This window comes from Triticum aestivum, chromosome 6A (genome assembly GCF_018294505.1).
Source record: "Triticum aestivum cultivar Chinese Spring chromosome 6A, IWGSC CS RefSeq v2.1, whole genome shotgun sequence".
NCBI classification, from domain to species: domain Eukaryota; kingdom Viridiplantae; phylum Streptophyta; class Magnoliopsida; order Poales; family Poaceae; genus Triticum; species Triticum aestivum.
In genome coordinates, this window is record NC_057809.1 from 549,739,338 (window position 1) to 549,811,426 (window position 72,089).

The following is a 72,089-nucleotide window of genomic DNA, read 5'->3' on the forward strand; positions in this document are numbered from 1 at the left end:
TACCACATCATCTTAGTGACATGACATTACATCAACCAAGGTTTCATGTATTTCTAATCATTTTTATATTTTTTGAATTAAAATGCCATGTCACTCCATGCATACGTATGCATGTGTTCATGTCGTGAGACCAATATGTTTGAAATTCCTTCTAATTTACTGCACATGGAATTAACTCGCACATAAATACACAGATATGATTTTTCAAACCGTTTTGATTAGGCGTTGCATGTAGATGTAATTCAAATTTTAATTACGATCATTAAATGGTTAGAAATCACTTAAATATCTTTAAAAATGTCAAATGACCACTAGAATTTTCCAAAATTTTACATTACAGTTGTAGTAGTGCACGTTAGACGTAGAAAAGATTTGAAGGCCGTAAGAGGAAGTTATCTCCCGTTCGTCATCAAACATGCGTTGTTCCCTCTCGGAACCACGAACCTTCTAGCGAGTTGCTCCGGTTTGTGAGGGGTGTGTGTTCAAACTTTCGTCAAACATGCCAATTTCTTTACCACATCATCTTGGTGGCATGACATTACATCAACCAAGGTTTCATGTGTTTCTGATTTATTTAAAAATAAAATGCCATGCCACTCCATGCATACGTATTTATGCATATGTGTTCATGTCGTGATACAAATATGTTTGAAAATTCCTTCTAGTTCACTGCACATGAGATTAACTTACACACAAGTACACAAATATGATTTTTCAAACCGTTTTGGTTAGGCATTGCATGTAGATGTAGTTCAAATTTGAATTACGGTCATTAAATGGCTAGAAATTCACTTAAATGTCTTTAAATGGTCAAATGACCCCTAGATTTTTCAAAAGTTTCACATTACAGTTGTACTAGTGCACGTTAGACGTAGAAAAAAATTTAAAGGGCGCAAGAGGAAGCTATCTCCCGTTCGTCATCAAACATGCATTGTTCTCTTTCGAAACCACGAGCCTTCTAGTGAGTTGCTCCGGTTTGTGAGGGGCGTGTGTCCAAACTTTGGTCAAACATGCCAATTTTTTTATCACATCATTTTGGTGACATGACATTATATGAACCAAGGTTTCATGTGTTTCTGATTTTTTTTTATTTTTTGGAATTAAAATGTCATGTCACTCCATGCTTAATTGTGTCATAGCCGTTAGACCAATATGTTTAAAAATTTCTTCCAATTTACTGCACATGGAATTAAATCGCACATAAGTACATAAAATATGAGTTTTCAAACCGTTATGGTTAGATGTTGCATGTACATGTAGTTCAAATTTCAATTACGGTCATTAAATGACTAGAAAATCACTTAAATGTCTTATAAGGTCAAATGACCCCTGAAATTTTCCAAAATTTGACATGACAGTTGTATTAGTACTACAAAATTTCTCGTTCATTTAAAACACCATCCATTGGCACTTTATTCCAAATTCATCTTTCACAGCTAATAAAAATATCTACAATATCACACACAGTTGTTTTCTAGGAACCGTTTGCGATGAAAATATCTGGGTCTATTTAAGTCTTCCTCCTTAAGATTTGCCGGCTCGTCTGCTCTAGTGTCGGCAACCCTCGAATCCATGAATCCCGATCCCCATTCCTGCACCCCCTTCTTGCAAAGATGACACCGTGGAAACGCTTCGTGAAGGCCCGTACGATGGCTGCGTCCCCCCCCCCCCCCCGCCGAGCGCCGCCGCCTGCGCCGAGAGCGCAGCCGCCTACGCCGAGAGTGCCGCCGCATCTGCATTGAGCACAACCGCTTCCGCCGAGAGGGCGTTTGCGGCAGCCGACAGGGCAGCTGCAGCAGCCGAGACGGCTGCAGCTGCTGCTGCTGCGACGGCGGCTGCAAACGCCGAGAGCGCTTGAGCTGTCGTCTGTGCCGCTGATGTTGCCCTGGCCTGGGTCGAGGCCATCCATGGAAAGATCGAGGATGCACACGCCAAGATATTCTAGGCCACCTCGAACTCCAGCATGCAACCCACGTCTGAAAAGGCGGCAGTGGCCATGGAGCACCTGCTTCCTCATGAGGCCGCCGAGCGGGAGCTGGAGATGCAGGAGGAGGCGGAGATCGAGGAGCGCCGGGAGGAGGAGTTGCGCATGGCCGAGGTCGAGGTATAGAAGAGTCTGTCCGTCGAGGAATCCGCGGTGGAGTACCAACGCGATCTCTGGCGCAGCCACTACTATGAGTACTACAACCTTGAGGGCGGCGTCGACGACGAGGACAAGGACACGGTCGACTTCAGCAGGGGGGATGCGGAGTCCACCAACGGCGACATGTCGCCATGACAAGTCATCGACATCTCATCTCACATCGACATCTCATCGACATGTTGCGCGGCGGCAGATTTTTTTAATTATGCGTACTTAGGCTTTGTTTTTAATGCTGGTCTTTTGTTAGAGCAATGTTTAGGTCAATTGGCTCTGTGTAATTACTAAAATTGATCGATTCAGTAAGTGTGGTCTGTTTGCTGTACGCTCTTTTGTGTGCCGAAATTAGCAAGCGATGTTAAATTATGCAATGACGTACCCGGGGAAATTTCCACCAAAATTTGAATTATCAAACTCATCTCATGCGTGTAAAGCAGAAGAATTGTTTGCGATGCACACAATCATTCAAAGTGAATGGTCCGGCGGCACTGCGCGCGTTCAAAGTGATTGTGCCCATGCCTTGAGACCAAAATTTGAATCATCAAACTCATCCCATGCGCGTAAAGCAGAAGAATCTTTTGCGATGCACACAGTCGTTCAAAGTGAATGGTCCGGCGGCACCGCGCGCAAAGTTTCCCTCCACATTTCCAAAATTTTGGCCTACCGCCAAAATATCTACCCCCGTCCCCTTTCCCACCCTCTTTTCTACCCGACCACAAGTCACATTTCCCATGTTTCCTCCTTGCTTCCTTCCGTCCTTCCTTACTAAGCTATAGCCACTTCCTCGCTCTCGCCGTCTCGCATCCTACCACCGGGGGCGCCATGGTCTTCTTCAAAGACATCTCCAGCGGTTCCTCCTCCGGCGACTACTCCTTCACCACCCGGGTATGCCTCTCTTCTCTCTCTCGGGCTATGACTTGGAATGAAGGATTTTTACCCGAAGGTCGATTTAAGTCATTTCTTCCTCTTGTAGCTTCCTAAGACCATCAGTGGCAATGAATGGAGCGGGGTGGCTGAAGATCTATCTGCTCGTTGTCACCATCAATCTCCATGCGTGAAGCTAGTTGTGTTTGATTCTGTCGACAGTGGGAGGAAGTTTCTGGCATGTGTAGAGAAGGTTAGACCCTCTTTCGTTGTTACAAATCATTTGTTAGATGTGATTCAGACACTGTCACGGTCTCAACCCATTCATACCACACCTTCAACCAAACGCATCCTAAGACAGTGTCATAGTTTGTACCTAGTATCTTAAATTGTTGCCATCTCATCAGCGGTGCCATTAGAAAATTATTTGGCACTGCTTGAGCATTTTGTGCAGCCAACTTTGGTCCACACATCCGAGCATCCAAGCAGTAAAATACTGAAATCTTTATGGCACGAAGGAACTGGGCATCGGAGCAACTACATGCTCCGGAGTCCGGGTCCCTGATTTTTTCCGCTGCATCGGCTCGCCAGTGCAGGGCACCGATGCGAGATGTAGGAACAGTTGTCTTTACCACAGTTTTGGCATACATAGTGGACAACCTTAGTCCTAATAGTTCTATGTTACTAAATTTGTGCATGTACACACCTATTAGTATCAATTTGCTGTCATCCAAACATTGTCGCTATGCTGTTGCAGTTATATTTACCTTCCTCATAAAATGTTCAATTTGTTATTTATTGTACATGAGTAAGAACTTGTAGCGTCGTTATAGTTAATTATAGCTTCTGATGTTTCGGAATTTGGTTGTTGTCTCAGTACCAATTATTTCATTTGTACATTGTTCTTTTTGAGAAGATATGTCATAATTAACATGTTTCTTCAGTTTTTCAAAATAAGCATTGGTGATTTTCTATGTTGCTATAAACCCATTTCCCCTACAATTGTTACTGATCTAGTTTTAAATATTATAGGATGAACGAAAGTGTTCTTACTTGGAGTGGGTTGATCAAGAGCGGCCACAGTCTTTGAAGATGTGCCTAACGAAGCTCTGGAGCTTGTATGAGGAAGAGAACACACGTAGGCTTAGAGAAAGTCTTGTCAATGCTGAAGCATATTTCAAGATGCGAGATAAAAAGTTGAAGATGGAGAATGAGCTCAGATTTTTTAAATCAGACTTTGCTATGATGGTGTTGGCGAAGGAGGAGGAACTTTCTCAGTTGGCCCATGCAAAACGGGTTCTTACTGAACTGAAAGCAGAGGCGGATAAGACGAGCCTGGATGATCTCGATTAGGGAAATGAATATATTGTTCTTATGCTGTTTTCATGTAGCTACCGTACTGTGATGTTATAATATATTTATGTGCCTGATATGAAATTGGCAAACAGTTGCTCGATATGAAATGTGAATTTGCGTAATACTGGAATTATTAATTCTAAAATAATAAACCTGCTAAATGTGTCATGGATCTTTGCAAACGGTTCTAGCAGTAAAAGCGCTTGCGATGGATAGCCCAATGCCACATAGGTTTCTTCATCAAATCGTGTGTGATATAGTTGATAAAAGCAAACAGTTAACCAAGGAAGACCGTGTGTGATAGTTACACCTTTTAGACACTAGCCTACACATAAAACTGTGTGGGATGTACGTCCGAACGGAAATGTTTTCCCTGGATTGACTGTGTGGGATGTACATAAGAACGAAAACGTATTCCTTGGATTGACTGTGTGTGATATACATACGAACGGAAATGTTTTTCTGGGATTCACCGTGTGGGATGTACATACCTACGGAAATGATTTTCTCGGATTACCGTGTGGGATGTACATACCTACGGAAATGATTTTCTCGGATTACCGTGTGGGATGTACATACCTACGGAAATGATTTTCTCGGATTACCGTGTAGGATGTACATACCTATGGAAATGATTGGGTTTCGATGCCTCGCCCGATCACACGCGGCCCTAGGCTAGGTCCGAGGAGGGCCTATCCCCGACGATTTCTGGGTCATGTGGGAAGGACACCCTATCGCACACACTCACTTGGAGACGGTTCCAAATGTCGTCGCAGAAAGGGGTTAAAAACCGTTTGTTTAGGACCGATGCACACCAGTGTTTGCACACTTTGTTAGAACCTTTAGGATCAACAAAACCTTCTGGTTGCATCATATACAACTCTTCTTTAGTGAATCCATTAAGGAATGTAGTTTTGACATCCATTTGCCAGATTTCATAAAATGCAGCAATTGCTAACATGATTCGGACAGACTTTAAGCATCGATACGAGTGAGAAAATCTCATCGTAGTCAACACGTTTGAACTTGTCGAAAACCTTTTGCGACAATTCAAGCTTTGTAGATAATAACACTACTATCAATGTCCGTCTTCCTCTTAAAGATCCATTTATTCTCAATGGCTCGCCGATCATCGGGCAAGTCGATCAAAGTCCATACTTTGTTCTGATACATGGATCCTATCTCAGATTTCATGGCCTCAAACCATTTATCAGAATCTGGGCTCATCATCGCTTCCACATAGTTCGTAGGTTCATCATGGTCCTGTAACATGACTTCCAGAACAGGATTACTGTACCACTTTGGTGGGGAACATGCTCTGGTTGACCTACGAGGTTCGTTAGTAACTTGATCTGAAGTTTCATGATCATTATCATTAGCTTCTCTCTAGTTGGTGTAGGCATCACGGGAACAGTTTTCTGTGATGAGCTACTTTCCAATTCGAGAGAAGGTAAAATTACCTCATCAAGTTCTACTTTTCTCCCAATCACTTTTTTCGAGAGAAACTTCTTCTCTAGAAAGGATCCATTTTTGGCAACAAAGATCGTGCCTTCGGATCTGTGATAGAAGGTGTACCCAGTAGTTTCTTTATTTTGGGTATCCTATGAAGACACACTTCTCCGATTTGGGTTCGAGCTTATCAGGTTGAAGCTTTTTCATATAAGCATCGCACCCCAAACTTTAAGAAACAACAACTTAGGTTTCTTGCCAAACCACAATTTATATGATGTTGTCTCAACGGATTTAGACGGTGCCCTATTTAACGTGAATGCAGCTGTCTCTAATGCATAACCCCAAAATGATAGTGGTAAATCATTAAGAGACATCATAGATCGCACAATATCTAATAAAGTAGGCTACGACATTCGGACACACCATTACGCTGTGGTGTTCCAGGTGGCGTGAGTTGTGAAACTATTCCGCATTTTTTTAAATGAAGGCCAAACTTGTACCTCAAATATTCGCCTCCACGATCAGATCGTAGAAACTTTATTTTCTTGTTACGATGATTCTCTACTTCACTTTGAAATTCTTTAAACTTTTCAAATGTTTCAGACTTTGGTTTCATTAAGTAGATATACCCATATCTTCTCAAATCATCTGTGAAGGTCAGAAAATAACGATACCCGCCGCGAGCCTCAACACTCATCGGACCGCATACATCGATATGTATTATTTACAATAAGTAGTGGCTCGCTCCATTGTTCCGGAGAACGGAGTTTTAGTCATCTTGCCCATGAGGCATGGTTCACAAGTATCAAATGATTCATAATAAAGGGGTTCCAAAAATCCATCTGTATGGAGTTTCTTCATGCGCTTAACACCAATATGACCTAAACGGCAGTGCCACAAATATGTTGCACTATCATTATTAACTTTGCATCTTTTGGCATCAATATTATGAATATGTGTATCACTATGATCGAGATTCAATAAACCATTTACAGTTGGTGTATGACCATAGAAGGTTTTATTCATGTAAACAGAAGAACAATTATTCTCTGACTTAAATGAATAACCGTATCGCAATAATCATGATCCAATCATATTCATGCTCAACGAAAACACCAAATAACATTTATTTTGGTCCAACACTAATCTCGAAGGTAGAGGGAGTGTGCGATGGTGATCTTATCAACCTTGGAATCACTTCCAACAGACATCGTCACCTCGCCCTTAACTAGTCTCTGTTCATTTTGCAATTCCTGTTTCGAGTTACTAATCTTAGCAACTGAACCGGTATCAAATACCCTGGGGTTACTATGAGCACTAGTAAAGTACACATCAATAGCATGTATATCAAATATACCTTTGTTTACTTTGCCATCCTTCTTATCCGCCAAGTATTTGGGGTAGTTCCGCTTCTAGTGACCATTCTCTTTGCAATAGAAGCACGCAGTTTCAGGCTTAGGTCTAGCTTTGGGTTCCTTCATGGGAGTGGCAACTTGGTTGCCATTCTTTCTTGAAGTTCCCTTTCTTTTCCTTTACCCCTTTTCTTGAAACTATAGTGGTCTTGTTAACCATCAACACTTGATGCTCTTTCTTGATTTCCACCTTCGCCGATTTTAGCATCGCAAAGAGCTCGGGAATCATTTTCGTCATCCCTTGCATATTATAGTTCATCACAAAGTTCCAGTAACTTGGTGATGGTGACTAGAGAACTCTATCAATCACTATATTATCTGGAATATTAACTCCCACTTGATTCAAGCGATTGTAGTACTCAGACATTCTGAGCACGTGTTCACTGGTTGAGCTATTCTCCTCCATCTTGTAGGCAAAGTACTTGTCATAGGTCTCATACCTCTCGACTCGGGCATGAGTCTGAAATACTAATTTCAGCTCTTGGAACATCTTATTTGCTCCGTGGCGTTCAAAACGTTTTTGAAGTATCGGTTCTAAGCCGTAAAGCATGGCGCACTAAACTATCAAGTAGTCATCGTACCGAGCTTGCCAAACGTTCATAATGTCTACATCTGCTCCTGCAATAGGTATGTCACCTAGCGGTGCATCAAGGTCATAATTTTTCTGTTCAGCAATGAGGATAATTCTCAGATCACGGACCCAGTCCACATCATTGCTACTATCATCTTTCAACTTATTTTTCTCTAGTAACATATCAAAAAATAAACGGGGAGCTACATCGCAAGCTATTGAGCTACAACATAGATATGCAAATACTATCAGGACTAAGTTCATGATAAATTATGTTCAATTATTCATATTACTTAAGAACTCCCACTTAGATAGACGTCCCTTAAGTCATCTAAATGATATGTGATCCAAATCAACTAACCATGTCTGATCATCACGTGAGATGGAGTAGTCATCAATGGTGAACATCTCTATGTTGATCATATCTACTATATGATTCACGTTCGACCTTTTGGTCTCTAGTGTTCCGAGGCCATGTTTGTACATGCTAGGCTCGTCAATTTTAACCCGAGTATTCCGCATGTGCAAAACTGTCTTGCACCCGTTGTATGTGAACGTAGAGCCTATCACACCCTATCATCACGTGGTTTCTCAGCACGAAGAACTTCCGTAACGGTGCTTACTCAGGGAGAACACTTATACCTTGAAATTTAGTTAAGGAATCATCTTATAATGGTACCGCCGTACTAAGCAAAATAAGATGCATAAAAGATAAACATCACATGCAATCAAAATATGTGACATGATATGGCCATCATCATCTTGTGACTTTGATCTCCATATCCAAAGCACCATCATGATCTCCATCGTCACTGGCTTGACACCTTGATCTCCATCGTAGCGTCGTGGTCGTCTCGCCAACTATTGCTTCTACAACTATCGCTAACGCATAGTGATAAAGTAAAGCAATTACATGGCGTTTGCATTTCATACAATAAAGCGACAATCATAAGGCTCCTGCTAGTTGCTGATAACTTTTACAAAACATGATCATCTCATACAACAACATATATCACATCATGTCTTGACCATATCACATCACAACATGCCCTGCAAAAACAAGTCAGACGTCCTCTACTTGTGTTGGGGAACACAATATTTCAAAAAAAGTTCCTACGATCATGCAAGATCTATCTAGGAGATGCATAGAAACAAGAGGGGAGAGTGTGTCCACATACCCTCATAGACCGAAAGCGGAAGCGTTTAGTAACGCGGTTGATGTAGTCGTACATCTTCGTGATTCAACCGATCTTACCACCGAACGTATGACACCTCCGTGTTCAGCACACGTTCAACATGATGACGTCCCTCGACCTCTTGATCCAGTTGAGGACGAGGGAGAGTTCCGTTAGCACGATGGCGTGGCGACGATGATGATTAAGTTACCGGCGCAGGGCTTCGCCTAAGCACTACGACGATATGACTGAGGTGTGTAACTGTGGAGGGGGCACCGCACACGAGTAAGAGAAGACTTGGTGTGCCTTTGGGGTGCCCCCTTCCCACGTATAAAAGGAGGGGGAAGAGGAGGCCGGCCCAAGGGGGGCGCGCCAAAGGGGGGAGTCCTACTTGGACTCGCGGTCCAAGTAGGATTCGCCCCAACCCCCTTTCCTATTCCAACTAGGAGAAGGAGGGAACGAGGAAGAGGGGAGAAGGAAAGAGGGGGGGGGGCGCCGCCCCCTCCTAGTACAATTCAGACCGTCCATGGGGGGGGGAGCGGCCACCCCTTGAGGCCCTTCTCTCCTTTCCACTAAAGCCCATTAAGGCCCACTACTTTCCTGGGGGGTTCCGGTAACCTCCCAATACTCCGAAAAATACCCGAAACACTTCAGAACCATTCCGATGTCCGAATATAACCTTCCAATATATCGATCTTTACCCCTCAACCATTTCGAGACTCCTCGTCATGTCTGTGATCTCATCCGGGACGCTGAACAAATTTCGGTCATCAAATCACATAACTCATAATACAAATCATCATCGAACGTTAAGCGTGCGGACCCTACGGGTTTGAGAACTATGTAGACATGACAGAGAGACATCTCTGGTCAATAACCAATAGCGGAACCTAGATTCTCATATCGGCTCCTACATATTCTTCAAAGATCTTTATCAGTCAAACCGCATAACAACATACGTCATTCCATTTGTCGCCGGTATGTTACTTGCCCGAGATTCGATCGTCGGTATCATCATACCTAGTTCAATCTCGTTACCGGCAAGTCTCTTTACTCGTTACGTAATGCTACATCCCGTAACTAACTTATTAGTTACATTGCCTGCAAGGCTTATGGTGATGTGCATTACCGAGAGGGCCCAGAGATACCTCTCCGATACACGGAGTGACAAATCCTAATCTCGATCTATGCCAACTCAACAAACACCATTGGAGACACCTGTAGAGCATCTTTATAATCACCCAATTACGTTGTGACATTTGATAGCACACAAAGTGTTTCTCCGGTATTTGGGAGTTGCATAATCTCATAGTTAGAGGAACATGTATAAGTCATGAAGAAAGCAATAGCAATAAAACTAAACAACCATTATGCTAACTAAAGGGATGTGTATTGTCCATCGCATCATTCTCTAATGATGAGATCCCGTTTATCAAATGACAACACATGTCTATGGTTAGGAAACTTAACCATCTTTGATTAACGAGCTAGTCAAGTAGAGGCATACTAGGGACACTCTGTTTGTCTATGTATTCACACATGTACTAAGTTTCCGATTAATACAATTCTAGCATGAATAATCAACATTTATCATGATATAAGGAAATATAACTAAGAACTTTATTATTGCCTCTAGGGCATATTTTCTTCAGTCTCCCACTTGCACTAGAGTCAATAATCTAGTTCACATCGCCATGTGATTTAACACCAATAGTTCACATCGTCATGTGATTTAACACTCTATAGTTCACATCGCCATGTGTCCAATACCCAAAGGGTTTACTAGAGTCAATAGTCTTGTTCACATCACCATGTGATTAACACCCAGAGAGTACTAAGGTGTGATCATGTTTTGCTTGTGAGAGAAGTTTAGTCAATGGGTTTGCCACATTCAGATCTGTATGTATTTTGCAAATTTCTATGTCTACAATGTTATGCACGAAGCTACTCTAGCTAATTGCTCCCACTTTCAATATGTGTCCAGATTGAGACTTGGAGTCATTTGGATTAGTGTCAAAGCTTGCTTCGACATAACTGAGGGAGTCCTGGATTAGGGGGTCTCCGGACAGGCGGACTATATCCTTTGGCCGGACTGTTGGACTACGAAGATACAAGATTGAAGACCTCGTCTCGTGTCCGGATGGGACTCTACTTGGCGTGGAAGGCAAGCTAGGCAATACGGATATGTATATCTCCTCCTTTGTAACCGACCTTGTGTAACCCTAGCCCTTTCCGGTGTCTATATAAACCAGAGGGTTTTAGTCCGTAGGACAACATACAATCATACCATAGGCTAGCTTCTAGGGTTTAGCCTCTCCGATCTCGTGGTAGATCAATTCTTGTAATACTCATATGATCAAGAATAAATCAAGCAGGATGTAGGGTTTTACCTCCATCAAGAGGGCCTAAACCTGGGTAGAACATCGTGTCCCCTGCCTCCTGTTACCATCCGCCTTAGACACACAGTTCGGGACCCCCTACCCGAGATCCGCCGGTTTTGACACCGACATTGGTGCTTTCATTGAGAGTTCCTCTATGTCGTCGCCGTTAGGCTTGATGGCTCCTACGCTCATCGATAGCGATGCAGTCCAGGGTGAGACTTTTCTCCCCGGACAGATCTTTGTGTTCGGCAGCTTCGGACTGCGGGTCAACTCGCTTGGCCATCTGGAGTAGATCGAAAGTTACGCCCCTGGCCACCAGGTCAGGTTTGGAAGCTTAAACTACACGGCCGACATCCGCGGAGACTTGATCTTCGACGGATTCGAGCCCATGCCTTGTGCGTCGCGCGGTCATGATGAGTATGATTTAGCTCTATCATCGGACCGTATTCAGGAGATCACACCGGCAGCCGCCCCGAGCCTCAATTCGGAGCCAGTTGCGCCATCCATGGACGGGTGGATGGACCCCGTCATGGAGGCCGTACCCTCAGCGGCGATCGTGCCGAATATCGACCTTACCCTTCATGAGAGCCGTGTTGCCAAACTGCCGGATCCTTCTCCGGCCACGGACTCCGAACCGCCTACGCCCGTGCCTATCGAATCCGATTGGGTGCCAATCATGGAGTTTACCTCCGTGGATATTTTCCAGTACTCGCCCTTCGGTGACATACTGAACTCATTAAGGTCTCTCTCCTTGTCAGGAGAATCCTGGCCGGACTACGTCCGGCAGGATTGGGATGCGGATGACGAAGAAATTCGCCGCCCACCCACCACCCACTTAGTAGCCATTGTCGATGACTTACCGACACGCTCGACTTCGACTCCGAAGACATCGACGGTATGGACGATGATGCAGGAGTCGAAGAGGAACCACTGCTCACAGGGCACTGGACGCCCACTTCATCACATGATGTATACATGGTGGACACACCCAAAGAAAATAACAACGAGGAACGGAAGGACGCAACGACGGGTGGTTCCTTCGAGCAGCAGTCAAAGCGGCGGCGTAAACGCCGCCCCAAGTCCCACCCCGGCAGAAATAACGATCACATAGACCCAGCATTGGAGCAGGGTGAACCATTGCCCGACCACGGTAACACAGAAAATCAAGCCGAACAACCCAACCCCGTCGAAGATAACAGTCCGGACGACATCACACCGGACAGGCGCCAGGAGCAACATAATGCCCACCAAAAGCTTGTTGCCATGGCGAGGAGTCTGAAAAAACAAAAGCAAAGGCTCAAGGCTGCACAAGACACACTCAAAATAAAATGGAGTGAAGTACTCAACACAGCAGCGAAGTACGGCAGTAATCGCCACACCAAGAGCTACCCGAAGCGGAAGTTGCTACCTGAATTCGATGAGGAGGCCTTGGATCCCCCGCAACCAAAAATTAAAATGGCCATCCAGCCAGATAGACGACCTCACGGCCAACATAAAGCGGCGAAGAACGCCGCACATAAGCCAATGCACGACCCACACGAGGGCTCGCATCAAAAGGACGACGATGCAATACAACAAACATCCAAACACCACAGTACACCCAAATACAGGGGTGCCGCACACCCCCTATGTTTCACCGATGAGGTGCTGGACCATGAATTTCCAGAGGGATTCAAACCCATAAACATAGAGGCATACGACGGAACAACAGACCCTCGGGTCTGGATTGAGGACTATATCCTCCATATCCATATGGCTCGAGGGGATGATCCCCACGCCATCAAGTACTTAACCCTCAAGCTCAAAGGGCCAGCTTGGCACTGGCTTAAAAGCCTCCCCTAAAGCTCCATTGGAAGCTAGGAAGAGCTCGAAGATGCCTTTCAGGCAAATTTTCAAGGGACATATGTCCGACCACCGGATGCAGACGATCTAAGTCATATAACTCAACAGCCCGGAGAGTCAGCCCGAAAGCTTTGGAACATGTTTCTTACTAAAAAGAACCAAATAGTCGATTGTCCGGACGCCGAGGCCTTGGCAGCCTTTAAGCACAGCGTCCAAGACGAATGGCTTGCCAGGCACCTCGGCCAAGAAAAGCCGAGAACAATGGTAGCATTAACAAGCCTCATGACCCGCTTTTGCGCGGGCGAGGACAGCTGGCTAGCCCGATGCAGCATCAGCAACCCAAGTACATCTGAAGTTAGAGATGGAAACGGGAAATCATGACGCAGCAAAAATAATAAGCACCGGAATAAAGAAGACAACCCAAAGAGCACGACGGTAAACACCGGGTTCAGAAGCTCTCGGCCAGGTCAGCAAAAGCTGCCCTCTAAAGGCGCCAGAGATGAACTGTCCAACTTAAACAAAATTCTGGACCAAATATGTCAGATCCATAGCACCCCCGAAAAACCTGCAAATCATACCCACAGAATGTTGGGTCTTCAAGCAGTCCGGCAAGCTCAACGCCGAACATAAGGGACAAGATACACCAAGCGAAGACGAGGATGAGCCTCGCAAGCAAAACACTGGGGAACAGAAGAAATTTCCACCATAAGTCAAAACAGTAAACGTGTTGCACGTGATAAAGGGGAGAACCAAAGCGGCACTCCTAGTCAAACATGCCCAAGGGCCTATCACCGCGGAGTTCTGCCACTGGCCGTCTCAACCGATCACCTTCGACCATCAGGATTACTCCGCAAGTATCCAGAACGCAGGGTGGGCTGCCTTGGTATTAGATCCAATAATTGACGGATACCACTTCACACGAGTCCTGATGGACGGCGGCAGCATCTTAAACCTGATATATCAGGACACAATCTGCAAAATGGGGATAGACCCAACGAAAATTCGCCACAACAATACTACTTTTAGAGGAGTAACGCCAGGCCCAGGGGCTCATTGCACGGGCTCCCTGCTACTAGAGGTTATATTCGACTTCCCCGATAACTTTCATAGCGAAAATTTAACCTTCCACATTGCTTTGTTCCAAGGTGGCTATCAAGCACTACTTGGACGCGAAGCTTTCGCTCACTTTAATGCAATACCGCATTACGCTTCCCTCACACTTAAGATGCCCGGTCCACGTGGCATCATTACAGTAAATGGAAATATTGAGCGATCCCTGCACGCTGAATAGAGTGTGGCTGCCTTGGCAGCCGCACACTAAAACGGCCTCACCAACTAAAGCATTTGATAGGTCGTCAAGACCACGGACATGGTTAGACGAGTCCGGCTCAGCTATATGAAATTCATACAGGTTTGATGGCCACACCCTTATTACAAATACAAGGGGCTCAATGCACGCAGACAAGTGGCAATTTTTACTCATCTTGAACTGTAGATGGTTTCTTTAAACCCACCTTTTTGCACGACAATTCACCTAAGTTCCTCTCTTTTACAGGTGACAATCGTGCTACACCCGTCCAGGATACGGCACAATGGAGACACAGGCGCAGACGTGCAGCAGGGACCCGTTCCAAGGATTCTCTTTAGATTAAGACCCTGCGTCAACCTTTTTTACTGTCTCTTGTTGATACACATCCCTCGGATTCTCAGTACAATTGAGAAGGATGCTGACGTCTTGGCATGTGGCCATGTCAGAACAATGCACGTACCTGGACACTAGGGGCTTCTTACAAAGGGCACTATTTAGGCCTGGTTTACACCATAAAGACCGAATACCTTAGGGAGTGTTCGGCGTCGCGAGCTTGGCCTTATATGCATCAGCTCCGAATCATGTCTTGGGGCAAATGTTGGGTTTGCCCGGCTCCTGTGTTTTGCTGCCTTACGTTCCGCTCTATCGACTAAGGCGGCACCAGGAGAACTATTGAGATTGTGCCCTGGTTCATCCGGACGAGCACCTTAGTAGAGAAAGCCGAAAACTGACTGTCATGACATAACGCGAGACTGGTCAACCACTCGATGACCTATCGAAATCCTAGAATTCCTCCGCCTTAACGAAGGGCCGTTTCCCGGCAGGGCATGTACGCACCCCGAACTCGGGTGAGTGCGGCGCCACCAGGGGCTATATAGTAGCCCCACTGTCAAACTCCTATGGCTAAGTGAAAGTGTTAAAGCAATATAGTCCAGTTGCCTAGTTCGCTGCGCTCTCACCTCCTTAGTAGGACCAAGACGTTGGATTAAGTGTGAATACGCGTCTTCTGCGAACACCCCCGCATTATATGCGTGGGGGCTGAAGCCGACGACTGCAATCTTTCAGGTTATATACATGTATACATAAAACGGCCGCACATGAGGCATCACAATACTTTCAGGCAAAAGTATAAATACAGCCTTGATAAAACTAATAAAACATTGTTTTTACAATGGGAACACATGTCACTCAAACATAATATTCCTCGAGCACTGGGCCTCTATCAAACAAGCACCCTCAAGAACTTCTTCAAAATAGTGCTCGACAGCCACTCGGCCTATGGCCGAACCTTGCGCCGCAACAGTGGTAGCATCCATTTCCGCCCAGTATGCTTTGACACGGGCAAGAGCCATTCGCGAGCCTTCTATGCATGCCGAACTCTTCATCGCATTGATGTGCGACACCGCACCAAGGAACTGTTGCACTAAGCTGAAATAGCTGTTCGGCTTCGGTTTTTCCGGCCATAGACGATCTACGACGGACCTCATGGAAAGTCTGGACAATCTATTGAGTTCGGCCCATTCGGCAAGCTGATCAGTTAGTGGAAGCGGACGCTCTGGAACGTTAAACTGCGACCAGAATAGCTTGTCCACTTCACGATCTGTTTAATCTCGGAAGTATTCAGCCGCATCAACAGCACTCGCCGTCAAATCCAGATATGCGTCTGCCTAACTCCACAGCCGATCCAGAGGGGTGTACCGCGGATCTCCGAACTTCCTTCGCAGCAAAAAGGGCTTCCCAGCCACAATATCACTGGCTTCACGTAGCTCCTCCTTCTTCACTCTCATGGCAGAGCGGGTGTCTTTGGTCGCTGATACGTCCATTTTGCATCATGCTTTTATATCGATATTTATTGCATTATGGACTGTTATTTCACTTTATGTCACAATACTTATGGCTATTCTCTCTTATTTTACAAGGTTTACATAAGGAGGGAGAATGCCGACAGCTGGAATTCTGGGCTGGAAAAGGAGCAAATATTAGAGACCTATTCTGCGCAACTCCAAAAGTCCTGAAACTCCACGGAACATCTTAAAATAAATAAAGAAAAATCCTCGCCAAAGATGAAGGCCAGGGGGCCCACACCCTGCTCATGAGGGTGGGGGTGCCCCCCCCCTAGGGCGCGCCCCCCTACCTCGTGGGCCCCCTGGTGGCTCTCCGACATCCATCTTCTCCTATATGAAGTCTTTCGATGAGAAAAAAACCAGGAGGAACTTTTCAGGACGAGACTCCGCCGCCACGAGGCGGAACCTTGGCGGAACCAATCTAGAGCTCCGGCAGAGCTGTTCTGCCGGGGATACTTCCCTCCGGGAGGGGGAAATCATCACCATCGTCATCACCAACGCTCCTCTCATCGGGAGAGGGCAATCTCCATTAACATCTTCACCAGCACCATCTCATCTCCAAACCCTAGTTCATCTCTTGTATCCAATTCTTGTCTCAAAGTCCGGAATTGGTGCTAGTAGGTTGCTAGTAGTGTTGATTACTCCTTGTAGTTGATGCTAGTTGGTTTATTTGGTGGAAGATCATATGTCCAGATCCTATATGCATATTATTACCCCTCTGATTATGAACATGAATATGCTTTGTGAGTAATTACGTTTGTTCCTGAGGACAAGGGAGAAGTCTTGCTATTAGTAGTCATGTGAATTTGGTATTCGTTTGATATTTTGATAAGATGTATGTTGTCTAGCCTCTAGTGGTGTTATGTGAACGTCGACTACATAACACTTCACCATTATTTGGGCCTAGAGGAAGGCATTGGGAATTAATAAGTAGATGATGGGTTGCTAGAGTGACAAAAGCTTAAACCCTAGTTTATGCGTTGCTTCGTAAGGGGCTGATTTGGATCCATATGTTTCATGCTATGGTTAGGTTTACCTTAATACTTTTGTTGTAGTTGCGGATGCTTGCAATAGAGGTTAATCATAAGTGGGATGCTTGTTCAAGTAAGAACAGCACCCAAGCACCGGTCCACCCACATATCAAATTATCAAAGTATCGAACGCGAATCATATGAACATGATGAAAACTAGCTTGACGATATTTCCATGTGTCCTCGGGAGCGCTTTTCCTTATAGAGTTAAATGCACTGGAGGTCCTAAAAAATTCATCGTTGTGTCATTTAGTCCTATTTCTTTGAAAATGCACCTTTAGGTCCCAATTCTTTCATAAGTGGTTCACTTGAGGTCCTTTTCTTCACTAGCGCTCGCTGACCTGCCCTCGTGGTGCGTTGACCCACGCCAGGTCGACACAGGGGCTGCGGAGGCTGCTCTTTTTTTTACAGAAGACCCCTTAGAAACACTCTTCTTAACATTTCCCGGTCCCTTGCTCTATTTCTTCCCCAAATCCCTCTCTGTCTCTCCCGTGCCCTAACCCTAGCCATGGACGACACTTCAAGCTCCTCGGCGGGGAAGCACTTGAAGAAGAGGAGCATGGTAGCGTCGTCATCAGCGTCGCCACCGCTGCTGGTGCAAGATCGAACTTCACAGAGGGGGCATCTTGACGGGCACCCGCTCAGATTGGCCTCCAAATCACCTGCAGTCGTCACTGCACGGGGGAAATCATCACCGCGTGTAGGAAATCATCACCGGCGCCGCCACCGATCGCCTCCTGTGTCACCAGAGTAGCCCCGAAAGAGGAGATGGGGTTCCACTGAGAGGGGAATAGAACGGGGGGCTTATTGCAAAGTTTCTTGCTTGGCGGATGGGCCTTGTGTCGACGTGGCGTGGGTCAATGCACCACGAGGGCAGGTCAGCGAGCTCTAGTGTAGAAAAGGACCTCGGGCGAACCACTTACGAAAGAATTGGGACCTAAAGGTGCATTTTCAAAGAAATAGGACTAAAGTGACACAACGACGGAACTTTTAGGACCCCCAGTGCATTTAACTCTTCCTTATATAAGAGTTTGTTCCGACTTATCCTTTGCTACAAAAAGGATTGGGCCACCTTGCTGCACTTTATTTACTTTTGTTACTTGTTGCTCGTTACAATTTATCTTATCACAAAACTATCTGTTACCACTTATTTCAGTACTTGCAGAGAATACCTTGCTGAAAACCGCTTATCATTTCCTTCTGCTCCTCGTTGGGTTCGACACTCTTACTTATCGAAAGGACTACGATAGATCTCCTATAGTTGTGGGTCATCAAGACTCTTTTCTGGCGCCGTTGCCGGGGAGTGTAGCGCCTTTGGTAGGTGGAATTTGGTAAGGAAAAATTTATATAGTGTGCTGAAATTTACTGTCACTTGCTACTATGGAAAGTAATTCTCTGAGGGGCTTGTTCGGGGTATCTTCACCCCGTCCAGTAGAGCAAAGAGTTGCTCCTCAACCTACTGAACTTATTGAAAATGAAACTCCTTTTGAATTTCCTTCGGGTATGATGGAAAAACTACTAGCTAACCCTTTTACAGGATATGGAACAAAGCATCATGATGAGCACTTAATATATGTGGATGAAGTTTGTGGATTATTTAAGCTTGCAGGTATACCCGAGGATGTTGCTAAGAAGAAGGTCTTCCCTTTATCTTTGAAGGGAGACGCATTGATATGGTATAGGCTATGTGATGATATGAAATCATGGAACTATAAAAGATTGAAATTGGAATTTCATCAAAAGTATTACCCTATGCATCTTGTTCATCGTGATCACAATTATATATATAATTTCTGGCCTCACGAAGGAGAAAGCATCACTCAAGCTTGGGGGAGGCTTAAATCAATGTTATATTCATGCCCCAATCATGAGCTTGCGAGAGAAATAATTATGCAAAGTTTTTATGCTCGACTTTCTGAAAACAATCGCACCATGCTCGATACTTCTTGTGCTAGCTCTTTTATGATGAAGACTATTGAATTTAAATGGAATTTATTGGATAGAATTAAATGCATCTCTGAAGATTGGGACCTCGACGAAGGTAAGGAGTCAGGTATGACACCTAAGTTTGATTGTGTTAAATCTTTTATGGACACCGATATTTTCCGTAAGTTTAGCACTAAATATGGACTTGACTCTGAGATAGTAGCTTCCTTCTGTGAATCTTTTGCTACTTATGTTGATCTCCCTAAGGAGAAGTGGTTTAAATATCATCCTCCCATAGAAGTAAAAGTAGCTGCACCTATTAAAGTTGAAGAAAAGACTGTCACTTATAATGATCCTATTGTTCCTACTTCTTATGTTAAGAAACCACCTTTCCCTGTTAGAATAAAGGATCATGCTAAAGCTTCAACTGTTGTTCGTAAAAGCAATATTAAAACTTATACACCCCCTGAGCAAGTTAAAGTAGAACCTAATATTTCTATTGTTAAAGATCTCTTGTCTGATAATACTGATGTTCATGTTATTCTGTTCAAAGGTGAAACTGCTAGAATTGCTAAACCTTGTGCTAAAGATAAACATAGACCTGTGGTAGGCGTGCCTGTTATTTCTGTTAAAATAGGAGATCATTGTTATCATGGCTTATGTGATATGGGTGCGAGTGCTAGTGTTATACGCATACTTTATATGAAGAAATTAATAATGAAATTGCACCTGCTGAGTTAGAAGGTATTGATGTCACAATTAAACTTGCCAATAAGGATACTATTTCACCAATTGGAATTGTTAGAGATGTTGAAGTCTTGTGTGGGAAAACTAAATATCCTACTGATTTTCTTGTTCTTACTTCTCCGCAAGATAGCTTTTGTCCCATTATATTTGGTAGACCCTTCTTGAACACTGTTAATGCTAGGGTAGATTGCAAAAAGAATGTTGTTACTATTGGCTTGGATGATATGGTTCATGAGTTTAATTTCTCTAAATTTAGTAAACAACATCGTGAGGAATAATTACCTAGTAAGGATGAGATTATTGGTCTTGCCTCTATTGCCGTAGCTCCTAGTGATCCTTTAGAACACTATTTGCTAGACCATGAAAATGATATGTTCATGAATGAAAGAAGGGAAATAGATGAAGTATTCTTTAAACAGGAACCTATTCTGCAACACAATTTACCTGTTGAAATTTTAGGGGATCCTCCTCCACCCAAGGGTGATCCCGTGTTTGAGCTTAAACCGTTGCCTGATAATCTTAAATATGCTTATCTTGATGAAAAGAAGATATATCCTGTTATTATTAGTGCTAACCTTACAGAGCATGAAGAAGAAAGATTATTGAAAACTCTGAAGAAGCACCGTGCTGCTATTGGATATACTCTTGATGATCTTAAGGGCATTAGTCCCACTCTATGTCAACATAAAATAAATTTGGAAGCAAATGCCAAACCAGTTCGTGATCCTCAATGACGTATGAATCCTAAAATGAAAGAAGTGGTAAGAAAAGAAATACTCAAGCTTCTGGAGGCACGTATAATTTATCCCGTTGCTGATAGTCATTGGGTAAGTCCTGTCCATTGTGTCCCTAAGAAGGGAGGTATTACTGTTGTTCCTAATGATAAAGATGAATTGATTCCACAAAGAATTATCATAGGTTATAGGATGGTAATTGATTTCCACAAATTAAATAAAGCTACTAAGAAAGATCATTACCCCTTACCTTTTATTGATCAAATGCTAGAAATATTATGCAAACATACACACTATTGCTTTCTAGATGGTTATTCTGGTTTCTATCAAATACCTATGTCGGCTAGAGATCAATCAAAGACTACTTTTACATGCCCTTTTGGTACTTTTGCTTATAGACGTATGCTTTTTGGTTTATGTAATGCACCTGCTACCTTTCAAAGATGCATGATGGCTATATTCTTTGACTTTTGTGAAAAGATTTGTGAGGTTTTCATGGACGATTTTTCCGTCTATGGTTCCTCTTTTGATGATTGCTTGAGCAATCTTGATCGAGTTTTGCAGAGATGTGAATAAACTAATCTTGTCTTGAATTGGGAAAAGTGCCACTTTATGGTTAATGAAGGTATTGTCTTGGGGCACAAAGTTTCTGAAAGAGGTATTGAAGTTGATAAAGCCAAGGTTGATGCTATTGAAAAGATGCCATGTCCCAAGGACATCAAAGGTATAAGAAGTTTCCTTGGTCACGCCGGATTTTACAGGAGGTTCATTAAGGACTTCTCAAAAATTTCTCGGCCTTTGACTAATTTGTTGCAAAAAGATATACCATTTGTCTTTGATGATGATTGTGTAGAAGCATTTGAAATACTTAAGAAAGCATTAGTCTCTGCACCTATTGTTCAGCCACCTGATTGGAATTTACCCTTTGAAATTATGTGTGATGCTAGTGATTATGATGTAGGTGCTGTTCTAGGGCAAAGAGTTGATAAGAAATTAAATGTTATTTATTATGCTAGTAAGACTCTAGACAATGCTCAAAGAAATTATGCTACTACTGAAAAAGAGCTTTTAGCAGCTGTATTTGCTTGTGATAAGTTCAGACCTTATATTGTTGATTCTAAAGTAACTATTCACACTGATCATGCTGCTATTAAATACCTTATGGAAAATAAAGATGCTAAACCTAGACTTATTAGATGGGTTCTCTTGCTACAAGAATTTGATTTGCATATTGTTGATAGAAAGGGAGCTGAGAACCCCGTTGCAGACAACTTGTCTAGGTTAGAGAATGTTCTTGATGACCCACTGCCTATTAATGATAGCTTTCCTGATGAATAGTTAAATGTTATAAATACTTCTCGTAGTACTCCATGGTATGCTGATTATGCTAATTATATTGTTGCTAAGTTTATACCACCTAGCTTCACATACCAACAAAAGAAAAAGTTTTTCTATGATTTAAGACATTACTTTTGGGATGATCCACATCTTTATAAAGAAGGAGTAGATGGTGTTATTAGACGTTGTGTACCTGAGCATGAACATGAACAGATCCTACACAAGTGTCATTCTGAGGCTTATGGAGGACACCACGCTGGAGATAGAACTGCAAATAAGGTATTGCAATCTGGTTTTTATTGGCCTACTCTCTTCAAGGATGCCCGTAAGTTTGTCTTGTCTTGTGATGAATGTCAAAGAATTGGTAATATTAGTAGACGTCAAGAAATTCCTATGAATTATTCACTCGTTATTAAACCATTTGATGTTTGGGGCTTTGATTATATGGGACCTTTTCCTGCCTCTAATGGATATACTCATATTTTAGTTGATGTTGATTACGTTACTAAGTGGGTAGAAGCTACTCCAACTAGTAGTGCTGATCATAACACTTCTATTAAAATGCTTAAGGAAGTTATTTTCCCGAGGTTTGGAGTCCCTAGATATTTAATGACGGATGGTGGTTCACACTTTATTCATGGTGCTTTCCGTAAAATGCTTGCTAAATATGATGTTAAACATAGAATTGCATCCACTTATAACCCTTAGTCTAGTGGTCAAGTAGAGTTGAGCAAAAGAGAGCTCAAATTAATTTTGCAAAAGACTGTTAATAGGTCTAGAAAGAATTGGTCCAAGAAACTTGATGACGCATTGCATACAAAAATCCTATGGGTATGTCTCCGTATAAAATGGTTTATGGAAAAGCATGTCACTTACCTCTCGAACTAGAACATAAGGCGTATTGGGCTATTAAAGAGCTCAACTATGATTTTAAACTTGCCGGTGAGAAGAGGTTATTTGATATTAGCTCACTTGATGAAAGGAGAACCCAAGCTTATGAAAATGCCAAGTTGTTTAAAGAAAAATTTAAAAGATGGCATGACAAAAGGATACAAAAGCATGAGTTTAATGTAGGCGATTATGTATTGCTATACAACTCTCGTTTAGGATTTTTTTGCAGGCAAACTTCTCTCTAAATGGGAAGGCCCCTATGTTATAGAAGAGGTCTATCGTTCCGGTGCCATAAAGATCAACAACTTCGAGGGCACAAATCCGAAGGTGGTAAACGGTCAAAGAATCAAACATTATATCTCAGGTAATCCCATAAATGTTGAAACCAATATTATTGAAACCGTAACCCCAGAGGAATACATAAGGGACACCTTCCAGACCATTTCAAACTCCGAAAAGGAATAGGTATGTGGTACGGTAAGTAAACCGACTCCAAAACTATTTTTAAGGCAATATTTCTCTGTTTTGGAATATTTAGAAAAATAGAAAAATAAGTAGCAGTCCGGGAAGGACACAAGGGTCCCATGAGGGTGGTGGGTGCGCCCTACCCCTCTGGGCGCGCCCCTACCTCGTGAGCACCTCGTGTGCCTTCCGGACTCCGTTTTCTTACATGATACGTATTTTGCTCGGTAAAAGTTCATTATATAACCTCCCGAAGGTTTTGACTCCCGTAACACGCAAACGTCCTCTGTTCTTGTTTTGAGCTGTTTTCTGTCAGGGTTTTCCAGGCTAGGCATCATGTCGTCTCCCTCCTCCAACAACGGTGACAACGATGCTTGGCTAATGAAGATAGATCTGAAGAGGGAAGAACCCACGAGGGTCAACAAGGATGAAAGGATCAAGAAGGCCACGGAGGATCAAGCTCCAGCAGCAAAAGACATCCTTCAAATTGATCATAACCTTCTTACCTCAACTGAGATCTAAGCTTTCAAGATGATTGAGTTAGCTCGTATACAAAACAAGTATCTCACACAAGAAAATATTTTGTTGAAGGAGCATATTGTCGCACTCAAGGGCATTATTCGCAAGCTGGAGGACCTCTTACGCTCGATGTGCGATTATCCGTTACCTCCACCTTCTTCACCGGCAAAGGAGATATAATCACATGGGTATGGGCACTCCCCTTGGCAACTTCCAAGCTTGGGGGAGGTGCCCCGGTATCGTATCACAATCACAACTCCTATCTTTACCGTTTTTTCTCAGTTTGATCCTATTAGTAGTATCTTGATCTAGTAGAATAAAGTTTATGGCATGATCTAGTTTTGAGTTTGCTTTGATCTTTCTTTGTAATCGAGTCCATGATCTATATATAATAAAGATTAGTGTTGAGTCAAGGGCTTGATTATTTTGCCATGATCTTGGGTGAATAAAATAAAAGAGAAAAAGAATAAAAAGAAACAAAAAAAGTTCATATTGATCTTATTGAGAGTAATGACTTCACATAGAAAGAGTATGATGATTAAAAGTTGTTGGGAGTTGGCAGACATAGCTTTGGTCATTGTTGAAATTAATAGGAAGTAATAAGGAAAGAGAGGTTTCACATATAGATATATTATCATGGACATATTTTATGATTGGGAGCACTCATTAAAATATGATATGCTAAAGAGTTGATGTTGGACAAGGAAGACAACGTAATGAGTTATGTCTTTCTTATATCTGAGATAAAGTATGTTGTCATGGATCCTCTAACTTGTTGAGCTTGCCTTTCCCCCTCATGCTAGCCAAATTCTCAGCACCAAGTAGAAATACTACTTGTGCTTCCAAATACCCTTAAACCAGTTTTGCCATGAGAGTCCACCATATCTACCTATGGATTGAGTAAGATCCTTCAAGTAAGTTGTCATCGGTGCAAAGTAATAAAAATTGCTCTAAATATGTATGATTGATTGGTGTGGGAGAAATAAGCTTTATACGATCTTGTGATGTGGAAGTAATAAAAGCGACGGACTGCATAATAAAGGTTCATATCACAAGGGGCAATATAAAGTGACGTTCTTTCGCATTGAGATTTTGTGAATCCAACCATAAAAGCGCATGGCAACCTCTGCTTCCCTCTGCGAAGGGCCTATCCTTTATTATTATCTTCTATGTTATGCAAGAGTCATGGTGATCTTCACCTTTCCTTTTTCATTTTATCCTTCGACAAGCTCAACATGTTGGAAAGAACATGATATATATATCTAATTGGATGTAGGGGAGCATGAACCATTATTGTTGACATTACCCTTGAGGTAAAAGGTTGTGGGGCAAAACTATAAGCCCCTATCTTTCTCTGTGTCCGATTAAAACTCCGTAACCACAAGTATTGCGTGAGTGTTAGCAATTATGGAGGACTAAATGATAGTTGAGTATGTAGACTTGCTTTTTAGCTCTGACATAGACTCTTTCCAATGTTATGATAAATTGCAATTGCTTCAATGACTGAGATTATAGTTTGTCGGAGCCCAATAAGGTTTATGATTTATACTTTTGCATTGTGAATAGATCATCACTTGAACATAAGTAATCATATGACAAAATCTATATATGTTGCTGTTATGAGAATAATCATGATGCCTTCATGTTCGTATTTTATTTTTATCGACGCCTCTACCTCTAAACATGAGGACATATTCATTGTTATCGGCTTTTCGCTTGAGGACAAGCAAGGTCTAAGCTTGGGGGAGTTGATACGTCCATTTTGCATCATGCTTTTATATCGATATTTATTGCATTATGGACTATTATTTCACTTTATGTCACAATACTTATGGCTATTCTCTCTTATTTTACAAGGTTTACATAAGGAGGGAGAATGCCGGCAGCTGGAATTCTGGGCTGGAAAAGGAGCAAATATTAGAGACCTATTCCGTGCAACTCCAAAAGTCCTGAAACTCCATGGAACATCTTAAAATAAATAAAGAAAAATCCTCGCCAAAGATGAAGGCCAGGGGGCCCACACCCTGCTCACGAGGGTGGGGGCGCGCCCCCCTACCTTGTGGGCCCCCTGGTGGCTCTCCGACGTCCATCTTATCCTATATAAAGTCTTCTGATGAGAAAAAAACCAGGAGGAACTTTTCGGGACGAGACTCCGCTGCCACGAGGCGGAACCTTGGCGGAATCAATCTAGAGCTCCAGCAGAGCTGTTCTGCCGGGGATACTTCCCTCCGGGAGGGGGAAATCATCACCATCGTCATCACCAACGCTCCTCTCATCGGGAGAGGGCAATCTCCATCAACATCTTCACCAGCACCATCTCATCTCCAAACCCTAGTTCATCTCTTGTATCCAATTCTTGTCTCAAAGTCCGGGATTGGTGCTAGTAGGTTGCTAGTAGTGTTGATTACTCCTTGTAGTTGATGCTAGTTGGTCTATTTGGTGGAAGATCATATGTTCAGATCCTATATGCATATTATTACCCCTCTGATTATGAACATGAATATACTTTGTGAGTAATTACGTTTGTTCCTGAGGACAAGGGAGAAGTCTTGCTATTAGTAGTCATGTGAATTTGGTATTCGTTTGATATTTTGATAAGATGTATGTTGTCTAGCCTCTAGTGGTGTTATGTGAACGTCGACTACATAACACTTCACCATTATTTGGGCCTAGAGGAAGGCATTGGGAAGTAATAAGTAGATGATGGGTTGCTAGAGTGACAGAAGCTTAAACCCTAGTTTATGTGTTGCTTCGTAAGGGGCTGATTTGGATCCATATGTTTCATGCTATGGTTAGGTTTACCTTAATACTTTTGTTGTAGTTGCGGATGCTTGCAATAGAGGTTAATCATATGGGGGATGCTTGTTCAAGTAAGAACAGCACCCAAGCACCGGTCCACCCACATATCAAATTATCAAAGTATCGAATGCGAATCATATGAACGTGATGAAAACTAGCTTGACGATATTCCCATGTGTCCTCGGGAGCGCTTTTCCTTATATAAGAGTTTGTTCCGGCTTGTCCTTTACTACAAAAAGGATTGGTCCACCTTGCTACACTTTATTTACTTTTGTTACTTGTTGCTCGTTACAATTTATCTTATCACAAAACTATCTGTTACCACTTATTTCAGTACTTGCAGAGAATACCTTGCTGAAAACCGCTTATCATTTCCTTCTACTCCTCGTTGGGTTCGACACTCTTACTTATCGAAAGGACTACGATAGATCCCCTATACTTGTGGGTCATCAGTCGCCATCGTGGCCTTTTCGAGGTCCGTCGCCTTCGTTCGGTTTTCTTCTTCAAGGACCTGACAATGGTCGGCAGTATCTTTTAACTCTATAGCCATCTTGGCCATTTTCTCTTTGCTCTCGCAATGCGTGGCCTTATCGGCTCTTAACTCTTCGGCCGCCTTCAAAGCAGCCGCATTACTACTCCTTGCTTGTTCTTTGGCTCGGGCAAGTTCCGCCCGAAGGGTCTCCACGGTGGCAGCTCCATCTGCAATCACAACATATTAAAGATACTGGCATCACGCTACTCTTACTATGTGACATTCACCAGAAAATATCACTTACCCCATGCCTCATCAAGTCGCTTGTTAACAAGCTCGATGTCGGCATCCGCCGCATCCAGTTGCCGCTTTAGTTCGGCAAACTCATGAGTCCGGCTAGCCACTGGAGCTTCCACCACCTGCACATAAAGGCGGTATGGTGATTACCTAGGACTACGATCCTCTATTTGCCACTGTTCTTGGTGACAACCAGAGTCTCAGGGGCTACTATCTACACCGGGCACACCTAAAAATGTGCGGTACCATCACAAAGGTATAGCATTTTACGTACCTCAAAGCCCGTTAGTAGACTCATAAAGGCGTCACGCAACCCACTTTCGGCGGATGAAATCCTTTCCATCACTGTACCCATTAACGTACGGTGTTCTTCCGAGATGGTCGCTCGCTTCAGCCGATCCCTCAGTGCATCCGACCGCATACCAGACGGCGCCGGACTCTTTTGTATGCCCTCTTCAAGAGTCGGATGCTGGGGACTTCGGGTGACTATGGGATTATCTTCTGGCCTCACCGGATCCGGAGAGGCCCTCCATGACGATACTTCAAGGTCGCCCGCTTTTTGAGCGGGGGATTCCGGGGGAGGCATTTCGCTCTCCATCATCTCCGAAGAAGGTCCCCTGAAGACGAGCTCTGTTGAGAAGGGCTAAGATCCGAACTGCAAGATAAACTCTTCGGTTATTTTCCTCGGAAGTAACGTATAATATCTCTACTATTAAGTAAATTTTGATCACTTACGACCCATTAGAGGGCTGATCCCCGTACGAACTTTGTGCGGCAAAGGCACCCTCCGAGACGGGATCCTCTGGTGGAGTTTTCTTCTCCCGCTTGGAAACCTTGGTTTCCGGATCATCAGAGGTAGTCCTCTTCCTCCCCCGAGGCGAAGGAATGTCAGACTCCTTCTCTTGGCTATCCTCCCTCACGGAGGCGCTCGTTCCCTCGGTTGGAGCAGATAGCGGCGGAGGTCCGCTTTGGCCCTCTTTATCCCCCCTTCATCTTCCTTTGCGGGCACCAGGCAAGGTGCAGGCTTGAGCATCTTTTCCAGCACCGGATTGTCCAAGCCTTTGGGAAGGGGAGCCGAACACCGGATCATCTTCGCCTTTGCTATACAGTCCTGGTCAAAGAGCGATCCTTTAGAATGACGTCATGATAAAAGAAAGACAGTGTGTTCGGCTAGAGGGTTACTTACTTGGGCCGCGGTGCGGTTGCTGCTCAGGCCCACGTCCTCGGAGGTGTCCGGACACTCTATCTGGGGTCCGAAGAACGACTTGTACATCTCCTCGTGCGTCAGGCTGAGGAAATTCTGAATAGCGCGCGGTCCTTCTGGGTTGAATTCTCATAAACGGAGGGGCCTGCGTTTGCAAGGCTGGACTTGACGAACCAGCATGACTTGCACTACCATAACCAAACTAAAATGCCCCTTGAAGAGATCCCGGATGCGGCTCTGCAGTATGGGCACATCCTTGGCTGGACCCCAGCTCAGCCCCCTGCTGATCCATGACATCAGTTGTGGTGGAGGGCCCGAGCGAAAGGCGGGGGGAGCTACCCACTTGGCACTTCTGGGAGCGGTGATGTAGAACCACTCCCTTTGCCATAATCCGGACACCTCTGGAAAGGAATCTTTTGGCCACGGAGCTCCAGCAATCTTGCTTATTAATGCACCTCCGCACGTTGCATACTGCCCCTCGACCGTCTTCGGCTTCACATCAAAGGTCTTGAGCCATAGGCCGAAGTGAGGGGTACTGCAGAGGAAGGCCTCACATACGACAATAAATGCCGAGATGTGGAGAAAGGAATCCGGGGCTAGATCATGGAAATCAAGCCCGTAATAGAACATCAAACCCCTTACGAAGGGATCCAGAGTGAGGCCTAGTCCTCGGAGGAAGTGGGAGATGAACGCGATGTCTTCGTTGGGTTCGGGAGTAGGGACGACCTGCCCTCGGGCGGGCAGCCGATGCGAGACTTCGGCAGTCAAGTATCTTGCCTCCCTCAACTTCTTGATATCCTCTTCCGTGACGGAGGAGGGCATCCACTGGCCCTGGAGGCTGGATCCGGACATGACTGAAGGTTCGGAGCACCTAACCTGGGATTTGGGTGTTAAAACTCGAGGCGGGGGAAGGATTCGATTAAGCACGGGAGGAAAAAATTAAAAACCTTGACCCTTTATAAAGAGGGTGAATATCAAGCATCCTCCTCATGGTCGTTTGGGACTTGCCTAAAATCTAGGAGTCCTAGGCGAGGTTGGGTTACCCACGCCCGTATTAATGAGATCCCGTAATAAGGGGGACACGATATCTGCTTTGACAAGACATGTCAAAAAACTGCCTCGCGTTATGTGCGGGACTAGTTAAAGGAAACAATTCGAATAATCACTGGGCCATGGCATAATGTCGTGTTGCCAAAACAAGTCAGCAAATTAGATTTGTGGAAATATTATTCTCTCTACGGTGGTATGTGGAACTTATTTTGCAGGGTCGGACACTATCCTTATATTCAAATTCTTCTATGGTGTATTCGGAGGAGGAACCCGCCTTGCAATGCCGAAGACAATACTGCGTGCCAGACTCATCGTCATTGAAGCCTGGTTCAGGGGCTACTGAGGGACTCCTAGATTAGGGGGTCTCCGGACAGCCGGACTATATCCTTTGGCCGGACTGTTGGACTATGAAGATACAAGATTGAAGACTTCGTCTCGTGTCCGGATGGGACTCTACTTGGCGTGGAAGGCAAGCTAGGCAATACGGATATGTATATCTCCTCCTTTGTAACCGACCTTGTGTAACCCTAGCCCTTTCCGGTGTCTATATAAACCGGAGGGTTTTAGTCCGTAGGACAACGTACAATCATACCATAGGCTAGCTTCTAGGGTTTAGCCTCTCCGATCTCGTGGTAGATCAACTCTTGTAATACTCATATCACCAAGAATAAATCAAGTAGGACGTAGGGTTTTACCTCCATCAAGAGGGCCCGAACCTGGGTAAAACATCGTGTCCCCTGCCTCCTGTTACCATCCGCCTTAGACGCACAGTTCGGGACCCCCTACCCGAGATCTGCCGGTTTTGACACCGACATTACTGAGGGAATCCTGGATTAGGGGGTATCCAGACAGCCGGATTATATCCTTTGGCCGGACTGTTGGACTATGAAGATACAAGATTGAAGACTTCGTCTCGTGTCTGGATGGGACTCTACTTGGCGTGGAAGGCAAGCTAGGAAATACGGATATGTATATCTCCTCCTTTGTAACCGACTTTTTGTAACCCTAGCCCCCTCCGGTGTCTATATAAACCGGGGGGTTTTAGTCCGTAGGACAACAGACAATCATACCATAGGCTAGCTTCTAGGGTTTAGCCTCTCCAATCTCGTGGTAGATCAACTCTTGTAATACTCATATCATCAAGAATAAATCAAGCAGGACGTAGGGTTTTACCTCCATCAAGAGGGCCCGAACCTGGGTAAAACATCGTGTTCCCTACCTCCTGTTACCATCCGCCTTAGATGCACAGTTAGGGACCCCCTACTCGAGATCCACTGGTTTTGACACCGACATTGGTGCTTTCATTGAGAGTTCCTCTGTGTCGTCGCCGTTAGGCTTGATGGCTCCTACGATCATCGATAGCGATGCAGTCCAGGGTGAGACTTTTCTCCCCGGACAGATCTTTGTGTTCGGCGGCTTCGCACTGCGGGCCAACTCGCTTGGCCATCTGGAGCAGATCAAAAATTATGCCCCTGGCCATCAGGTCAGGTTTGGAAGCTTAAACTACACGGCCGATATCCGCGGAGACTTGATCCTCGACGGATTCGAGCCCCTGCCTGGTGCGCCGCGCGGTCACGATGAGTACGATTTAGCTCTACCATCGGACCGTATTCAGGAGATCGCACCGGCAGCCGCTCCGACCACCTTTACGATTAACTTTTTGTCACCTCCATAACCGAGAAACATATCCTTATTCCACTAAGGATAACTTTGACCGTTGTCCAGTGATCCACTCCTGGATCACTATTGTACACTCTTGCCAAATGAGGGAGTCCTGGATTAAGGGGTCCTCGGATGGTCGGGTTATGCGACATGGGCCGGACTAATGGGCCGTGTAGATACGAGATAGAAGGATGTTCCCCGTGTCCGGATGGAACTCTCCTTTGCGTGGATGGCAAGCTTGGCGTTCGGAAGTGAAGATTCCTTTCTCTGTAAACCGACTCTATACAACCCTAGGCCCCTCTGGTGTCTATATAAACTAGAGGGTTTAGTCCATAGAGGCAATCATAATCATACATGCAAGACATCTAGGGTTTAGCCATTACAATCTCGAGGTAGATCAACTCTTGTAACCCTTATACTCATCAAAGTCAATCAAGCAGGAAGTAGGGTATTACCTCCATTGAGAGCGCCCAAACCTGGGTAAACATCGTGTCCCCTGTCTCCTGTTACCTTCGATCCTCAGATGCACTGTTCGGGGCCCCCTACCCGAGATCGTCCGGTTTTGACACCGACATTGGTGCTTTCATTGAGAGTTCCTTTGTGTTGTAGATAGAAGGATCGATGGATCGCCTTGTCGTCAATGACAAAACCACCTCTAGAAGGGCCCTAGCTCCTAGGCAGATCCTCCAGCTCGGCAGCTTCACTATGGGCGCCTGCCCGGCCATTAAGCCCAAGGCAGTCTCTCAGATCGCCAAAAATCATCTCCGCATTGACCCCGAAAACGTCGATAGGATGGATCCGGCAAATATCTCGTCTTTGAACGAACTGCTAGATCGCATCGCTGCCATGGGGGTCGCAACAGACTATGATCTGATTGGGCTTAAACCCCATCAGAGGGAAATCAGGTCCCCACCTGTCACCCACCTGGTGACAGTTGTGGAGGAGCAAGTTGAGGATACATCTCCTCCTATGCTAAGAACAAACTATGTTCGGATCTCCGAGCCCTACGAGCCGGATACCCATCTTCGGGAAGAGACCTTTCGTCCTCCGAACATAGAACCAGGCGTTGAGCCTAAAAATTCCCATGACACTCCGGATCCTGGGCCGGTAACCTAAGAAATCTTTCAAATTCCGGATTCCATAGTGGGTCAGGTCTTGGATTTAAACCCACCCACCCACCACAAGCAATACTCTCCATGCAATTCCGGTCCCCCGGACATATGCGACTTAATGTATTTACGGTCGCAACCTCGGGAAATAGTCCATCACTTTTGGGCTAGATTCCTACTTGTTAAAAACAAGATTAAAGATTGCTGCAACGACGATGCGGTATCAGTCATTTGTCGCAACTGTACGGACGAATGGATCCTCAATGCCCTCAACTGACGCCGCATACTGCACTTTGCAGATTTCGCACACATAGTACAGAAGTACTGCGCAATGGATAGCACCTGGAAAGCCCAAACAGCTCGATGGGAACCACCGGCCTTTAAGCCACCCACCGGTCGGGCAAAAAGGATGCACCCTCACGGGGCACCTTGTCGGCGTCAAAACCGGCGGATCTTGGGTAGGGGGTCCTGAACTGTGCGTCTAAGGTCGATGGTAACAGGAAACAGGGGACACGATGTTTACCTAGGTTTGGGCCCTCTCTATGGAGGTAATACCCTACTTCCTGCTTGATTGGTCTTGATGAATATGAGTATTACAAGAGTTGATCTACCACGAGATCGAGATGGCTAAACCCTAAAAGCCTAGCCTATATGACTATGGTGATGATTGTCCCTCCTCCGGACTAAGTCCTCTGGTTTATATAGACACCGGGGGGATCTAGGGTTACACAAGGTCGGTTACAAAGAAAGGAATCTACTTATTTGATCGCCAAGCTTGCCTTCCACGCCACGGAGAGTCCCATCCGGACACGGGTGCAGTCTTCGGTCTTCGTATCTTCACAGCCCATCAGTCCGGCCCATGGCTAACAGCCCGGACGCCCGAGGACCCCTTAGTCTAGGACTCCCTTAGTAGCCCATGAACCTGGCTTCAATGACAAGGTATCTAGCGCGTAGATCTGTCTTCGGCATTGCAAGGCGGGTTGCTCCTTCCGAACTCTAAAATGGTCTTCGGACATAATGGTCGTGTCTGGACCTGTAACACACACACCACACACAATCATAGAGAATATAATAATCCACAAGTCCAATCCGCTGACAACTTTTTGCAACATGACATCACGTCCGTCTGGTCATAATTTCGAACCGTTTTTCGTCTGCCGCTCCATGTTTTGAGACGCGGTGGCCATTGGCACGTCTTGTCAAAGTAGAGATCGTGTCCCCTTATTGCGGGATTCTCATCAATACGGGCGTGGGTAATACAACCATGCCACACAACCCTTGGGAATAGGCAAGTTTTAAGGCGAGTGGGGAGGCATTCAATATTCACTGCCTTTATAAGGAGATAAGTATCCCCTTTCTTCACCCACGCCTTCCTTTTCTCTCTGTCCTTCCATTCTCGAGCTCCAGCACCCAAGTTCCCATCTTCCCCTTCTCAAGGAAGCACTTAATCATGTCCGGATCCGGAGGCCAGGGCAAGTGGATGGTCTCCTCCATCAACGAGAAGGACATCACCTAGCTTCGGGCGGCCGGGTACCTGGCGAAAGGAATCGCCCACCATCTTCCCTCCAAGGGGCAGGTCATCCCCACCCCGAAGCCTACTAAGAGGGAAGTTTTCCTCCCTCACTTCATCTGTGGATTGGGGTTTCCACTTCACCCCTTCGTCCGCAGACTGACGTACTATTACGGGCTAGATTTCCATGATCTATCCCCGAACTCATTCCTTAACATCTCGGCATTCATTGTTGTGTGCGAGGCTTTCCTCCATATCCACCCCCACTTCGGCCTATGGATCAAGGCCTTCAACGTGAAGCCAAAAGTGGTGGATGGCCAGCACGCGAAGTGCGGGGGCGCCATGGTGAGAAAGATGCCCAACGTCACTTGGCCCATAGGCACTTTTGTGGAGACTGTCAAGGAGTGGCAGAAGCAGTGGTTCTACATCACAGAGCCGCGCGGCGCCACTTGGGCGGCGGCTCCCGAGTTTAGGGCCGGAGCCCCAATGCGGCTCACCTCCTGGAAGGAGAAAGGCCCCAACTGGTCAGCGTCATACGAGCTGATAGTGCTGCAAACACGGATTCAGAGTATGGTGGATAAAGACGTCAAGCTCATCGACATGGTCCAGGTGATGCTGGTACCCAGATTCTCCCTTGCCAAAGAGGAAGCTTCCCTTTATGGGAATTTGACCCGGCGAAGCACCAGACCCTAGAAGGGCTATTCAGAACTACTCACAAAGGTGCTTGGAAGTTTCTCTTCAAGGGAAACGTGAAGCCGCCGCTCATGGATTCAGACCGCGGGCACGATCACTCCCATCCCGCCAATGAGGTAAGTTCCCATTTTCTTAAGGCGTACCTTCTACTTGTTTGTTCAAGGAGAATGCCTAACCCTTGCTATATTTTTAGGCATGGACGAAGAGAGTGGAGCGGATCCATAGTTCGGCTCCGCTGCCCGAAGAGCCAGTCATCCCGCTCCTAGCGAAGATGCTGGTTTCGACGCCCTATAGGCCACCGGAAAAGAAGGCCAAGAAGAAGGCCAAGGCGGCCAAAGGTGGCCCCCGTCGCAAGGGTGCTTCAAACGTGACGTCCGAAGACAAAGTGACCCTTTCCTCCGCCGTCGAGGACGATGAGGAGGAGGAGGAGGAGGAGGAGAGCAACCCTCCCCCTAATGAGGGAAAGAAGAAAAGGGCGGCCTCCATGAACCTAGAGGCGGAGACGTCCAAGAAAGGGAAGGGCTCCCTCACGGATAACTCCGCGTGGGACGTTGACAGCAGTCCGGAGCAACGACCCCGCACTAAGCCTCAGGTTGCATGGTAAGTGCTAAGACTCATACATGCCCATAAATCTAGCCTCTCCTCTTTGTTGTATTGACATGATTAGTTATGCTATCGCAGTCCGGCCCACGATAGCTCCCAGTGATCCTTGTCACGAGGTTCGTTGGATTCAAGGGCAATGGCCAGCGAGTCACTGCCGACCGCTTACTCCCCCAAGGCCAAGGGCAACGCAAAGGTGTTGTCCCAAAGGACTTTCCCAGGCCGGGGGGAGGCTCAGGAGGCGCCAGAAGGTGAGGCCTCCATCACCGGACACCAGGGGGAGCTAATCCCCATGGAGACTGGTGGTGAGGGTTGTATTCAGTTCGGCCCTCAGCCGGATTCAATTCCGGAGACTGATACGGCTCCGGAATCCAGCGCGCAACCTCCTTCGAAAGAAGGGGGTATGCCTATTCCGCCGGTGACCCCTGTCCAACCAGGGGCACCGGATAATCTGCTGGAAGCACTGCGAGGCGCTTCCATTGTGGATGAGCACCATGTTCTTATGGGCATGGTAATTGAAAGGGTTCAGTCCACCAATAGTGGACTAACCGAAGCCTGCAGCAGCCTGCTGACAGGTTTTGAGGTAAGTGACACAAAAAAGAGAAAATCCCAATATAGACAGTAGCCCCTAAGACATTGTCCGGTGTTCGGAAAGAAAAAGCCGGACAGAGGATCAATCCTTTATTGCAGGAAACTAACTAATTTGTCTAAAATGAATACGCAGGCGTCGCTATTGGCCGCAACCTCGCATACTGCCGAGGTCTCGGACTGAAGTGGAGACTGGAGCAGGCCGAGGAGGAGCTCGGCCAAGTGAGGAGGCAGCTCCAAGAAAAACAAGGTATGTGATAACCCGTTATGTATTCGAAAAAAATTAAAATGATGTGCATTGGCCGGAGTGTCATGATATGTATAGAAGCGACAACCGAGGTCGAGGCCCTAAGAAAGGCCCTGGCCGAAGCCGAGGGGAAGGTTGTCAAGGAGCAGGCCGCCCATAAGAAGCTCAAGGCCCGGGTCAACGAGGTCCAACAAGAGCTTCAGGATGCGGTAAGGAAGTGTGAGACCTTGGAGCGTGATGCGTCAGCTCAAGAGGATGAACTCGCCAAGGCTCGTCAGAGTGCGGAGACGGCCCGGAGTGAGGCCTAGGGCACCCTCCGAGAGATCCAGGAGGCCAGGACGATCGCGGTGGGTACGGCATTTAGTATGCAAAGAAAGTATGTGAAGAGGAAGTATCTTTTACTAACCCTGATTCGGAGTTCTCCAGGGGCTTTTGCTGATCTTCCACATAGTGTGTCCGATGTCGCGGAGTTCTTTTGAGCCGAAGAAGGGAGCTCCATGGAGAAACTGTTTTGGTCGCAATATCTTGCGCCAGAACATCCGGTGCCCTTCAGCGATCAGCTAAAACAGTTGGTTGAGCTGCACAGGGTGGCCGAACTAGCCATGAAGGATTTAACAACCCATCTTTGGCCAGCCGAAGCTATACCCGGCAGTTACTTCGGCCTCATGAAGCAGCTGGTGGATGCATGTCCTAGGCTGGACGCCGCAAGCGGTCCGTCTGCATCGAGGGCGCGCGTATGGCCTTTGCCCACATCAAGGTCTGGTGGGCGAAGATGGACGCCATCAAGCTTGTGACCGAGGGGCCGCCCGAGGGCAAGGAGCACCGTATACCCGAGCGGTGTTTTGGCGACCTCCTGGAGGGGTCTCGTATTATAGCGACGCGGTGTTCGCAGGACATTATCTTTGAATGAATGTATTCAAGTTCCTTCTACCTTGTATGATAGAACAAAGTGGGTTTGTAATATAATGCTTGTTATGTTTTAAATTTTACCTCCTGTGCGGCTGTGTTGTATGAAATCTGAGGGTTGGCCAGTCGTCGGCTTCTGCCCCCACGTAGGTAGTACGGAGGTGTTCGGAATGGAATCTAAACAATCTTGATCCAATTATATGGTCCTTGAAGGAGTTGTTTAGCGCAACAAACCAGGCAATCAGACTATGCGGCTTTAACGCCCTCACTTAGCCATAGGAGTTTGACAACAAAAACATGGGCGCAACCCCTAGTATCCGAACCAGAGTGCTATAAACGTCTGATCGGGAAGTACCGATCCTTCGCGTAATGCGGAAGAAATCTCCAACGATTTGTAACCTCCGAAGACCTGACTAGCTCTCGCCGCATCATGACAGACAGTTTTCAGCTTTCTCTACTGAGGTGCTCCTTTGGATAAACCAAGGCACAATCGCAGTAGTTCTCCCTTTACTACCTTAGTGATATAGCAGAACATAAGGTAGCAAGCACAGGAGCCGGGCAACCCAACTATTGACCAAAGACATGATTCGGAGCCAATGCATATAGTGCTAAATTCGGGGTGTCGAACTATACTTATAAAAAGTGTTCGGACTTTTGTTGTCATAGTGTGGGGTGCTATGAAGCCCCTGGCAAACATCACACGTACCAAAGTGTACGGGTGCTACCTGATAGGGTTACCCACAGGGGAGAAAAAGAGAAAAAAAAGAAAGAAAACAGAAAGGGTGCAAAGGTGATAAGCTGGGGCCCTAAATCTCCAGCCGCGAACTGTTTTCATTGTAATTTGATTAATACGTTGAGGCGGATTGATACAAGTAGTGTGATAAGCAATGGGCTATTTAACATGCCAAAAACCAAGGGAGAGCTGCATGTGGGTCCTGAAAAACAGGTTGAGTGATTGTAAACGAAACCACCTTGAAAATCGCCACTACGTGTGAGTTTCTTGCCGTCTTGGTGTGTTTGTCCTTCAAGAGGACTGGTGATCAAGCCATTAGATGGGGCCTGCGGGATTGAAACTTGAAAAGGAAACGAATAAAAGTGAAAGTATGTGTGCACCCGGTGTCGGTTGAGCTGTACTGTGGATCACAAACTAGCTATGCCTCCGTTGATGCCCATGGAATTTTGAGTGCGTAGTTATGTACGCGTGGTGCGAATGCCACTACTAGACCAGGACTGAGACGGAGGCCGAATTGCTAGAATAGCTCTTGACGAGCCGAGCTGTCCTGCTGCAAGGTAGTTCGGACCCTCTTGACGGTGTGCGTGTGCTCGGCAGCCGAATTAAGGTTCTGCTTGAGAAGGCCGCTCTGTACTTCTGCTGCTAAGGCAGCTGTGTGCTCTTCTGTACGGAGGGAGCATTCCGTATTTCCATTGACTGTTATGATGCCACGTGGACCGGGCATCTTGAGCTTGAGATAAGCATAGTGTGTCACTGCGTTGAATCGGGTGAATGCGGTCCGTCCGAGCAGTGCGTGATAGCCGCTGTGAAAGGGGACTATGTCGAAGATTAACTCCTCGCTTCGGATATTGTCCAGAGATCCAAAGACAACCTCGAGCGTGATTGAGCCCGTACAGCGGGCCTCTACACCTGGTATGACTCCTTTGAAGGTAGTCTTTGTGGGTTTGATCCGTGATGGATTAATGCCCATTTTGCGCATTGTGTCCTGATAGAGCAGATTGAGGCTGCTACCCCCGTCCATAAGGACGCGCGTCAGGTGAAATCCATCAATGATAGGGTTGAGGACTAGCACGGCTGAGCCGCCATGGCGGATACTAGTCGGATGACCCCGGCGATCAAAGGTGATCGGGAATGACGACCATGGGTTGAATTTTGGGGTGACTGGCTCTATCGCGTAGACGTCCCTTAGTGCGCGCTTGCGCTCCCTTTTGGGGATGTGTGTAGCATATATCATGTTCACTGTTTTGACTTGAGGGGGAAACTTCTTCTGTCCCCCTGTGTTCGGATGCTGGGGCTCCTCGTCGTCGTCCTTGCTTTGTGATCCCTTTTCCCTGTTCTCGGCGTTTAATTTGCCGGCCTATTTGAAAACCCAACAATCTATGTTGGTATGATTGGCTGGTTTGTCTGGGGTGCCATGTATCTGGCACGGGCGATTGAGTATGCGGTCCAGGCTGGATGGTCCCTGATTGTTTCTTTTGTATGATTTCTTCCGCTGGCTGGACCTGGAGCCGCTGAATCCGGTGTTGATTGTAGTGTCATCGGTATTATCACCATTGCTTCGGTGTTTGTGTCTGTTACGTCGGAGCTTGCCATTGTTGTTTTTGACCTCGGAGGGGCCTGCCTCGCTGGCTGTGTTTTTGCTACAAGCCAGCAAAACTATCCTCACCCGCGCAAAAGTGGGTCATGAGTGCCGTAAGGGCTGCCATAGATTTTGGCTTTTCTTGGCCGAGGTGGCGGGCGAGCCATTCGTTGCGGATGCTATGTTTAAAGGCCGCTAGGGCTTCGGCATTCGGACAGTCGACAATCTGGTTCTTTTTGGTTAGGAACCTAGTCCAGAATTTCCTTGCCGACTCTCCAGGTTGTTGAACTATGTGACTTAAGTCATCAGCGTCTGGTGGCCGGACATATGTACCTTGGAATTTGTCGAGGAAGGCTTCTTCCAAGTCCTCCCAGCTGCTGATAGAATTCTCGGGCAGGCTGTTTAACCAGTGTCGAGCTGGTCCTTTAAGCTTTAGTGGGAGGTATTTGATAGCATGGAGGTCATCTCCGCGGGCCATGTGGATGTGGAGGATAAAATCCTCTATCCATACCGCGGGATTAGTTGTCCCGTCGTATGATTCAATATTCACGGGTTTGAACCCTTCAGGGAATTCGTGATCCATTACTTCATCAGTGAAGCAAAGAGGGTGTGCGACGCCTCTATACCTGGCCGCTTCGCGACGTAGCTCCGATGAAGTCCGTCTGCGGTTGTCGACTCAGGCGTGACTAGGTTTTACGTCCGAATAGGTAGCCATCATCATGTGTCGAGGAACGTCCTCGCGATCTGTAAATCGATCGGGTATATCCTTCTCTACTATCCAGGGTCTGCCGGAGGTCGTATGTATGACCCCGAAGTGTTTTGTCTCTATTTTTACGTGGCGGTGGGGCAGGCTGTTGTTCGGCCTGAGTTGCCGCTCTATCCCGACCACGTGGTGGTCGGTCCGCCGCACTATCACGACCGCGTAGTGGTCGATTGGCCGCATTACGCGATGGAGGTATGGGCTCCGGCGCCTCTTCATTGAACTGAGGTAGCAACCTTTGCTTCAGGTAACTCTTGGCTGGGCATCTGAGGCTGTATTCTTCGGCTACCAGAACATCGGTCCACCTGTCGACGAGCAGATCTTGGTCAGCTTGAAGCTGCTGCTACTTCTTTTTCAGGCTCCTTGCGGTGGCTATTAGCTGGTGCTTGAAGCGCTCCTACTCGAGAGGTTCCTCGGGCATGATGAAATCTTCATTCTCGAGGCTTTCCTCATCCTCCGAGAACGTACGATAACTACCATCCTCCGAGTCGTTGGGCCTGGCCTGTTCGTCGGGGCTAGCTTGCCCATTTTCTTGCTCCTCCTGTTCGGATGTTACCTCAGCAAGGTCTTCATTGTTTTCGACGTCGTCCGGTGTATTGTTTTCTCCGGTGCCAGCATTGCTATCTTTTGAACGACGTGACTTAGAGTGGCGCCAAGGACGCCGACGTTTTTGCTGTATCTCAGGAGGTTTATTCTCGACTGGATTTTCTTTGTCATCGTCGTTGGTTGTTTTGGGTGTATCCACCATGTACACATCGTACGAAGAAGTGGTCGTCCAGCGTCCAGTAAATGGTGGATTTTGGTTTTGCTCCTCATCAGCATCGTCGTCCATACCGTCGATGTCTTCGGAGCTGTAATCAAGTGTGTCGGTTAAATCCTCGACCGTGGCTATGAAGTGGGTGGCAGGTGGGAAGCAAAGTTCTCCATCGTCAGCCCCTAGTTCGAACCGGACATAGTTCGGTTGTGGGTCCCCCGCCAAGGATAGGTTCTTTAATGAGTTTAGCACATCGCCCAAGGGCGAGTGCTGGAAGATGTCTGCAGCGCTGAACTTGAAGATCGATAAGCGATCAAGTTCGGCGTCTGCGGACTCACATGGTGCGAAACTTATAACGAGAGATGAGTCTGGAGTTCCAGTGACACAGATATTGTGTGAGGTTAAGTCCATGTGCGGCTCCAACGCCAGGGAATCTGTGGCCTCCATGGTGGGGTTGAGCCTCTGGTCCTTGGATGGCGAAGTATGCTCCGGATCTAAGGCTCGAGTAGTTACAGGAGCTATCTCCTGAATGCGGTCTGATGACAGATTTGGGTCATGTTCATCGAGGTGACCAGGAGCGGTCGCCGCGGTCTCGAATCCGGCGAAGATCAAATCTCCACGGATGTCCGCGACATAGTTCAAGCTCCCAAATCTGACCTGATGGCCAGGGGCGTAGCTATCGATCTGCTCCAGATGGCCAAACGAGTTGGCCCGCAGTGCGAAGCTACCGAACACAAAGATTTGTCTGGGGAGGAAAGTTTCTCCTTGGACAGCGCCATTGTTGACGATTGAAGGGGCCATCAAACCTTTTGAAGACGGCACAGTGGAACTCTCAATGAAAGCACCAATGTCGGTGTCAAAACCGGCGGATCTCGGGTAGGGGGTCCCGAACTGTGCGTCTAAGGTCGATGGTAACAGGGGACACGATGTTTACCCAAGTTTGGGCCCTCTCTGTGGAGGTAATACCCTACTTCCTGCTTGATTGATCTTGATGAATATGAGTATTACAAGAGTTGATCTACCACGAGATTGAAATGGCTAAACCCTAAAAGCCTGGCCTGTATGACTATGGTGATGATTGTCCCTCCTCCAGACTAAGTCCTCCGGTTTATATAGACACCGGGAGGATCTAGGGTTACACAAGGTCGGTTACAAAGAAAGGAATATACTTATTTGATCGCCAAGCTTGCATTCCACGCCAAGGAGAGTCCCATCCGGACGTGGGTGCAATCTTCGGTCTTCGTATCTTCACAGCCCATCAGTCCGGCCCATGGCTAACAGGCCGGACGCCCAAGGACCCCTTAGTCCAGGACTCCCTCACACCAGATCATCACTCCACGGACAAGAGAATCAAGCCCTTAATGGGGCATAAAACTTTCCTTGATGAATGGCTTGACAAGCCTTGTCAGATACACATGACGCCAACATCTGAACCAACACATAGCCTCCGGGAATGTTGGATACTCTGGCAGGTGGCTAAGAGTGGTGAAGCCATCGTCACCAACAATACGCTAGCCAAGTACTCCCCAGAGGATAACGATCCCAATGTGCTTACGGTCTTCGTGACCTTTTCTTCAATCAATCAGTTCAAAAGGGCGCTCCGCGGCCTCGCCGAAGTCAACCAAGTAGCCACAGTTAATCCTTGGAATGACATGGCGATAACCTTCAACGCTACTGACGAACCACGGGACCGATCAGTCCAAGCACCAGCCGCTCTAGTTCTAAACCCAATTGTGGACGGCTTTCGGCTGACTAAAGTGCTCATGGACGATGGCGGCGGATTAAACCTCATTAATGAGGACATGCTCGACAAAATGCAAATGGACAAGAGGCGCATCGAGCAGAGCAGTACAACCTTTCGAGACATTATTCCCAGTCGAGAAGCACGATGTTCGGGAAAAATTAAACTTGACATAGTATTCGGCACGTCTGAGAACTACATATCTGAAGAGTTAATATTCCAGGTGGCACCTTTCAACAGCGGATATCACACCCTGTTGGGGCGAGATGCATTCACACGCTTTCAAGCTATACCTCATTACGGGTACAAGAAGCTCAAAATGCCCGGGCCCAACAGAGTCATCACTTGTTGGGGAACATAGCAATAATTCAAAATTTTCCTATGTGTCACCAAGATCAATCTAGGAGATGTTAGCAATGAGATAGAGGGAGTGCATCTTCATACCCTTGAAGATCGCTAAGCGGAAGCACTGCTAGAACACGGTTGGTGGAGTTGTACACACAGCGATTCAGATCGCGGTCAATTCCGATCTAAGCGCCGAACAACGGCGCCTCCGCGTTCAACACACATACATCCCGGGGACGTCTCCTCCTTCTTAATCCAGCAAGGGGAGAGGAGAAGTTGAGGGAGAACTCCGACAGCACGATTCGCCAAGCATGACGGAGGAGGAGGAGGTGTTGGAGAGGGGGAAGGCTGCGCCAGGGGAAGGGTGTGGCAGCCCTCCCACACCCCACTATTTATAGGGGAAGGGGAGAGGGGGCCGCCCCCCAGATCACATCTACAAGGGGGGGGGCAGCGGCCAAGGGAGGGGGGGGGGTAACTTGCCCCCCAAGCATGTGGGAGGCGCCCCACCCCTAGGGTTTCCCAACCCTAGGTGCCTTGGGCCCCTTCTAGGGGGCGCACCAGCACACCAGGGGTTGGTTACCTCCCTTGTTCAGCCCACTAGGCCCACTAGGGCTGGTGGCCCCACCCAATGGACCCCCGGACACCTTCCGGTGGTCCCGGTACAATACCGATAACCCCCAAAACCATTCTGGCGACTGAAACTGGACTTCCCATATATAAATCTTCACCTCTGGACCATTTTGGAACTCCTCGTGATGTCTGTGATCTCATCCGAGACTCCGCACAACCTTCGACAACCACATACTATTTCCCATAACAACTCTAGCGTCACCGAACCTTAAGTGTGTATACCCTACGGGTTCGGGAAACATGCAGACATGACCAAGACATCTCTCCGGCCAATATCCAACAGTGGGATCTGGATACACATTTTGGCTCCCACATGTTCCACGATGATCTCATCAGATGAACCACGATGTCGAGGATTCAATCAATCCCGTATACAATTCCCTTTGTCTATCGGCATGTTACTTGCCCGAGATTTGATTGTCGGTATCTCTATACCTTGTTCAACCTCGTTGCCGGCAAGTCTCTTTACTTGTTCCGTAATGCATGATCCCGTGGCTAACTCCTTAGTCACATTGAGCTCTTTATGATGATGCATTACCGAGTGGGACCAGAGATACCTCTCCGTCATACGGAGTGACAAATCCCAGTCTCGATTCATGCCAACCCAACAGATACTTTCGGAGATACCTGTAGTGCACCTTTATAGCCACCCAGTTACGTTGTGAAGTTTGGTACACCCAAAGCATTCCTACGGTATCCGGGAGTTGCACAATCTCATGGTCTAAGGAAATGATACTTGACATTAGAAAAGCTTTAGCAAACGAACTACACGATCTTGTGCTACGCTTATGATTGGGTCTTGTCCATCACATCATTCTCCTAATGATGTGATCCTCTTATCAATGACATCCAATGTCCATGGTCAGGAAACCATGACTATCTATTGATCAACGAGCTAGTCAACTAGAGGCTTACTAGGGACATATTATGATCTATGTATTCACACATGTATTACGGTTTCCGGTTAATACAATTATAGCATGAACAATATACAATTATCATGAACACGGAAATATAATAATAACCACTTTATTATTGCCTCTAGGGCATATTTCCAACAGTCTCCCACTTGTACTAGAGTCAATAATCTAGTTACATTGTGATGAATCGAAAACCATAGAGTTCTGGTGTTGATCATGTTTTGCTCGCAGAAGAGGTTTAGTCAATGGATCTGCGACATTCAGATCCGTATGCACTTTACAAATATCTATGTCTCCATCCTGAATATATTCACGAATGGAGTTGAAGCGATGCTTGATATGCCTGGTGTTCTTGTGAAACCTGGGCTCCTTGGCAAGGGCAATAGCTCCAGTGTTGTCACAGAGGAGAGTCATCGGGCCTGACGCATTGGGAATAACTCCTAGGTCGGTGATGAACTCCTTCATCCAGACTGCTTTTTGTGCTACCTCCGAGGCTGCTATGTACTCTGCTTCCCATGTAGATCCCGCCACGACACTTTGCTTGCAACTGCACTAGCTGACTGCACCACCATTCAAAATGTACACGTATCTGGTTTGTGACTTGAAGTCATCCAGATCTGTGTCGAAGCTAGCATTGACGTAACCATTTACGACGAGTTCTTCGTCACCTCCATAAACAAGAAACATATCCTTAGTCCTTTTCAGGTACTTTAGGATATTCTTGACCGTTGTCCAGTGTTCCATGCCGGGATTACATTGGTACCTCCCTAACAAACTTACGGCAAGGTTCACATCTGGTCTGGTACACAACATGGCATACATAATAGACCCTATGGCTGAGGCATAGGGGATGACACTCATCTTTTCTCTATCTTCTGCCGAGGTCGTGCATTGAGCCATGCTCAATTTCACACCTTGCAATATAGGCAAGAACCCCTTCTTGAACTGATCCATATTGAACTTCTTCAATATCTTGTCAAGGTATGTGCTTTCTGAAAGACCAATGAGGCGTCTCGATCTATATCTATAGATCTTGATGCCTAATATGTAAGCGGCTTCTCCAAGGTCCTTCATTGAAAAACACTTATTCAAGTAGGCCTTTATGCTTTCCAAAAGTTCTATATCATTTCCCATCAATAGTATGTCATCCACATATAATATGAGAAATGCTACAGAGCTCCCACTCACTTTCTTGTAAACACAGGCTTCTCCATAAGTCTGTGTAAACCCAAATGCTTTGATCATCTCATCAAAGCGAATGTTCCAACTCCAAGATGCTTGCACCAGTCCATAGATTGAGCGCTGGAGCTTGCATACCTTGTCAGCATTCTTAGGATCGACAAAACCTTCCGGCTGCATCATATACAATTCTTCCTTAAGGAAACCATTAAGAAATGCTGTTTTGATGTACATTTGCCATATCTCATAATCATAGAATCGGCAATTGCTAACATGATTCGGACGGACTTCAGCTTCGCTACGGGTGAGAAGGTCTCATCATAGTCAACCCCTTGAACTTGTCGATAACCCTTAGTGACAAGCCGAGCCTTATAGATGGTCACATTACCATCCGCGTCAGTCTTCTTCTTAAAGATCCATTTATTTTCTATGGCTTGCTGATCATCGGGCAAGTCTGTCGGATGTGGGGCTCTGGCTAACCCTTAAGGTTCGAACACTGGGGTGCGCGCGAAGTCTTTCCCTCCCATCGATCTATGTTCTAGCTTGCTAGGATCTTGCGGACGAACTCGACAAACTCACAACACGGAAAGACACGGGGTTTATACTGGTTCGGGCCACCGTTGTGGTGTAATACCCTACTCCAGTGCAGTGGTGGTGGATTGCATCTTGGGCTGATGATGAACAGTACAAGGGAAGAACAACGTCCTGAGGTTGAGGTGTTCTTGTGCTTTCGGACTTGTGTCTATCTCTGGGTCTCTCTCCGAGCTAAGATTCCATCCTCTCTTCTCTCTCCCTATCCACTATGGTGGCTAGTCCTATTTATAGAGGCCCTGGTCCTCTTCCCAAATATCAAGTGGGAAGGGAGCCAACAATGGAGGGCAAATTTGAAGAGGGATAGCTACTATGAGCCATCCTGACAAAAGTAGTCTTCGCCTGCACAAAGCTCTGGTGGTGACGCCGTCTTGGGCTCCACGATGACCTCCATCTTGCAGTCCTTGGTCTTGGTCTTGTTGCACCAAAATGGCAACCTTTCCTGAGGCCTCGGTACTCCGCGGCTGCGCCTGCCAACTTTGCACCAAAGAGGAAACAACGACGCTGCATGCGTTGGCGCCCGCCTGGTGTCGATCGTCACGGCTCACATCACGAGAGCCTCGTGAGGTTCGCCTCACCTTGATATCTCCACTCCTCGCGAGCCTGCCTGACCAGGCCGCTCCAGAGGAGGTCTTGCGTCGTCCGCCTCATGAGGCTTGGACCCTCGCAAGGGTCTTGGATGCTTTGTTGATGAAGATGGGCCGTACGACCTGCTGCTTGGCCACGCTGTGGGCCGCAGGCAGGCAAGTCTGGGGACCCCCGTTCCCAGAACACTGACAGTAGCCCCCGGGCCCAAGGTGCACGCGGGCTTGGCTTCGCGGTGAAGCCAAGGGTCAAGTTTGGAGCACCGCAGGCCCCAAAAAGCCTGCGGCCTCGGTCAATGCGTGGCATTTGATTGGACGTGGGCGTCTCCGCTTCCCCACGCTGCCTCGACGACTGCACGACTTGTCAAGTCCCTGCGACATGCAAGGAAAACCATCATTACCTGCAATCGTGGGAGACGCCGGTTGGCCTTCTCTTGCTATAAATGGGGAGGGGGTGGAGCCCCCGTTGCCCATCTCTTCCTCGCTTGCTTGCTTCTTCCTCCTTGCTCCACTGCTTGCTCCAATGGCGCCTATCAGAAGGTTCTCCATTGAAGAGAAGGGGAAAGCCCCCCGGGATGTCCCGGAGCCACTCCCGCCGAAGAAGAGGTCGATCCATCACCGTGATGAAGCAGCAATGCAGGTGGTGGCGAGGCCTTTGTGCGAGCGGCCTCCACCGGGGTACCCGCTACCCCTGTACGCCCAAGCCGAGGGCTCGGGAGGATGAAATGACGAGCAGCGCCACCCAGGCCGCATCCGGGGTCGCCGCGCCATGGCGACGCGTGCCGTCCACACCGTGGACTCCTCGCGCGAGTTGGTGCTGTGGGCGCCGATGCCTCCGAGCTCCTGGATCCGCTTCCCATGGTTCTTCTCTGACTTGATGTTGCCGAGGGGGCCTCTCGAGCTCTGGCTACAGCATGCCGATTGCGGCGCTCCGGTGATCGGAGCAAAGATCGAAGCGGTCCCCACTGGCAAGATCTTCATGACTCGCGGCTGGGGCGAGGTCGCACGGGTCTGTCGTGCGAGGGGCGCCCTCGCGATCCACTTCGAGTACGATGGCGCCTCCACGCTTTTCTTCAAGGTCTTCGACGCCGAGGGCCGTTGCCTGGAGTGCTGCTCCGGAGAAGAAGGCGAGGCTGGTGCGCGCTCCGCTCGCGTCCACTCCAGCAGCAGCAGCCCTTGGGAGTCCAGCAGTTCTCCTGAGCTCTAGGAGACTCTGAAGACGAGCGACGACAACTACGTCCCCCCGAGCTCCCGCCATGCTCGGAGCAGGGCTGCGGCGTCCGGCCACCCCGTCGTTGATCTGGATGGGGTTGGCGTCGGCCTCCCTTGGCCCACTGTTGATGATGGTGTCCGCCACGGGAGAATGTAGATAGGATTCCCCTTAGCATCAGCTTTTGTTTCTTGCGAAGAATCATGAATCACCCTGTGGGGGCATGTAAGGATCTGCAATGCCTTTGTACTTACTTTCCTTGTTAAGAAGATTTGATGAATGCATGTCCCATTAAGGCTCGGTCCCCCTTTCTTTCCTCACGATAGCTTGTTGCTCTACGCTGACGGGTCCTGGTCCCAAGGCGGCTACAGCCGTCGCTGGTATGCCAGGTCGCGATGCCGTGGTCAAGGCCATGAGGTGCGCGGCCCGAGGTCCAGTAAGAGCCCCTGAGGCGCGATGCTCAGGAGGTCCCCCTTAGCGCCCAAGCGGCCATGGTAAGGAAAGAAAGGAAGATGACTTGGCCGCAACGGGGTTGCGGCATGATGCGAGCGACTACTAGGCCCAAATATTCAGCCGATCCGAGGGCGAGACTTATCTTGCTGACTTCGCGATGATTCCGGGTGTTGCGCTAGGGCTACGCGCCCGTTGCGGCATGATGCGAGCGACTACTAGGCCCAACTATTTAGCTGATCTGAGGGTGAGACTTATCTTGCTGACTTCGCGATGATTCTGGGTGTTGCGCTAGGGCTACGCACCAACTTACGCGACATAGCTAGGCCGGTCCGTATGAGTTTTCCTTCTCCTGAGCTTTTCTTAATGCTCTACTTCCTTAGGTCCCAGCCCTCGAGCGAGCTCAGCCGCCACTGGTATGCCAGGTCACGATGTCATGGTCAAGGCCAGGGGGTGAGGGCTAGAGAGCCAGTAAGAGCTCCTGAGTCGCGATGCTTAGTAGCCCCCCTTTTAACGCGCAAGCGAATCGCACGAGAGAAAAGGAGACTCGTGGTGCCGCCTGCTATCCTTCCTGCGGGGTTCCTGTGTACGGGCACAAGAAGAAACATGGTTTGCCATTACTGCCGCCTGCCTGCCGCTGGTTGGTCTGGATGAAGTGAAGGCACTGAGGACCTGGTGAGGTGACGTGCACGGCACGTGCCGCGAGCCAGAGCTTGACCACTCAGATTTGTCGGTCGTGGCAGGGACGGACCCATGCACCAGCGCCGTGCCTGTGTGGAGGACCCGAGGGAGGCGATGATCGAGCAGGTGATAGCAGTTGGCAGGTTAAGCATGAAGAACAGATTGACTTGGATAAATGTAGGAAGATACCTGCCACTAGGTCTGACCCGAGCGGCGTGGGGATGATGCATCCCATGGGGCTCCCCCAACAAGGTAAGCTAGAGACGTAAGCAGAAGGGATACGTGCCACAGGGACGGACCCACGCAGCCTGGGAATAATGCAGCCCGAGGGGTGCTCCCAGCTTAAATGAACTTGGAAGATGTCACCTGGTTCTGTAGACAAAGTAGAGTTGGTGCAGCTGAAGCCACGCGTTGAAGGAACGGCTCCTCATGAGCCACCGGGACCTTGAGCCTCAGGAGGCTCTGGGGGCTCAGGAGGATCCCTGAAGACTGTCGCCATCTCCTCCAGAACAGCGTGGAACCTGGTCTCCTGAGCCACCAGGACTTGCCGCACGTTGCGCTGATAGGCCAACGCCACGCTCGGCAAGCCGAAGGGCACGTGAACGTAGTTGTGTGGTGGACCCTCACAACGGCCCGCATGTGATGGCCAGAAGCATTCCTGAGATGCGGTCCTGTTGAGCCGTGGGATGTCGATGCAGACGCGCAGTTCAGCACCCTTGCCTGGATGGTGAGCCGCGCTCGGTGAGCGATTATCGCCGCGCATGGCTCTCGCGTCTTGTAGCTCTTGGGTGGTCTTGGTGATGAACTCCTGGGTGGTGAGCACTCCTTGCCATGTGCTCTCCTGAGGAAAGCATGCCATGAAGCACGCTTCCAAGTGGTGCCCAAGCGCCTCCCCTGTGAGGTTGGCAAGGTCTGAGGCTCTCCAGAAGAGAACCCTCGAGCCCTGCCTGAGGAGAGCATTGGGAACACTTTCCTATGCGGTGGAGGGAGGCGACCCTGGAGCGGGCGCTGATCCTGACGAGGCTCCCGACGTGACGCCATCTTCTTGGGGTCCTGCGTGGCGCGACAGCTTCTTCTTGGGGATGGTCTCCGGAGGGCCTTCACTTCTGCTGTCAGGGTTGTCGATTGCTGCGGCTTGGAAGGCGCTCAAGGGAGCACACCGCATCCCTTTCTTCACATGGGACCGTGATGATTCCCCCGCTTCCTGGCATCTTGAGAACGTTGTAGCCGTGGTGAGTGACTGCCATGAACTTGGCCAGTGCTGGATACCCGAGGATGGCATTGTACAGTAGGCGGATGTGCGCGATGTCAAAGTCGATGAGCTTGGTGCGGTAGTTCTTGCGCTCCCTGAAGGTTACAGGCAGGCGGACCTGACCTATTGGTGTGGTGGAACCGTCGGTCACTCCTAAGAAAGGCTTGGTTGGCTGGAGCTGCTCATAGGGCACTTGGAGGTTGTCAAACGTGTCGACGGATAGGACGTTGAGCCCTGCGCCGCCGGCGATGAGAGTCTTGGTGACTTGCACATTGCTGATGACTGGGGAGCACAGCATAGGGAGTGTGCCAGCGGTGGCTGCGCACTTGAGCTGGTCGGCCGAGTTGAAGGCGATGGTGCATTGGGACCACCTGAGCGGGCGCGTGGCCTCGAGCTTGAGGAGCGCCGCATTCACCTCGCGAGCGAACTGTTTGAAGATGCGCTAAGAGGCTGGGGCCTGAGCACCGCCCAAGATGCAAGCGACCGCACGCGGCTCCTGGAAGCCCCCAGCCCCCTCATCCTGGTGGTGGTCGTCGTTCCTTCTTGGTGGCGGCAACAGGGGAAGACCGATGTTGCCCTGGGGGCGATCCTCATGAGGCGGGTCCCTCCAGGCGCCCTCGCGAGGTTGGTCCTGCCAGCGGTCCTCGCGAGGCCGGTCACGCCACTCCTGGCGCGGGCCACAGTCGTCCCAGCGTCCGCCTCTGCGTCCTCCTCCGCGGCTGTAGCCCCGGTCGTTGCGCTCGGGGTGTCGACCGAAGCGTCCTTCCCGTATGGCTCTGAGCTCTTTATAGTCGCTGGTGTTGTGGGTGTTCAGGTTGTGGAAGGCGCAGAACGGACGACTGTAGGATCGAAAGTATGTCTAGAGGGGGGTGATTAGACTACTTGACCAAATAAAAAACCTAGCCTTTTCCCAATTTTAGTTCTTGGCGGATTTTAGCTATCTTAGCACAAGTCAAGCAATCTCCACACAATTCAAGCAAGCACGCAAAAGAGTATATGAGCAGCAGAAACTAAAGCATGCAACTTGCAAGAATGTAAAGAGAAGGGTTTGGAGGATTCAAACGCAATTGGAGACACGGATGTTTTTGTCGTGGTTCCGATAGGTGGTGCTATCGTACATCCACGTTGATGGAGACTTCAACCCACGGAGGGTAATGGTTGCGCGAGTCCACGAAGGGCTCCACCCATGAAGGGTCCATGGAGAAGCAACCTTGTCTATTCCATCACGGCCGTCGCCCACGAAGGACTTGCCTCACTAGCGGTAGATCTTCACGAAGTAGGCGATCTCCTTGCCTTTACAAATTCCTTGGTTCAACTCCACAATCTTGTCGGAGGCTCCCAAGTGACACCTAGCCAATCTAGGAGACACCACTCTCCAAGAAGTAACAAATGGTGTGCTGATGATGAACTCCTTGCTCTTGTTCTTCAAATGATAGTCTCCCCAACACTCAACTCTCTCTCACAGGATTTGGATTTGGTGGAAAGAAGATTTGAGTGGAAAGCAACTTGGGGAAGGCTAGAGATCAAGATTCATATGGTTGGAATGGAATATCTTGACCTCAACACAAGTGTAGGTGGTTCTCTCTCAGGAAATGTGTATTGGAAGTGTAGGTATGTTCTGATGGCTCTCTCCATGAATGAAGAGTGGGTGGAGGGGTATATATAGCCTCCACACAAAATCTAACCGTTACACACAATTCGCCAAACTCGGTGGGACCGAACGGTTAAACTCGGTCGGACCGATTCAGCAAACCTAGTGACCGTTAGGATTTTCGGTGGGACTGAGATGCAACTCGGTAGGACCGATATGGTTAGGGTTAGGGCATAACGTAATCTCGGTGTGACCGATTACACAAACTCGGTGGGACCGATTTTGGTAATAAGCTAACCAGAGAGTTGGTCAGGCAAACTCGGTGGGACCGGTTCGCTCATCTCGGTGAGACCGAAATGTTACAAAAGGGAAACAGAGAGTTTACATTGCAATCTCGGTGGGACCGATCGCTCATCTCGGTAAGACCGAAACGTTACGAAGGGAACAGAGAGATTACAATCCCATCTCGGTGAGACCGAGATCCCTATCGGTGAGACCGATTTGCCTAGGGTTTGTGGCAGTGGCTACGACATCTGAAACTCGGTGGCGCCGGATAGAAAGAATCGGTGGGGCCGAGTTTGACTTTTGGTTTAGGTCATGTGTGGATGTGGGAAGGTAGTTGAGGATTTTGGAGCATATCACTAAGCATTTTGAGCAAGCAAGCCATTAAGCAACACCTCATCCCTCCTTGATAGTATTGGCTTTTCCTATAGACTCAATGTGATCTTGGATCACTAAAATATAAAATGTAGAGTCTTGAGCTTCAAGCTTGAGCCAAACTTTTTGTCCTTAGAATTTTGAGGGATCCACTTTCCTCATCCATGCCATGCCATTCATTGAGCTTTTCCTGAAATATTAATCTTGGAATAATGTTAGCTCAATGAGCTATATGTTGTTAGGAATTACCAAAACCACCCAGGGATAGTTGCATTTTCAATCTCTCCCTTTTTGGTAATTGATGACAACATATAGATCAAAGCTTCGACAAATGATAATAAGAGTGAAAGATATTGTCGCTTTGAGAAGTATGTGAAAAGCAAGAGCTCCCCCTAAATTTGTGCATATCTTAAGATTTGCTTTGGACTACAAATGCACAATGAGTTAGGATCATGGGTTACTCTTCCATGTCACATACATCTTGGTGGAGCGCTCAAAATGATAAGAATTAAATACATGCACTCATCACCAAGCAAAGTGAATGATCATATAAGGATAAGTAAGATAATATCATCTAACAAGCATAAGTGTAGCTTATGATCAACCACATGATCATCAATGTCTCACAGATAATAGCATAATATCTCAAGCAATCAAAAGCAACCAAAGTTCAACCAAGAAGACAAGAGAGAACAAAAGCAAACTCTCTCTCTCGAAGCCTATGATCTATACATTTTTCTCCCCCTTTGGCAACAAGTTACCAAAAAGTTCATAGAAAATGCATAGCACTAAAAAATCTCTCAGGCTTGGTCTTCAGGTGGTGGTGTTCGGAGAACTCCAGGAACGAAGGCTTCAGTCGAAGTAGATGGAGCTGCTGGGGTAGGTGCTGGAGCTGGTGGCACTGAAGCTGTAGCTGGTGCAGATGAAGTGGCTCTGGTGTCTGTTACTGACACTACAGTTGATCTCTGAGCTCGAGGTACTCTCGCAAATGCATCAGTGGTTGTTCTGCCCTTCCTCTCCTGCATGTCATCCTGTAGCTGCTCCACAACTGACTGAATCTCAGTTACTTTGACATCTAAATCATAGAATTTTTGTTCCATGATTCTTTCCAGGCTCTCCTGGTTTTGAGTTAGGGTGGCCAACCCCTTCTCAATCATTAGAGTTGATGCTGTCAAATAACCAAGCTGGTCCTGCTTGCTTTTCAAAAAGTACTCAGATGCCTCCTCTTGAGTTGGCATCTTGGCAGCCTTCTCTTTCTTTGCTTTCTCCTTCTTCTCTTGAGCTTGTACTGATGATGGTTCATTCTCATTCATAACCACATTGTTGTCCTTGAAGTCTGGATAGATAGGCATGTGTTCCTTATCCAACAGGTATGTGCCTGTGCCCACCTTTGAGTTTAGCAACTCCTGGATTTGTGGGGCATATCCACAACTTCTTTTCTGATCTGCTGCAGTCCTCTTGATAGTCTCAACTATAAGGCTCATGACCTTGAACTTCTATGGCACATCAAATATATGTAGCAAGTTAATTGCATGGCCTCTGATCATTCTGTGATCACCAGACTTGGGCAAGAGAGTGTGCCTAAGGATCCAATTGATTGTAGGCAGCCCTGACAGCAAGTGTTTTACTGACCCAAACTGGTGAGTCTTAAGATCATCTTCAGGAATCTCCTTGTACATGTTTGCCATAGAGTTGTGATCTATCTTCTTCTTGGCATAGACATCCAAGTCATCTTCTTCTTCCTTAGGAGCATTGATCAGATTTGCCCATTCCTCAATAGTTGAGTGGTACATTGTACCTTCAGACATCCATACTATCTTGCCATCTGGATAGAAGTGTGCTGTGGAGTAGAATTGCATTATGAGCTCCTCATTCCACTTTGTGAGCTTCTGCCCAACAAAGTCTGCGACTCCACAAGCACCGAAGTTGTCAAACACACTAGGATAGTGTTCCTCATTTTCCTTGATATACTTCCAGTCGACCCACCTCATTTCACACACTATAGGCTTCTTGTCTAACAACACTGTCTCATAGAAGTCATGTTGTTCCTTTGTGTGGAACTTGTAATCAACAGCAGTCCTTCTCCTGGTAGCATATGGATCTATCTCTCTCCGTTTCCTCAGTCCTGGGTCTCTCCTGATCTTCATGTTCTCAGCCACAGGATGAGCATCATTGTGGTCTGGAATCTTGGGTTTGAGCTTCCTCAGGACTTGTCCTTCATCATCTTCATCAGCAGCAACTTCAGGCACTGGGGCCTTGTTCTTCTCAGCAGCTGGTATACTCCTGGTATTCCTCTTAGGTGCACTCTTGGGCTTGGAGGCTGCTTTGGGTGCTTCTTTGGGCTTTGATGAAGCAGCCCCTATCCTGATAGCATCACCCATAAGCATCTAGGCCTTAGGTGCTGGTGCAGCAACCTCTTCTTCCTCTTCCTCTTCAGAATCTCTCATGATTGAGGATCTCCCAAGCACTCTAGCAGTGGTCTTTTTGATCCTCTCCTTCCTCTTCTTCCCTTCTGCAGCAGCCTCTTTGGGTTCAGATCCCAAAGGGACTTGAGTAGATGCTCTAGCCTTAGACATCAGAATTCTCTTTGCAGGAACCTTTTGCTTCATGCCTGGCTTGGTGGCAGCAGCAGTGCTATATTCCTTCTTAACCACTTTCTTCTTGGAAGTGGCCTCATCCTCAACTGCCACATAGTCTTCATCCTCAGACTCTGAAGTTTTCTTCTTCCTTGTTCTGGTGGCAGCTTTGGGCAAGTTGCTGGGAGTGCTCCTGCTACCATCATCTGAACTGCTAGAGGGACTAGTGCCCTCACTCAGGTGAACCTGCTCCTCTGACCGGTTCTGGCTGTCACTCTGATCAGACATATTGCAAACACTGACAGCAGACCCTGTGAATAGATATAGATAAGATAGTGGATGAGCATCACAAAATGCAGAGGTTTTTGCAAAAGAATGAGTCAAAAACTTAGTTTTAGTTTTCCACAGAAAGCATTTCGGATCAACCGATTTGTAAACTCGGTGATACCGAAGCAGCTGTTGGAACCTAAACTAGTGAACTCGGTCAGACCGAGTCACAGTTCAGTGGCACCGAGACTGCTAGGGTTTCACAAAGTCCTGAACTCGGTCACACCGATTTGCAATTCTCGGTCAGACCGAAAATTACATGTGCAATGGCCTGAGCCGAATCGGTGGTACCGAGTTCCACAACTCGGATGGTCCGAGATGGTTTCGACAGAAACCTAACCCTAAATTTTCAATTCAACTCTAATCTACGGAGTGTTTTGACTGGATAGAAGCGTTTAAATCGTGGTAAGAATCATAATGAACACAATGTGCTAGGAATCGGACGGGGATAGCACTGTGATCGAGTCCATACCCTAGTTCGGCGATGAACTCGCTATGGCGGCAACGGCGGGGAAGAATTTCGTTGACGGCGGCGGAGACCAGCGACAGGAGGCGGCTGGCAACGAGGAGGACGATCCGAAGACCCAGGAGGCAGAGCGAGCTATGCGCGGGCGAAGGGGTTTCAGAGAAATTTCCAAAATTTTGCCCATGAGTATATAGAGCCCGACCCTGTCGGTGTGACCGAGTGGAACAACTCGGTGGCACCGAGATTCATAACTGCAAGCAGTTACTGAAACTCGGTGTGACCGAAAGGTTCAAATTGGTTGCACCGAGATTGAAAACCTAGATTGACTTAGTGATCTCGGTATGACTGAAATGGAGGAATCGGTCAGACCGAAAAGCACAAAGAAGTTTTGGAAGTTTAAGTCTATGACAAATCGGGGACTCTGAGTGCTCCTCACACAGAGTGGTTCGAATCTGACTTGATCAAATTTTGTGATTTAGCATGAATTGAGTTTGAGACGAGAAAAGCATAGATAGCTAGAGAGGGTTCTTAGGCATTCTTGTCCATCCACTTGGCAAAAGAAAAGAAAAACAATCAATCAAAACAACAGTGGATGTCCTCAATGAGTGAAATATGCAATCAAGATGCTCACAAAATAAAATGGCAATTGAAATATGTGGCAAAGCATGCACAACCAATTCTAGCATCTATCAAACAATTTGCGATGACTAGGTCATCTATATATGAGTATATTGACTTAGGAGTCAAATGAGAATATTTGATCATATGTCATACTCATCGTTTAAGCACAAGTGGGGTTACCACTTTTACATAAAGCATTGTTGTGTTCACACCATTAGAGTTGCTTTAGCTCAATTCTTAGAGTAAAGCTCCCCCTAGATGTGAGAGCACCCCTAAGAGGGATGAACTAACCTTGGGTTTTGTCGATGATGACTTCATGTAGATGTTGAAGATGTGGATGCTCAATGTTGATGTAGATCATTTGGAGCTATCCATTGGAGTGAGTTGCACTTTCAATACCTACACGGGTTAGTACCACAAGGAACAAACAAGGATATCCATATACATAGAGTGATGCACACACAAGATGATGTCCATGAAAGCTTTTAGGTTACCTTGTCCCTTGTCTTACCAACAAGAGGGTTTGTGACTCCTTGAACTAGTGCAAGATGTGGAAGTTGATTGCACTTGTTCTTGCCAAGATGATAAGAGTGAAGTATGTTGGCGGAGTCACCCTCAAGAACTCTCTAGTTATTCTTCGGGATCCACACCATCTTGATGGGAATCCTTGGTGTTGTAGTTGTACTTGATGAAGTGGAACTTGAAGTAGTCTTGGTAACCCACTTGACCAAGGCCTTAGGAGCTTCTTCAAATGCATCAATTTCCTCTTGAAGCTTATCATTGCCTTTTTGCTTGTGGTCTTGTGGTGGAAGATCATCTTGAGCTTGTGTCCCTTTGAAAGAAGTAGGATCACACTTCTCTTGTTGAGGAACAAACTTCGTCTTGGGGTATTGATATTCTTCCCACTCAACTCCATTGGCATTGAACTTTTGTTCAAAACCAACACCTTGATTCTTCCGGTGCCTTCCTAGTTTGCGTACAATTTCCTCGAATTGCTTACTTCCGGCAAGGCTCTTGTAAACACCTTTGTCTATAATTCCCTTCAATAAGCTATTTTCTTGCTCAAGTGTAACTTGGCTAAGAGAATCATTAGTGGAATCAAGAGAACTACTAGAAGCAACAATATTGGATTTAGCATGATTATTGTTACTACTAGAGGAAGAATCTTTCTTGTTCTTGTTACTAGACTTGGCTTGAGGCATGTAAGTGGATAAGAGTAAACGCTTGGCAATGTAAGAAGAGCTTTTCTTGCGAAGATCATCATTGATTGCTTTTAAGAACTCATGCTCTTGCTCAAGGTTGAGCTTTTCAAAGCGTAATTTCTCATGAGTCCTTAAAAGTTCTCGATGATCTCCTAAGATAGTTTCATGAGCTAACTTAAGAGTGTTTAGTTCTTTAGTTAGAGACTCAATCTTCTCCTTATAATTGTCATTCGTTTTATCTTGATTAGCATGATTAATTGCATTTCATCACAGTATTCATCACTAGAGTTGTCAACAAGTAAATCATCATCACCTAACAAGTCATCTTCATCACTATTGAAATCAACATACTCGGGGTGTGATACCTTCGGGCCTTTAGCCATGAAGCATGTTCCAACTCCTTCATTTGGTGAGTCAAATATGTTGTAGGAGTTGGTTGTCACAAGTGCTAGACCAGCAAGACCTTCATCTTGAGTATATTCAGAGTCGAAGTGATAACTTCTCTCGGAGTGGTTGTCGGAGTCGGAGCCGGATACCCATTCACCAACATGAGCTTGATGTCTTCGTTTTGTGTATCTCCTTGATGACTTGTCCTTTCTTTCCGAATCCTTGCTTCTCTGTGAGGGTCTTCGTTCATAACGATCATCTCTACTCCTTCTTTCTCTAGATGGTGATTCTTCTCTTCTACTTCTTCTCTTGGGAGAATCTTCTCTTCTCTTGTAGGGGGCCGTACACTCATTGGAATAGTGTCCGGGCCTTCCACAATTGTAGCAGTTTCGCTCTCGACTAGAAGATCTTTTGTCATTGTAGGACCTTGACTTGGAGCTTCTCTCTTTGCTTCTACTCTTGTAGAACTTGTTGAAGTTCTTCACCATTAAGCTCAATTCTTCATTCAAGGTTTGTTTCTCACTCGATGATGTGGGGGCTTCACATGAGGCTTTGTAAGCACCACTTGATTTGTTGTGAAGTTCCTCTTTATCCTTGAGTGACATCTCATGAGCAACAATTCTTCCGACGACTTCCGTTGGCTTGAGATCTTTGTAATTGGGCATCATTTGGATCAATGTGCACACGGTATCATATTTTCCATCCAAGGCTCTTAGGATCTTCTTGATGATGAATCTATCGGTCATCTCTTCACTCCCTAAGCTGGCAATCTCATTTGTGATAAGAGCAAGCCTAGAGTACATTTCAGCAACACCTTCACCATCCTTCATTTTGAACTTGTCAAGTTGACTTTGAAGCACATCCAATTTGGATTCCTTGACGGAGTCGGTACCTTCGTGCATATCAATCAAAGTATCCCAAATTTCTTTTGCATTCTCAAGACGGCTGATTTTGTTGAATTCTTCGGGGCACAATCCGTCGAAGAGGATATCACAAGCTTGAGCGTTGTATTGCAGCATTTTCAACTCTTCCGCGGTGGCTTCACGGTTCGGTTCTTTCCCGTCAAAGAATTCACCTTGCAAGCCAATACACACAATAGCCCAAACGGCGGGGTTATGTCCAAGAATATGCATTTTCATCTTATGCTTCCAACTAGCAAAATTAGTACCATCAAAGTAAGGACCTCTATGGTGATAATTTCCCTCGCCAGATGCCATACTCTCCTAGGTTGTGAAACCAAGGCTATGACCGCCAAAAGCTATGGAAATCAAAGCAAATGGAGACCAAAGCTCTGATACCACTTGTAGGATCGAAAGTATGTCTAGAGGGGGGTGATTAGACTACTTGACCAAATAAAAATCTAGCCATTTCCCAATTTTAGTTCTTGGCAGATTTTAGCTATCTTAGCACAAGTCAAGCAATCTCCACACAATTCAAGCAAGCATGCAAAAGAATATATGAGCAGCGGAAAGTAAAGCATGCAACTTGCAAGAATATAAAGATACTGGTTTGGAGGATTCAAACACAATTGGAGACACGGATGTTTTTGTCATGGTTCCGATAGGTGGTGCTATCATACATCCACGTTGATGGAGACTTCAACCCACGGAGGGTAACGGTTGCGCGAGTCCACGGAGGGCTCCACCCACGAAGGGTCCACGGAGAAGCAACCTTGTCTATTCCATCACGGCCGTCGCCCACGAAGGACTTGCCTCACTAGCGGTAGATCTTCACGAAGTAGGCGATCTCCTTGCCCTTACAAACTCCTTGGTTCAACTCCACAATCTTGTCGGAGGCTCCCAAGTGACACCTAGCCAATCTAGGAGACACCACTCTCCAAGAAGTAACAAATGGCGTGTTGATGATGAACTCCTTGCTCTTGTGCTTCAAATGATAGTCTCCCCAACACTCAACTCTCTCTCACAGGATTTGGATTTGGTGGAAAGAAGATTTGAGTGGAAAGCAACTTGGGGAAGGCTAGAGATCAAGATTCATATGGTTGGAATGGAATATCTTGACCTCAACACAAGTGTAGGTTGTTCTCTCTCAGAAAATGTGTATTGGAAGTGTAGGTATGTTCTGATGGCTCTCTCCACGAATGAAGAGTGGGTGGAGGGGTATATATAGCCTCCACACAAAATCTAACCGTTACACACAATTTGCCAAACTCGGTGGGACCGAATGGTTAAACTCGGTCGGACCGATTCAGCAAACCTAGTGACCGTTAGGATTTTCGGTGGGACTGAGATGCAACTCGGCAGGACCGATATGGTTAGGGTTAGGGCATAACGTAATCTCGGTGTGACCGATTACACAAACTCGGTGGGACCGATTTTGGTAATAAGCTAACCAGAGAGTTGGTCAAGCAAACTCGGTGGGACCGATTCGCTCATCTTGGTGAGACCGAAATGTTACAAAAGGGAAACAGTGAGTTTACATTGCAATCTCGGTGGGACCGATCGCTCATCTCGGTAAGACCGAAACATTACAAAGGGAAACAGAGAGATTACAATCCCATCTCGGTGAGATCGAGATCCCTATCGGTGAGACCGATTTGCCTAGGGTTTGTGGCAGTGGCTATGACATTTGAAACTCGGTGGCGCCGGATAGAAAGAATCGGTGGGGCCGAGTTTGACTTTTGGTTTAGGTCATATGTGGATGTGGGAAGGTAGTTGAGGATTTTGGAGCATATCACTAAGCATTTTGAGCAAGCAAGCCATTAAGCAACACCTCATCCCTCCTTGATAGTATTGGCTTTTCCTATAGACTCAATGTGATCTTGGATCACTAAAATATAAAATGTAGAGTCTTGAGCTTCAAGCTTGAGCCAAACTTTTTGTCCTTAGAATTTTGAGGGATCCACTTTCCTCATCCATGCCATGCCATTCATTGAGCTTTTCCTAAAATATTAATCTTGGAATAATGTTAGCTCAATGAGCTATATGTTGTTAGGAATTACCAAAACCACCCAGGGATAGTTGCACTTTCAACGGCTGTTCTTGGATGACTCGGGCTGATCTCTGCCTCGCTTGGCGTCGGGCTTCGCTGCGAGCACCACTGCCTCTTTGTGCTTCACGTCCTTAGCCTTGGCCTTCTTCTCCTCCACTCCTGCAGCTGGCAGCTCAAGGAGAGAGAGGCGCCCCTCCTTAGGTCTTGCGCACTTGGTCGCCAGGTTGAATAGCTCCTAAGATGTGCAAAGCTCCTCGTGGATGGCCAGCTCTTCCTTCATCTTGATGTCACAGACGCCGCCTGAGAATGCAAAGATGATGGCTTCGTCCGTGACCTTGGGGGTCTTGAGGCGGATGCTGTTGAAGCGCTGGATGTACTTCTGGAGTGTCTCTCCTGGCTGTTGCTTGATGCGGCGTAGATCACCCACGGCCGGTGGGCGGTCGCGAGTGCCCTGGAAATTGGTGACGAAGCAGTCACGCACCTCGTCCCAGGAGGAGATCGAGCCGTGCTGCAGGTTCAGGAGCCAGGAGCGGGCCCCATCCTTGAGAGCCATGGGAAACCAGTTCGCCATGACTTTTTCGTCGCCGTTGGCCGCTTCGATGCTCAACTCATAGAGCTGCAGGAACTCTGCGGGGTCGGCGGTGCCGTCGTATCGAGGAGGTAGATCTGGCTTGAACTTGCCTGGCCAGGTGATGCTACGCAACTCAGGGGTGAAGGCGCGGCAGCCGGCCGTGGTTGCCGAGGCCCGCTTCAGAGGTGGAACTTGGTCTTGGTGGGGTCCGCGCTGCGCCGCCACATGCGGTACGCGGTCTTGACGAGGTGGCGCGGGGAGCGCCGGTGCAGCTTCTCGCGTCCGTGGGATTTCTTGGCAACTTCTTTCTTCACACGCGGGCACCGGGCGCGGTGGATCACACCTCGGGGGCGCACGCCTTGGTGCCAAGAGAGCCCCCTGCGGCACGGATGAGCTCGGCGACTCGGTCGAGCCACTCCTCGTAGAGGTTGTCGATGGGGCGGTAACGTAGGAGCTCGTTCGCTGCGATGAGCGTGGCCCGCGCCTCCATGGGAGCGCGGTGCGCGTGGGACGAAGAACCAGCAGTGGTGAGTGATGGAGTAGTGGTGCGGCCGTCCTGCCGCATCGAAGGATGCTGTGAGGACGCCTGCTGCTCGTTCCCCACCAGGCCGGTGGTAGCGTTGGCGGCGGGGGACGGAGAATGACGAGGCGGCCCTCTGACGGGAGTCGTCTGAGGGACGCGGGCGGCGAGGGAAGCCCGACGCTCAGCTCGGGCACGGCGAGCGTCGGACATGGAGACGACAGAGCGACGGACTGACGGAAGGGAAGCTACAGCGCACCCCTACCTAGCGCGCCAAATGTCGGATGTGGGTGTCCGGCTAACCCTTAAGGTTCGAACACTGGGGTGTGCGCGAAGTCTTTCCCTCCTATCGATCTACACTCTAGCTCGCTACGATCTTGCGGACGAACTCGACGAACTCACAACACGGAAAGACACGGGGTTTATACTGGTTCATGCCACCGCTGTGGTGTAATACCCTACTCCAGTGTGGTGGTGGTGGATTGCCTCTTGGGCTGATGATGAACAGTACAAGGGAAGAACAGCCTCCTGAGGTTGAGGTGTTCTTGTGCTTTCGGACTTGTGTCTATCTCTGGGTCTCTCTCCGAGCTAAGATCCCATCCTCTCCTCTCTCTCCCTATCCACTATGGTGGCTAGTCCTATTTATAGAGGCCCTGGTCCTCTTCCCAAATATCGAGCGGGAAGGGAGCCAACAATGGCGGGCAAATTCGAAGGGGGAGAGCTAGTATAAGCCATCCTGACAAAAGTAGTCTTCGCCTGCACAAAGCTCTGGTGGTGACGCCGTCTTGGGCTCCACGATGACCTCCGTCTTGCAGTCCTTGGTCTTGGTCTTGTTGCACCGAAATGGCAACATTTGCCTGAGGCTTGGGTACTCTACGGCTGCGGCTGCCTCCTTTGCACCAAAGAGGAAACAAGGACGCTGCGCGCGCTGGCGCCCGCCTAGCGCCCGCCTGGTGTCGATTGTCAGGGCTCACGTCACGAGAGCCTCGTGAGGTTTGCCTCGCCTTGATATCCCCGCTCCTCGCGAGCCTGCCTGACCAGGCCACTCCAGAGGAGGTCTTGTGTCATCCGCCTCGCGAGGCTTGGACCCTCGCGATGGTCTTGGATGCTTTGTTGATGAAGATGGGCCATACGACCTGCTGCTTGGCCACGCTGTGGGCCGCAGGCAGGCAAGTCTCGGGACCCCCGTTCCTAGAACACCGACAAAGTCCATACTTCATTTTCATACATGGATCCTATCTCGGATTTCATGGCTTCAAGCCATTTGTTGGAATCTAGGCCCGCCATCGCTTCTTCATAGTTCGAAGGTTCACCGTTGTCTAACAACATGATTTCCAGGACAGGGTTGCCATACCACTCTAGTGCGGAACATGTCCTCGTGGACCTACGAAGTTCAGTAGCAACTTGATCTGAAGTTTCATGATCATCATCATTAACTTCCTCTCTAGTCGGTGCAGGCACCACAAAAACATCTTCCTGAGCTGCGCTACTTTCCGGTTCAACAGGCAGTACCTCATCAAGTTCTACTTTCCTCCCACTTACTTCTTTCAAGAGAAACTCTTTGTCTAAAAAGGATCCATTCTTGGCAACAAAGATCTTCCCTTCGGATCTGAGGTAGAAGGTATACCCGATAGTTTCCTTAGGGTATCCTATGAAGACGCATTTTTCCGACTTGGGTTCGAGCTTTTCAGGTTGAAGTTTCTTGACATAAGCATCGCATCCCCAAACTTTCAGAAACAACAGCTTAGGTTTCTTTCCAAACCATAATTCATATGGTGTCGTCCCAACAGATTTCGACAGAGCCCTATTTAAAGTGAATGCGGTAGTCTCTAAAGCATAACCCCAAAATGATAGCGGTAGATCGGTAAGAGACATCATCGATCGCACCATATCCAATAGTGTGCGATTACAACGTTCGGACACACAATTTCGCTGAGGTGTTCCAAGCGGCATGAGTTGTGAAACAATTCCACATTTCCTTAAGTGCGTGCCAAACTCGTGACTCAAGTATTCTCCTCCACGATCTGATCGTAAGAACTTTATTTTCCTGTCACGTTGATTCTCTACCTCACTCTGAAATTCCTTCTACTTCTCAAAGGTCTCAGACTTGTGTTTAATTAAGTACACATACCCATATCTACTTAAGTCATTAGTGAGTGTGAGAATGTAACGATAGCCGCCGCGAGCCTCAACGCTCATTGGACTGCACACATCAGTATGTATGATTTCCAGTAAGTTGGTTGCTCGCTCCATTGTTCCGGAGAACAGAGTCTTGGTCATTTTTCCCATGAGGCATGGTTCGCATGTGTCAAATGATTCATAATCAAGAGACTCCAAAAGTCCATCTGCATGGAGTTTCTTCATGCATTGGACACCAATGTGACCAAGACGGCAGTGCCACACGTATGTGGGACTATCATTATCAACCTTACATCTTTTGGCATTCACACTATGAATATGTGTAACATCACATTCGAGATTAAACAAAAATAAACCATTGACCAACGGGCATGAACATAAAACATATCTCTCATATAAATGGAACAACCATTATTCTTGGATTTAAATGAGTAGCCATCTCGCATTAAACGAGATCTAGATACAATGTTCATGTTCAACGCTGGTACTAAATAACAATTATTAAGGTTTAAAACTAATCTCGTAGGTAGATGTAGAGGGAGCGTGCCGACGGCGATCACATCGACCTTGGAACCATTCCCGATGCGCATCGTCACCTCGTCCTTCACCAGTCTCCGCTTATTCCGCAGCTCCTGCTTTGAGTTACAAATATGAGCAACCGCACGGGTATCAAATACCCAGGAGCTACTACGAGCGTTGGTAAGGTACACACCAATAACATGTATATCACATATACCTTTGGCGTTGTCGGCCTTCTTATCCGCTAAGTACTTGGGGCAGTTCCGCTTCTAGTGACCATTTCCCTTACAATAAAAGCACTGAGTCTCGGGCTTGGGTCCATTCTTTGGCTTCTTCCCAGCAACTGATTTACAGGGCGCGGAAACCCCCTTGTCGTCCTTCTTGAAGTTCTTCTTACCCTTGCCTTTCTTGAAACTAGTAGTTTTATTCACCATCAACACTTGAGATGTTCCTTTTTGATTTCCACCTCCGCTGATTTCAGCATTGAATATAACTCAGGAATGGACTTCTCCATCCCTTGCATATTGTAGTTCATCACAAAGCTCTTGTAGCTAGGTCGAAGTGACTGGAGGATCCTGTCAATGACCGAGTCATCTAGAAGATTAACTCCCAGCTGAGACAAGCATGGTGCAACCCAGACATTTTGAGTATATGCTCGCTGATAGAACTGTTTTCCTCCATCTTACAACTGTATAACTTGTTGGAGACTTCATACCTCTCGACCCGGGCATGAGCTTGGAAAACCATTTTCAGCTCTTGGAACATCTCATATGCTCCGTGCTGCTCAAAACGGTTTTCGAGCCCCGGTTCTAAGTTGTAAAGCATGCCGGACTGAACCAGGGAGTAATCATCAGTACGCACCTACCAGGCGTTCATAACATCTTGAGTTGCTAGGAAAATGGGTGCGTACCTAGCAGTGCTTCAAGGACATATGCTTTCTTGGCAGCTATGAGGATGATCCTCAAGTTACATACCCAATCCGTATAGTTGCTACCATCGTCTTTCAGCTTTGTTTTCTCTCGGAACGCGTTGAAGTTGAGGGCAACATTAGCGTGGGCCATTTGATCTACAAGACATGTTGTAAAGACATTTTAGACTAAGTTCATGATAATTAAGTTCATCTAATCAAATTATTTAATGAAGTCCCACTCAGACAGACATCCCTCTAGTCATCCAAGTGATACATGATCCGAATCGACTAGGCCGTGTCCAATCATCACGTGGACTAGTCATCAACGGTGAACATCTCCATGTTGATCGTATCTACTATACGACTCATGTTCGACCTTTCGGTCTCTCATGTTCCGAGGCCATGTATGTACATGCTAGGATTGTCAAGTCAACCTAAGTGTTTTGCATGTGTAAATCTAGCTTACACCCGTTGTATGCGAACGTTAGAATCCATCACACATGATCATCATGAAGTTATCTCGCCAACTATTACTTCTACTACTATGGCTAATGGTTAGCAATAAAGTAAAGTAATTACATGGCGTTTTCATTGACAAGCAGGTCATAAATAAATTAAGACAACTCCTATGGCTCCTGCGGGTTGTCATACTCATCGACATGCAAGTCATGATTCCTATTACAAGAACATGATCAATCTCATACATCACATCCTTTTGGCCGTATCACATCACATATATAGCATACCCTGCAAAAACAAGTTAGACATCCTCTAATTGTTGTTGCATGTTTTACGTGGCTGCTATGGGTTTCTAGCAAGAACGTTTCTTACCTACGAAAAACCACAACGGTGATATGCCAATTGCTATTTACCCTTCATAAGGACCCTTTTCATCGAATCCGATTCGACTAAAGTGGGAGAGGCAGACACCCGCCAGCCACCTTATGCATCAAGTGCATGTCAGTCGGTGGAACTAGTCTCACGTAAGCGTACGTGTAAGATCGGTCTGGGCCGCTTCATTCCACGATGCCGCTAAATCAAGATAAGACTAGTAACGGTAAGCAAATTGAACAAATCATCGCCCACAACTGCTTTGTGTTCTACTCGTGCATAGAATCTACGCATAGACCTAGCTCTGATACCACTGTTGGGGAACGTAGCAACAATTCAAAAATTTCCTACGTGTAACCAAGATCAATCTAGGATATGCTAGCAACAAGAGAGAGGGAGTGTATCTTCATACCCTTTAAGATCGCTAAGCGGAAGCGTTTCAAGAACGCGGTAGGTGGAGTCATACACGCAGCGATTCAGATCGCGGTCGATTCCGATCTAAGCGTCGAACAACGGCGCCTCCGCGTTCAACACACATACAGCCCGGGGATGTCTCCTCCTTCTTGATCCAGCAAGTGGAGAAGAGAAGTTGAGGGAGAACTCCGACAACACGACGGCGTGGTGGTGATGGAGCTCGTGGTTCTCCAGTAGGGCTTCGCCAAGCGTGACGGAGGAGGAGGAGGTGTTGGAGAGGGGGAGGGCTGCACCAAGGGAAGGGTGTGGCAGCCCTCCCACCCCCACGCCACTATTTATAGGGGAAGGGGAGAGGGCCCCCCTCCCCAAATCCCATCTATAAGGAGGGGCGGCCAAGGGGGGCGTAACTTGCCCCCCCCCAAGCATGTGGGAGGCGCCTTGGGCCCCTTGGGGGGCACACCAGCCCACCAGGGGCTGGTTCCCTCCCTTGTTCAGCCCACTAGGCCCACGAGGGCAGGTGTCCCCACCTGGTGGACCCCCGGACACCTTCCGGTGGTCCCGGTACAATACCGATAACCCCCGAAACCATTCCAGCAACTGAAACTGGACTTCCCATATATAAATCTTCACCTCCGGACCATTCCGTAACTCCTCGTGACATCCGAGATCTCATCCGGGACTTCGAACATCCTTCGGCAACCACATACTATTTCCCATAACAACTCTAGCGTCACCGAACCTTAAGTGTGTAGACCCTACGGGTTCGGGAACCATGCAGACATGACGGAGACATCTCTCCGGCCAATAACCAACAGTGGGATATGGATACCCATGTTGGCTCCCACATGTTCCATGATGATCTCATCGGATGAACCATGATGTCGAGGATTCAATCAATCATGTATACAATTCCCTTTGTCTATAGGCATGTTACTTGCCCAAGATTCGATCGTATGTATCTCTATACCTCGTTTAATCTCGTTACCGGCAAGTATCTTTACTCATTCTGTAATGCATGATCCCATGGCTAACTCCTTAGTCACATTGAGCTCTTTATTGATGATGCATTACCGAGTGGGCCCAGAGATACCTCTCCGTCATACGGAGTGACAAATCCCAGTCTCGATTCGTGCCAACCCAACAGATACTTTTGGAGATACTGTAGTGCACCTTTATAGCCACCCAGTTACGTTGTGACGTTTGGTACACCCAAAGCATTCCTACGGTATCCGGGAGTTGCACAATCTCATGGTCTAAGGAAATGATACTTGACATTAGAAAAGCTTTAGGAAATGAACTTCACGATCTTGTGCTACGCTTATGATTGGGTCTTGTCCATCACATCATTCTCCTAATGATGTGATCCCATTATCAATGACATCCAATGTCCATGGTCAGGAAACCATGACCATCTATTGATCAACGAGCTAGTCAACTAGAGTCTTACTAGGGACATATTACGATCTATGTATTCACACATGTATTACGGTTTCCGGTTAATACAATTATAGCATGAACAATAGACAATTATCATGAACATGGAAATATAATACTATACTAACCACTTTATTATTGCCTCTAGGGCATATTTCCAACATCACTATCGCTAGTGATCCAGACATAGCGCTCCGTGCCAAAAAGAAAACTGCATCCCTGGCCCTCGCGGCCAAGGAGCTTACTACTCTGTGCTCCACAGTGGATAGAGACGATGTAATTCTCGATAAAAGGCCTAAATCCACTTCTTTCAAGCCAGCAAACGAAGTAGTCAAATTCCAAGTCCACCTGACGGATCCTAATAAAACAACAGCCATTGGAGCACAACTGGATCCGATGGTCGATGCCGCTCTAAGAACATTCTTGGGGGAGAATTGGGACATCTTCGCCTGTCACCATTCGAATATGCCAGGAATCCCATACAAACTGGCTGAACATAGCCTCAACATAATAAAGGGGTTCAAGCCAGTCAAGCAGACGTTGCAGCGATTTTCCGAACCCAAGCGACAAGCTATGGGGGAGGAACTAGCCAAACTACTTGAAGCCGGGTTTATTCGAGTGATAATAGACCCGGATTGGCTAGCAAACCTGGTCATGGTGCCAAAGAAGGACAAACCCTGGCGCCTTTGTGTCGATTTCAAAGACCTCAATAAAGCCTGCCCTAAGGACCCCTTCCCACTACCATGCACTGACCAGATCATCGATGGAACCGCGGGACACGATTCATTATGTTTCCTCGACGCATACTCTGGATACCATCAAATTAAGATGAAGGAATCCTATCAAGCCGCAACGGCATTCATTACCCCGTACGGGCCTTTCTGCTTCAAACACTATGCCTTTCGGACTCAAAAACACTGGTGCCACCTACCAACGCTTGATTCAAACATGCCTGGAAAAACAAATTGGCAAGACGGTGGAGGCATACGTAGATGACGTAGTCATCAAAACTGAACATGTCGAATCATTAGTGGATGACTTATGTCTTACATTTGACAACCTTCGAACATATGACATACGGCTCAATCCGGAAAAATGTGTTTTCGGCGTTCCGGCCGGAAAGCTGCTCGGGTTCATCATTTCCAATAGAGGAATCGAAGCAAACCCAGCCAAAATCCAAGCCTTGTCACAGTTGGCAATTCGAACAGACCAAAAGCAGGTCCAAAAACTAGCTAGGTGCATGGCAGCCTTGAGCCGCTTTATCTTTAGATTAGGAGAGAAGGCGTTGCCGCTATATCGCCTGCTTCGGCGTACTAACCACTTTGAGTGGATGGATGCGGCAACAACCAGGTTGGAAGAAATAAAAGCTCTACTAGCAAACAACCCAGTCCTTGATGCGCCTAACATCGGCGAACCCATGCTATTGTACTTATCTGCAACTCACCAGGTGGTGAGCACAGTACTCGTCATTGAACGAGAGGAAGAGGGACATAAATTCCCACACCAAAAACCCGTATACTACGTATCGGCGGTTCCCACACCATGTAAACCCCGGTACCCGCACTATCAAAAGATAGCATATGCGGTTTTCATGGCATCTCGGAAGTTGCAACACTACTTTCAAGAGTGCTCAATCATGGTGGCCTCCGAGGTACCACTCAATGATATCATAAATAATCGAGATGCCACCAGTCGCATTGCAAAATGGGCCATTGAGCTCCTACCATTCGAAATAACATACAGGCCATGCCGGGCTATTAAATCTCAGGTGTTGGCCGACTTCAGCACCGAATGGACAGAAGCCGAACTCCCCAAAGAATACGGTACTTACTCCAACTGGGTGATGTACTTCGACGGCTCTAAAATGTTAGCCGGATTGGGGGCTGGTGTCATCCTAACATCCCCTACAGGGGACACAGTCTGTTATGTATTGCAAATCATGCACACGGACTCCAATAACATAGCCGAATATGAGGCACTACTGCATGGTCTTCGGATGGCTGTTTCTATGGGCATACAATGCGTCGAGGTGCGCGGGGATTCAAACCTCGGAATATCCCAAATAAATAGAGAATTCGATGCAAAATATCCAAAGATGGCAGCTTACCGCAATGTCGTGCTCAAAATATCAGCTCAGTTCAAGGGGCTCGAGTTTCATCACGTGGCCCGAGGCAGTAACCAAGCAGCGGACATCCTTGCTCGAATGGGCGCTAAACGCGCCCCTGTCCCTGAAGGAAATATTCCCTAGAGGCAATAATAAAGTTTTTATTTATATTTCCTTATATCATGATAAATGTTTATTATTCATGCTAGAATTGTATTAACCGGAAACTTAGTACATGTGTGAATACATAGACCAACAGAGTGTCACTAGTATGCCTCTACTTGACTAGCTCGTTGATCAAAGATTGTTAAGTTTCCTAGCCATGGACAAAGAGTCGTCATTTCATAAATGGGATCACATCATTAGAGAATGATGTGATTGACTTGACCCATCCGTTAGCTTAGCATGATGATCGTTTAGTTTACTACTATTGCTTTCTCCATAACTTATACATGTTGCTATGACTATGAGATTATGCAACTTCCGAATACCGGAGGAACACTTAGTGTGCAATCAAACATCACAACATAACTGGGTGACTATAAAGATGCTCTACAGGTGTCTCCGATGGTGTTTGTTGAGTTGGCATAGATCAAGATTAGGATTTGTCACTCCGTGTATGGGAGAGGTATCTCTGGGCCCTCTTGGTAATGCACATCACTATAAGCCTTGCAAGCAATGTAACTAATAAGTTAGTTACGGGATGTAGCATTATGTAACGAGTAAAGAGACTTGCCGGTAACGAGATTGAACTAGGTATGATGATACCGACGATAGAATCTCGGGCAAGTAACATAGCGATGACAAAGGGAAGAACGTATGTTGTTATGCAGTTTGACCGATAAAGATCTTCATAGAATATGTAGGAACCAATATGAGCATCCAGGTTCTGCTATTGGTTATTGACCGGAAGTGAGTCTCGGTCATGTCTACATAGTTCTCGAACCCGTAGGGTCCGCACACTTAACGTTCGATGACGATCGGTATTATGAGTTTATGTGTTTTGATGAGCCGAAGGTAGTTCGGAGTCCCGGATATGATCACAGACATGACGAGGAGTCTCAAAATGGTCAAGACATAAAGATTGTTATATTGGAAGGTTATATTCGGACACCGGAAAGGTTCCGGGGGTCAACGGATAAATTCCGGAGTACCGGGGAGTTACCGGAACCCCCCCGGGGGTCAATGGGCCTTAGTGGAAATTGAGGGAAACAAGGGAGATGTGGGGCACACCCCCTAGGCCCAAAGCGAATTGGTTTAGGGCTTGGGGGTGGCCCCCTCTTTCCTTCTCCCCTCCCCCTCTTTCCTTCCCCTCCTAGTAGGAGTAGGAT